General features: G+C 38.3%; 1 protein-coding gene across 4 annotated transcripts; it reads right to left on the reverse strand.

The window, feature by feature from the left end:
• Positions 1-9,224: 9,224 nt before the first annotated feature.
• PPP1CB (protein phosphatase 1 catalytic subunit beta) lies at positions 9,225-51,572 on the reverse strand. Of its 4 annotated transcripts, XR_013967400.1 has the most exons (10): positions 51,475-51,543; positions 50,982-51,121; positions 30,017-30,148; positions 27,670-27,900; positions 25,027-25,131; positions 22,580-22,651; positions 17,396-17,547; positions 14,348-14,482; positions 10,850-11,084; positions 9,226-9,991 (listed from the first exon to the last, which is right to left on the reverse strand). XR_013967400.1 is itself a non-coding variant. In XM_080813397.1 (9 exons), exons 2-9 carry the CDS (start codon positions 51,031-51,033, stop codon positions 10,980-10,982), a joined length of 984 nt encoding a protein of 327 aa, XP_080669523.1. In that variant the 5' UTR covers positions 51,034-51,121; positions 51,475-51,572; the 3' UTR covers positions 9,225-10,979. The 4 variants fall into 4 exon arrangements, 3 of the variants coding, with proteins under 3 accessions (XP_080669523.1, XP_080669521.1, XP_080669522.1); XM_080813397.1 differs by having other exon boundaries at positions 9,225-11,084; positions 51,475-51,572; XM_080813395.1 differs by lacking the exon at positions 51,475-51,543 and adding an exon at positions 51,344-51,471 and having other exon boundaries at positions 9,225-11,084.
• Positions 51,573-72,089: the final 20,517 nt, after the last annotated feature.

Below are 72,089 nucleotides of genomic sequence, written 5' to 3' on the forward strand. Positions count from 1 at the left end.
AAGAGACAGGGAAGAAGGAGGAACTAGGAGAAACTATGCTCATATGGCAAAATCCTTTAATGAGTTTTTACATAGACTCCACCAACATGAAAATAATCATACCAGAATTCATACTTGAATAGGATATTTTGGGTTTTTTTTTAATAGACCACAGTTAATCTATAAGCAACTGAAATCATTTCTTTTCTCTGGGGGTAATATAAAGAGTGGTAGGGGTGGTGGTTCACAGAACCATACAATAGTAGTAGTATTTGGGGACTCATGTGGCTATATGAAAAATCTAAGAGCAATATCCAATGGCAATTCAGGGCAGGCAGGGAAAACTTAACTTCCTTATAATTATAGTCTCACACTAAGCACTTAATATGTGCCAGACAATGTGCTAAAAGTTTTACATGCATTTTCTCACTTAATCCTCAGAACTTTTCTATAAAATGGGCATTATTTATCCTTATTTTCTCGATGAGAACTTTGAGGCGTAGGGAAGAAGAAAATTGCCCACGGACACATATTTAGTGAGTGGTAAAACTAGGACTTGAATATGGGATTGTTTGACACCAAAGTCCCATATACTTTAACCACTAAGAAACTTTTAAAAAATTAAATGAAGTCATGTGTAAAACACTTGACACATGGTAAGCAGTCTAATACTACTCACTGTCATCTTGCCAGGAAAACAAAGCCAGCTTATGAGCTTTTGCTTTATAAAAATTTAAGTCTAGCATTTGCATTGTAAATATGCACGTGACGCTGTGACTTAGTGGTTAAATAAGCCATTGTTTTAGGGGAGAAAGATGGGTTTATCACTGTTTTGCTAAAATAATTCTTAAAAAAGAATCCTTATTGAAATGACTATAGCATCTTTCCTTATCATAATCACAAAACTTAAATTGTTAAAAAACAATACAGTAAATTGAAGAAAAATATTCTGGCAAAATTGCTGGAAGCTTTCGTGAGGCTATTATAAAATCTCCATTATTCTTATGTTTTAAATTTTTTTTCTATTTTAATTTATCACCTAATGGTTATAGAACACTTTTAGACACAGCCAAGCTCTAGGTGCTACAGTCTAGTAAAATTACACAGCACAGCCGTTTCAATAAGTTGATATCTGATTAGAAATCCAGCCCATTAGTGAATAAACCAAGACACTTCAGTTAAGTGGTGGGAATAAATGGAAACTAGACTGAATAGGATGACAGGTGATGTGTTACAAAGGATGTGCATGAGGTGTGAACATACACTCCTCCCCTTTTCTAAATGTGGCAATCATTGGAAAGAAGAAAATGAACAGCAGCTAGAAGGGGCAATAATCAAAGGAGAATTTTTCTTTTAAAGACAGGATTCTTTTTCTTTTTCTTTTTTTTTAAAGATTTTATTTCTTTATCTGACAGAGAGAGGGAGAGAGAGAGAGCACAGCATGGGGAGCAGCAGGCAGAGGGAGAGGGAGACGCGGGCTCCCCAAGCAGAGAGCCCAATGCGGGGTTTTGATGCAAGGACCCTCGGATCATGACCTGAGCCGAAGGTAGCCGCTTAACCGACTGGGCCGCCCAGGTGACCCGAGAGACAGGATTCTCAAGTGTGCCTGAAGGCAGAAAGGAAGGAGGAGCCAGTTGAGAGTATATGTTAAAATACTGGAGACAGACCTTATTAAAAAGACCTGATTCTGGGGCGCCTGGGTGGCTCAGCGGGTTAAAGCCTCTGCCTTCGGCTCAGGTCATGATCCCAGGATCCTGGGATCGAGCCCCGCATCGGGATCTCTGCTCGGCGGGGAGCCTGCTTCCTCCTCTCTTTCTCTGCCTGCCTCTCTGCCTACTTGTGATTTCTGTCTGTCAAATAAATAAATAAAATCTTTAAAAAAAAAAAAAAAAGACCTGATTCTGTCTAGCTATGCGACCTTAGGCTATTCAACTCCTGGGAACACCCATGTCCTCACTTATGATATTATGATACTAGAAACACCTGTTTTCTTAGAACCTGGTACATACTATTATTCAATAAAAATTATTAGATATTGTTAATAATCCATATTTAGTAGGGTTAATGAGCAAAGGAATGATATGGATAATGCCTAGCACAGTGCTGAACCCTTAGCAAAAACTCGAAATACAGCAGTACTATTATTTTACTTTTTTTATATTATTTTACCTTTTTTATATACCTATAAAAAGAAAGAAGAGTCAGAATATGACAGACAGCCGCATTTCATCTCCAGTAATAACTATAATTTAAATGTTAAAATTGTATTGGTGACAGAGATCATAGGTATTGTAAAATGCGCTTTTGTTAGAGAATAAAATTTGTTAACAGGCAGAATCTCAATTTTGACAAAGCATGGGTTTTTCGGTCTTCAAGTGTTCAATTACTTCACAAGTTTCTTTTCTAAAAATCGAAGCTGGCTGGCCTGCAGCCGTGCGGGAGCGGGCAGGAAAGGGCACCGCGAAACCGGGAGAAGGGCTCGGGGAGAGCACGGAGATGCAGCCGCTCAGATCCCGCGACTACGGTGCGGTGGCGCCTGGGCAAGAAGACGTGATGAAGGCGGCCGAAGGAGAAGGGGCGGACGCAGAATGACACTGGCCCACCCGGAGGATAACGTTGGCCGGGCCGTCCCAGCCCCCCACCCCCGGGCCTCTCGGCTCCGCCGAGCGCTGGGGGAGCCTGACGGCGACAATCCGTCCAGACCCGCGGCGGGAGGCCACCGCCTGGCACGTGCGAGCGCGTCGTCCCTCCGTAGCTCCCGGTCCGCAGCCGGCCCGCGGCCTCCCGCGCGAGGGCACCGCGCTCGCGAAGCCCCCACAGAACGACGGAGGGGACCGGCGAGCTACGGAGGGGACCGCGCCGGCTCGCCCACGCCACCGCTCGTAGCCGCCTCCCCTCGTCGCCCAACTCCGACCTCGACGCCCCCCGCCCCTCTCCCGAGCCCAGGCCCCGCACGCTGGGAGGGCGTGTTCCCGTCGCGGCGAGGGAGCCTGAGGGGACTCACGAGCGGAAGCGCGTAGGAAAGGGGCCGCAACGCCGCCCCATCCTCACACACGGTGGGCGGCGGGGCCCGCTGCCAGAGGGATGGAGGGACCAGGCGCAGCCACAACTGGAGGGTGGCCGGCGAGGCCCGAAGCCAGGGCGCGAGCGGAAGATACCTGCGAAAGCCTGGGGCTGCGGAGAGGGCGCCGGGCCGCGGGACGGCCTCCTCCGGACGCTCTGAGGCCTCAGGCAGTTGCTCGCCACTCGCTCCACAGCGGCCACCACCCGCTCGGAGACCTCCCGCCAACCCGGAGCGAGGCTCGTGCAGGCCAATCAGCGCACAGAGCAGCCGCCGGGGGCGGAGCCCACCCGAGGTTGCGCGCGCCGCCCTCCCCCCGCCCAGCTCCAGCTGGAGTGCTCCCTCTCCCGCGCGGCTGCTGCATGCGGAGCCCCTGCTGCCAGCTGACCTACCTGGCGGTGCGGACCCTCTGGGCCCGGTCCTGCCAGAAAGCCGCCGCCCTCCCGGACCTCTTCTGGCCTCCTAATTTAGCCCCTTCCTCTTGAACGTTTATCAAAGCTAGGATTGTATTCGAGCCTTTTCCCTTCCCTTCGGTTAGATGGAGAGGCCTGGCGGGGCTGGGACTTCATTCAGGTCTTCCCAGTTCCCTTCTACCTCACAGCACCAAGCGGGGCGCCTTACACACACACACACACACGTAGATACTTGATAAAAAGAAACGTCAATAGTAGGAGGACAAAGAATCAGAAATTAACTTTGCAGCAGCAATTGTAATGCCCAAAGTTACTGCTACGTTAAATAACTGTATGAACAGAGGAAGAGATCACTTAAACCAAGAAATGTGTGAATACCGTGGCAGAGGTGGTGTTACACTATTTCATTGAATCTACTGTTCTAAGCTGTAAATTCTTCTACAGGAACCTTTTCATTTTGGTCTCATTGTAGCCCTTGGCCAGGTGCCTGGGTTGTAACTGATGCTTAGTAAACGCTTGTAAAGTTTAGTAAACGCTTGTTTTCATTCTAAATATATCTCCCCACTTTTACCAACTGATTCTTTACTCCAGGCTTACATACTTGCTTTTCTCAGAGCATCTCTTAAACTTTCTTCTTTGAGCTGGCATATATGGTGCTCTTTTTCACCTTCATTTAAATTTTCTATCTTATATCCACCCTTTAAGACCCAACTTAAGCCTTCGGCCCGTCATCTGAGTACTTAGTGCAAGACTGTGCCATTCTTGAATTCCTGTAGCACCTTCTAAATCTTTGATTTTTGCAATCTTATTAACCAGCTCTTTAATAAAAATATTTTATTATGTGTACATATGGATTCAATTTTACATAAATGGTGTTGCATACATACTTTAAAAAATGGAATGTTTGATATGTACAAAAGAATATATATAGTAACATATATGCAGGCAGCAGAGCATAAAACAAAAACCGGAGAAGCCACTACCCACCGAAAAAGGATGAACCTAACACCCAAGAAATAGAACATAATACTGATGAGATCCTGTATGTTCCTCCTCCTCCCCTTACTTTCCTTAAGAGGTGTCTTTGGTTTTTCCCATTTCCTTAAGATTTACTGGTATCTTTAAACACACATTTTGTTTGTAAATTTAATACTTTGTATTCTTCATAGTTTAAGATTTTTAACATGCTAATGCAGAAATTGTAAATATTTTTTATTTTTGTATAGAATTCTGTTCTATGAATATACTGTAATTATCACCATACTCCCATCAATGGTCATTTGGGTCATTTTTTGCTACTGTGAAAACTATGAGCCTTCTTGTACGCAGATTTGGTCATCAGTGGCTGTGCTTCGGTAAGACCCTATTAGTTATAGCTGGTACAGTTTCTGATTAGTTGGGTGGTCTGATCGGTTGGTGCCCATGTTTCAAATATTCAACCACTACTGCTTGTACATGACCCATGGTGCATGCAGCATGTTTTCCTATAAATGCTTTGAAGTGAAAATGATGGGTTTTAGGGTATACAATCTGCAAGATTACAAATGCTAAATTCAATTCCCAGGTAGTTGTACACATTTTATTATTTTTATTCATAAATAATCTATATGTTCAACGTAGGGCTCAAACTCATGACCCTGAGATCAGGAGTCACAGGGTCTACCAACTGAGCCAGCCAGGAGTCCCCAGCTGTACCAATTTTAAGAGTTCCCATTGGTCTACATCTTGCCAACTATGCATTTTCAGACTGACTAGATTCTCTTAAAGTATGTCATAGAGAACACCTTTGGATTTTCTTTTCAACACACTTTTTCTGGAAATATTCTACTCAACCTCCCAAACCAATTGGCTGCAAGGATAGCAAGATGTATTCACACAGTATCATCACTCTTCTTCAGTTGTTGGGAGTCATAAGCACCTTTCATCCAAGCTGGGTCAAATCCTCTTCCTGGAATTTACACTAGCACCCAGAATTCATTGTGGCTGACTACTCTCTTATATTGGAAGCAATACAACTCCTGAGAAGTATCAGGATGGTACAATAATCAATCTAATGAAAGGACTGCATTAAATTTTTCTCTAGAATACGTTTCTTCACTGTACCTCATTTTTTTGCTCCTTACTGAAAGTATCATATCTTTCCCCACACTTGCTTCTATGATACAATCCTTATTTGTTTAATTGAGGCAACAGCCTCTCCACTTTCAAGTTTAGATTCCTAATTTTAAGTGTTTATAAATACTAGGTGATTTTTGAAAGACAAAATGTTACACTATACCACTTTCCTAAAAATGTTTGAAGTAGCTCACAACAAAGGTGACCGTGACCCTAAGGTCAATTAAACAGAGAACCTAGACTACAGAAAGGGGGAGGGGCAAGAAAGGAGCCATAAAGATCTTGGCAAGTTTGATTCTGAACAAGAGGCAATTTCCCAGGGCACCTGGGTGGCTCAGTGGGTTAAAGCCTCTGCCTTCAGCTCAGGTCATGTTCCCAGGGTCCTGGAATCAAGCCCCGCATCGGGCTCTCTGCTCAGTGGGGAGCCTGCTTCCTCCTCTCTCTCTGCCTGCCTCTCTGCCTACTTGTGATCTCTGTCAAATAAATAAAATCTTAAAAAAAAAAAAAAAAGGCAATTTCCCCAATATGCCTGTCAGGTGCTACCTGGGAAGTATTTCTTCAAGTAACTGGACACAATTTCTCATGCTTTTAAAATTAGCTATTATTATTATTTTGAAAAACAGAGTGTGTGAGTTGTACGGAGAGGAAGGTGAGGGAGAGAATCTTAAGCAGGCTCCACGCTCAGTGCAGAGCCCCACATGGAGCTCAATCTCATGACCCTGAGATCATGACCTGAGCTGAAATCATATTGGACACCCAACCAACTTAACTACCCAGATGCCCCACAACTTCTCATATTTACCAATATTTTACCAAATGAAGATGATAGTTTTGACAATACACTGATGACAAATGAAATTTGGAACTGTTAAAAACAAGTTCCGGGGCGTTTTTTCTTTTTGGGCTTTTTTCTCCAAAAGATCAAGGTGTCAAAACACCAAGTTTTGAAACTCATCTGCATTCATTAAAAAAAAAAACTTGCAAGCCTACTATGGGCCAGGCACCACTCTAGACGCTAGGGATACACCAGCAGGAAAAAAAAAAGAGAGAGAGACAAAAAAGTCTTTGCCTATATAAGCTTACATTCAGGACACAATTAAGCTGATTGTCTAAGGAACAAATACAACAAAGTCTTAAAGGAATGTCCAATATACTAATTGATCTGTACAACGAATAATTGATTTTCTTTAAAAAATGGAATAGACCATAGTTTGCACTGATCTGTCAATGAGCACACCCAAAGAGTTTAGGGAACTCAGCTGATGAAAGATTAAGGTACTTCATTCAAAACAGGTGTTACAGTACAGTAACAGAAAGCTTTTAACCTAGATCTGTGATATTATCAAATTAACCTCAGTGGAGTTACCAGGCCCTAACTAGGCATGGGCTACAAAACCCAAGGCAATTATTCTGGGACATAGAGACTTTCTTTTCTTTTCTTTTTTTAGTATTTTATTTATTTATTTGACAGAGAGATAGGAGCGCACAAGTAGGCAGAGCGGCAGGGAGAGGGAGAAGCAGGCTCTCTGCTGAGAAGGGAGTCCGACACAGGACTCAATCCCAGGACCCTAGAATCATGACCTGAGCCAAAGGCAGCCACTTAACTGACTGAGCCACCCAGGTGCCCCAGAACTTGTTTTTAAGACTTTCTTTAGTTAGATACTACACAACAGCTACATGTTGAAAGTTGGGTCCTGGGCTTCACACATTTTTATGAGATAATAAAGTAGGTTATTAATTTTAATTTGGTAAATTGAGTAGCTTCTTGAGTTCTACCAATAAATGATTTCTCAAGTAATTCCATCCCTTACACCTGCATGAGAGAGCTAGAGAGACCTGAATGAGAAAGTAAATTACAGTGACAAAGTAGTTTATAAGTCAACTAATATAGAGGTGGTGGCTGAGGAAGTAAGTTTTGACTTTTACAATTTTCTAAGTAGGGAACTTGTTTAGAAATTCTGGAATTCAAATGTACAGGTAAAATCCAATTTTAACAGATCAAAATTATTACACTGAATCTAAATTTCACTTTTGTTGAATAAACATTTTAAAGAGAGCAAAGATAATAAAACTCTATGTTTATACTTACATGGAATCGGTTTATGTCTTGTGTAACTCCTGTTCATTTTGCAAGGTATGAAAATCCCTTTCCCACTTTAAAATCCTTTTAACCACTTCTTAGCTGTTTAAAGAAATTACAAAACACTGAAAACTATTAGCAAAAGGGACACGGTATTTCTCAGTGGATGCCACTGGTATAGTTAGGCTATTTAGTGTCTTCTCAGGCACAGCTTCAATTCAGGGATGGATTCATAAGGAAAGAAGGAGGGGGGTTAGGTCAATGTAGATGGACTGGAACAAATCTGACCACTTCCCTTCTCTAAACACATTTTTAGTATATACATGTGAAAGAAAATAATTGTTCTTTTGGTTCAAGAGTTATGGTTGCCAAGGAGACAAAGGAACAAACATACCTGAACTTATAAATGATGATACTATTTCAGTTCTTTGGCTCAATGAATACACTTTAATGTTCTTAAGGCATACATCTCAAGATGTTCCTGGTTTTCCCTCAGAGGAATTTTTTTTTGAAAGGCATATATATCCTTTCAACATTCCTAACACTTCCAATTAACTGACCACCTTTTAAAGCTTTAAATTCTTCTTGCTGGTATCCTGACTCAACATTTTGCACAAACCAGTCTTGATGATCATGATTAAATTTGTCCCTAGGCAAAATTAAAACGAAAAAATGTTGAAGTTTCAAACACAAGGGGCAGCACAATGTAGTTGATTTTTTCCAGTTAGGAACTAACAAAAATATAACCTGATAATCTGTGATCCATCATACTAGCATGTTTAATTTTAAATGTCATGACATTTGGATTAAAGATAAATTTGAACATAGAAATTAAAAATCAGAGAGGAAGAATGACATAAATTAGTGACACTAGAATCACAGGTTATTTTTCTCCTAAGAAATGGGAGTTTTACTTATTTGAAGTAGCAGTGTTAACAACGAGATAATATTTGTAACATTATATGATAGAAACTTTTAAAGTGGTTTTAAGATGGCCTGAGTAATATTTTTTTTTAGTAATCTCTACACCCAACATGGGGCTCAAACTCACGACCTTGAGGAACGAGAATCCTATGTTCCTCTGACTTAACCAGCCAGGAGCCCAACTGCTTGAATAATTTTTAAACATAGATTTCTATCCTTTATATTTAGTGACCAATATTAATATGCTTAATGACTATTTTTTCATATTCAATACTGACCTGGATGAATTATAAAAACACAGTAAGTCAAATTCAAATTAATATGTTCTAACATGGAGATTAATAAAAGATAGCCCTGTCTCCTGCCAAAGATTTATTTTTCTAGACCTGCTTCACTATGGCTATTAAGAGTACATCTAAAATTCTACTAGAAATTGCTCAACTTTCACTCCAATTAGGAAGATATTTAAATCACATTACATAAAAGCCTGTGTAACCTAACCCAATACATCACATGTAGTATATGAACACTTCCAGAAAAGAATCAACTCAATATACGTCAGACACTAAAATCTGTTTGAATAGAATGTGTGTCTAAATGTCTCATTGTAAATGGGAAAAAAAAAAAAGGAATAAAATGACCAGTCAGGCTTCATATCAATTAGACAACTTTTACTAAATGAGAAAACTACATTTAAAATGTGCTTTAAAACAAAATGGAATTAGAAAAAAAGACATATGCATTTGAAAGAACTTTGCACTGTGCTGAAAATCAAATCTCTTGCAGTAATACAATACGCCAATTCATAAAATGTAAGTTAACAGAATTCTCAATTGAACATTTTCAAAGACAATATTAAGGTCAAGAATTTCACATCAATGGTAGCACATATAGAAGAAGGGCATTATAAATATGATGTCCATCCCTATGAAGCTTACAAATTTGACAATACTCAATAAAAGCTTTTAGAATCACATCTAAAAGGGTCGCATCCAAAGAATTACAAATCTGTGTCCTGTAAGTTCTCCTTCTAAAACCTTTATGTTGACTTTTCTACTCCTTGTCATTTGTTAATACTAACCCTTTAAAAAAAGAGAACAAGAAAAGAAATGCTGCAATAAACCCTTGATCATGTACAGAAATTATTGCTACTATAGTTCACTACAAAGCATGTCTATACAATATTGTATGAACTTTGATCATGAAAAATCAGAATAAAAATCTTTAGTGACATAAGCCTTACAATCGTATACAACATTCACATGGCAATATTAGACAGTTAAGCACCCAATAACCATAGTTGACAAAATGTCCCACTGACCAGCATTCATTTAAATACATCCTTCGTAAAGAGGGAGGAAAAGAGATAGTGTCAGCTTTCCAAGGCTTGTCAAAAAAGGATTCTCATGTTCTGTGAATCTAAAAACAAATAGCAACAACAACAACAACAACAATAAAAAACCAAAAAAAACCAAAAACAAAACCAAAAACAAAACCAATGCAGGTGAGGGTGTTACCAGAAAGTTAAGCATGCCAAAAGGTGTTTCGTGCGAATTAAAACCTAAAGCCAAGGTACCACATAATCACATTACCAACTAGTTGGGTAATACTATATGAGCCTTATCTTAAAGTTAAATGAAATGCTACTGCACGATAGAGCATCAATAAGTTAAAAATTAGAGTGCACAAATCCAAATCAGTGGTAATTTCTGTATAAAGCAAAATAGTCACTATCAGCTGTAAAGTTTGCCCAGTCAAACTGTCTGATTCAATCACTGGATTGGATAGTTTGCCTGTTTTTTAAAAAATATCAATCTCTAAAATTCCTTTTTACTGTAATGAGGCTTAAGTTTTCTCAGTAAGATCAAACAGGTACATAAGAAAATAAGCAAGGGAAAATAATAGTTGGTGAATGTCTTTAAAGCTCTTCCCACAGTTCACTTGAAAAAAATGTTCAGGGAAAAAAAAGTTAAAATATTTGCCATTATTCTAGCAAAAACAGAACAAAACAAAAAACAAGCCCAAAATAATTAAACAACCAAGCAACACTAAAACCACATTACACAGATGGATCATCATGCTTTCATCTGGTTTAACTATCACATCTAGTTTAACTGGGATGCTTTTCAACTTTAAAAACTGTGATACGTGAAGATGTAACTTTTAATGGGTAATTTTGAATTTGGATTTAACTTTGCTGAATATTATAACAGAGTATACTTATTACAATACAGTGTAGCACATCTTTCTATTAGAAAAAAATTTAAGATCCTTTACCCGTCTCCTTAAGTTAAAGGTGTGACATCATAAAGGGTGTCAAATGGCTGGATGGTTTTACAGTGCACACTTATATATTATGAAGTATGTCCTTAACAAATCTGATGGTTTCTTTACAGAATTCCTTTCTTCACCTTTTCTTCGGTGGATTAGCTGTTCGAGGTGGAGTGACAGGACGTCCTGAATTCAGTCCACCATACTGGTACTTAGCTTTCTTTTCAGATGGTTTCAATATCTTAAAGTAAATAATTTATTAACAGTGTTATTCTTTCAAAAGCAGTAAGTTAAAGACAATTGTTAGGAAAGTGGACTTTTCAAGAAATAACAAATTGTAAATAAAATATTTACGTAATTACACAAATTGCAATAAAAGTACAGAAAATAACAGAAAAGTGTCACGAACATTTCTCACATTTAAAGTTTGCATAGAAAACTAAATATCTGAATATTGCTATTATTTGTCATTCTGTTAATTTAATAACAAAAGCTCAAGCACACAAACCCTATCAACTTCCCAATCCTTTACGTTAAAAAAAAAAATTTTTTTTTTTAATTTCTTTATTGTGAAAGAGAGAAAGAGAAGGTGTGCACATGGGGGGTGGGGGTTGGGTAGAGGGAGAGAGAATCTTAAGCAAGCTCCAGTCCCAGTGTTATCACCGTGGAGCCAATGCAGGGCTCAATCTCATGACCCTGAGATCATGACCTGAGCCAAAATCAAGAGTGGTACACTTAAACAACTGAGCCACCCAGGCACCTTAAATTTTAAAAAAGCGGGGTTGGGGGGAGGCAGGGAGAAGAAGAAAGAAAGGAAAAGAAAAGAAAAAGAAAATGAATTTAATTACTGTATCTCTGTGGTGAGTGAAGAACACTTAGTTTATGAGTCAAAAGATCGAGCTGACTACACATGGGAAAAAGTGCTCAAGATCACTCATCATCAGGAAAATACAAATCAAAACTATGCTATCACCTCACACTTGTCAGAACGGCTAAATTTAACATAGGAAACAAGATGTTGAGAAAGTGGATCCCCCTTACACTGCTGGTTCTGGGAATGCAAACTGGTGCAGTCACTCTGGAGGTTCCTCAAAAAGTTAAAAATAAAACTACCCTACAACTCAACAATTGCACTACTAAATATTTACCCAAAGGATACAAAAATACTGATTCAAAGGGATACATGTACCCTGATTTTTACAGCAGCATTATCAACAAGAGCCAAATTATGGAAAGAGCCCAGAAGTCCACCGACTGATGAATGAATAAAGATGTGGTATAGATATATAGTGGAGCATTAGTCAGCCAAAGAAAAAGAATGAAATCTTGCCCTTTGCAATGATATGGATGGAATCACAGTGTATTATACTAAGCAAAATTAAGTCAGTTTGAGAAAGACCAATACCTTATGACAGAACAGAGGAACAGAGGGGCAAGAAAAAAAAAGGGAGACAAGCAAACCATAAACCATAAAACAGATTCTTAACTATAGAGAACAAATTGAGGGTTGACTGGGGTAGGTAGGCAGGGGGATAGGTTAAATGGGTAATGGGTATAAGGAGGGCACTTGTTACGAGCACTGGGTGTTATATGTAAGTGATGAATCACTAAATTCTATTCCTGAAACTAGTATTATACTGCACATTAATGGACCCTACTACTATTTATTTAGAGGGTAATCAGTCACAAGCTCTTTAATCTTACTTTATGTGTAGATCTTAAAAAATGTATTTAAATATTTTACATACCATGAGGTCCAACTTTAAAATATACAAATCAATGATTTTTAAAATACTTAAGAGTTGTACAACCACTGCTACAATCACCCCAAAAGAAATCTTGCTCCCATAAGCAATCACTCCAGATTTCCATTCTCCACTCCCCTAACTCCCTTCAACTCCAAGGAAATACTAATCTTTCTCTACTGATTTGTCTTTTCCGGCTATTTCACATAAATGAAATCATACATTGTGACTGACTCCTCTCACTGAGATAATGTTTTTGAGGTTCATTCATGTTGTAGCATGTATCAGTACTTCATTCCTTTTAATTGTCAAACAGGGACGCCTGGGTGGCTCAGTTGGGACGCCTGGGTGGCTCAGTTGGTTAAGCGGCTGCCTTCGGCTCAGGTCATGATCCCAGCATCCTGGGATCGAGTCCCGCATCGGGCTCCTTGCTCCGCAGGGAGCCTGCTTCTCCCTCTGCCACTCTGTCTGCCTGTGCTCGCGCTCTCTCTCTCTCTCTGACAAATAAATAAAATCCTTTTAATTGTCAAACAATATGTCATTTAATGGATATTTCACATTTCGTTTTTATTCTTTAGTTGATGGACATTTGGGTGGTTTCCACATTTGGGCAATTATAAATAATGCTCCTATGAATATGCATATACCTGTATTTGAGTATCTCCCTTCAATTCTTTTGGGTATACCTATGAGTGGATTTGCTGGGTTATACAGAAAGTCTATGTTTAACTCTTTGAGGAACTAGCACACACTCTTCAAAAGCAGTTGCTCCATTTTACATTCCCTCCATCAATGTATGAAGGTTCCAATTTCTCCACATCCTCACCAATACTTGTTATTGTCTGACTTTTTTACTGTATTTATTCTGTGGGGTGTTAATAAAGCTTTAACCTACATTATACACAGAAAATTTCAATATTTACACAAAGAGTGTGTAGAAAAGATTTATGAAGCATTTCTTAGGACTATTCAGAGCATCATAGGATCTCAGTGAAAAAGAAATTAATTCAATTCCACTATGCTAAATGCTGAAGGATAAGGTCTAGTTCCTATGCTTAAATGAGGAGTCACATATTTACACATATCAGCTGTACTAGCTGACAGAAACAGTATAATACAATAAAGGGAAAGAAGGATAGGAAAGCCCCTCTACATTTAGATAAAGAGAAATATAGTACATGCATGAGAGGGACATAAAACCCTTTGCAAAAAACCAAAGTACTGAAGTTGTTTTAGTCTGTGAACAAAAATGATTTTAAGTAGCAAACCATAAAGCCAGAGTTGGTCTATTTCTTGCAAAAGGAAACAAAATCTAAGTTACTAACTGAATTCACATTCTTTTCATAGGTTAAGCCCCTATTCCAAGAAGTGATACAGGAATTTAACAATTCAAACATCTGCATCAAGAATGACTAACTTAAGTTCTTCAAAACTCTAATGTTTGATATATACCAAAATGTCTGGAACCTTTGTGAATGAAAACAGGAATCTCTAACAAATCTGTGATAATCACTTAAAAAAAAAAGATTTTATTTATTTGAGAGGAGAGAGAAAGAGAGACAGATCATGAGCGGAGGGAGAGGGACGGGGTAGACGAAGAGAGAGAAGCAGACTCCCCACCAAGCAGGACGCCTCATGCGGGGCTCGATCCTAGGACTCTGGGACCATGACCAAGCTGAAGGCAGCTGCCCAACTGACTGAGCCACCCAAATGCTCCAGATAATCACTTTTGAATAAAACCGATTTATATATATCATACCTGAAACGAACACATCAAAGTTTCATCCACACTCATCATTCCACCAGCATTATCAAACTCGCCACAGTAATTTGGGGCTGAAAATAGGGTTACCAATTGTCGTTTAGCAAAAAATTCATATCCATCTTCTACCACCTGTGAAAGGAAAGGTCAAAGAAAAAACTCACTTATTTATAACTAATTCTCAACTGTCTATATTATTTATTGAGATTAGTGCGACGAAGACCTAAAAGTAAACACTATTTTGTTTTGGGAGCTTGATTTTTAAACTTGTCTTAGAATACAAAAATTGGTATGCCTTTTCTACAATGGCAAGGATTTAGCTTAAATGAAATAATACATTTGTGATAACTAAAATGTTTAAAAACTATACCATTTCTAAGGCTCTCCATATGCTAATAAGTACAGTATCTACAAGGACTTTGGATACCAAGTACTTCTTAGATAATGGCATTATATCACAACTGTGGAATCCTTAATTCTTTAATGATTTAACATGATTTCTAGAATCTGTTACCAACTTATGAATGATCTAAACAACGTTATGTTTCTCAGCTCTACAAATCTGAGAAGTAGACACAATGACACATACATTTTATATTTATTTATGGTAGGCAAGAATAATTTTTGAAGTCTTTTAGGCATCCTTTGATTAAGCATAATTATCCTATAATACCTGCTGATAAGAAAGCACCTCTAAAATAATTTACATTTATTTTTATGTATTTAAAGATTTTATTTATGAGAAAGGGGGGGAAGGGGAGGAGGGAGGGAGGGAAAGAGGGAGGGAGGGAGAGAGAGAGAGATTAAGCACCCATGCACAAAGGGGAAGGAGCAAAGTGAGAGGGACAAGCAGACTCTGCACAGAGCTCGATGTGGGGCTTGATCTCAGGAACTTGAGATCATGCCCTGGCTGAAACCAAGAGTTAGACACTTAACCAACTGAGCCACCAAGGCTCCCCCCAAATAATTAACATTTTAAAATAATTCCTACCTTAGTCAGATAAATGCTCCTACTGTAATTATATCATGGTAGAAATTAGGCATTAACCTTTTCTGTTAAGATCTGGGTCACCTTATCTACTCTAGCTCAGCCATACACAGTGTGGCATTCAGTATATCCTTTTAGTTCTTGGTTTGCTTTTTCACTTACTCATCACACATTTACTAAACGAACAGGTTTATTGTAAAAAGGATGTATTTGTAGGTTGTGGTGTTTCCCAGCATTAAATCTCTTAATTTTAGAGATAATATATTTGACAATAAGCAGAATATGATTTTGGAAGAGTCTGGAGAACGACTGTCCAAACCAACGTAGTTCAATAACTTGACTTTAAAAAAAAAACCCATTGTCCATTTCTGTAAAGATCAGTGAATGGAAATCTATAGCTGAAAAATCTGATTATCAGTGGGTATCTTCTTAGGAAACTTAGCAGCTCTGCACTGTTCCCTAGTAGTAGGTTTATATTAGTTAGTTAAATCATAAATACAATATTTACCAAAGGGAAACTGCCAAAAGCAAAGGATTTGGGGATGGACTTCATTTCAACGGAACTAGGAAATTCTGCTAGGAAAAAGGCATGTGACACACAACATGCACAGAAAATGAAAAGCCAGTCATCTCTGTTTACCCACAGGATCACATAAAGTAGTAGTCAGGTAAAGCATCCCCCAAAAGGGAAGTATTATGGAATAGCATATACCTAATAAACCCTGCTTTAACAGGCAAAGAAAAAACAAGGAATCTTTAAAAGTATTATACTTAAAATTTCAAATACTTTCAGTCCTTTCAAAAGTAGCAAGAAAAAGTTTATAAAAATACCTGTCAGTGAATATATTTCATAAAAATTATATTTCAGAGGGCATGAAGACTTGATATATTAAATCACTAAAGTAAGCTTTGTTAATCCATTTATTCAAACACTAAATGCAAGTAGTATCTAAGTTTACAGGGCAATGGATTTTTAGAAGTCAAAAAGTTACAATTTCCTCCCTAAAGAATATATATACAACATAGCAATGGGGGTAGACATTAAAAAAAAAAAAAAAAACAAAAAACCCACAAGTAAACCTAAACTGTATATATAAGGTAGAATTCAATAAACTCTCATTTACATACCAATTCAAAAATTACTAGGATTCTGCTACATTTGTTTCATTCATCCCCCTTTTCTTTCTGCTGATGTGGTTCTTTTGTTGTTATTGTTTGTTTGTTTAAAATAATCTCAACACCAAATGTGGGGCTCAAACTCAGCAGGCTGAGATCAAGAGCCACATGCTCTACTGACTGAGCCAGTCAGGCATCCTTCTGCTGATATGTTTTAAAAGGAAATCCTAAACATGTCATCTTACCTCTATATACTTGAGTATGCATTTCTGAAGGAACGGACATTCTTCTTACAAAATAATGCTATTTTCACAAAGCTAAAACAATGACTCCTTAATATCTAAGACCCAGTCTATAACTGAATTTTCCCAACTGTCTCCAAAGTGTCCTTTAATACTACTGTCACTGGATTCTTATCTAAAATACATAAGACATCATATTAAAATGGGATCAATTGTTTCTAGAAAGCTTCAGACAAACACCAAAAAAATGTGTCAGCATTGCAGTACACTGCAAAAATGTATTTAGTTTGAAACATTCCCTCCCCAAGGGTGAAAAATGGTTAACAAATCATTAGACTGCTAATTATGAGATCAAGGTATAGGCCTCACCTCTCTTACTACTTTCCTTGTATAATTAGCTTTCTTGGATCTCAGTTTCCTCAAAAATAAAAAAAGCAGATTTGTGCGAAGTTAGTATTAAAATATTCAAGTTTTATATATTTATTTAATTAGTTTTTATTTTTACTTATTTGACAGAGAGAGAGACAGTGAGAAAGGGAACACAAGCAGGGGGAGTGGGAGAGGGAGAAGCAGGCTTCCCGCCAAGTGGAGAGCCCGATGCGCAACTCAATCCCAGGACCCCGGGATCATGACCCAAGCTGAAGGCAGATGCTTAATAATTGAGCCACCCAGGCCCCCCAAAAGTTTTATATTTCATACCTGATGAGCTCGACAAATCAAGTCTAAATCATGACGATTCAGAAATTTACTGACTACATCAGCTCCAAAAGTGAAGGAAACACCACGATCATTTTCTCCCCAGCCTTGCACATCCTTATCTGGGTCAGACCACAGCAAATCACAGAGCAAACCTTTAAAGAATAAAAACATGGCAATAAAAAAACAAAATAAAGTTTATGAAATAAAGTGTATCTGTATTACATTTCTTCTATCACATTTCTTCTTGTGTCATTTTACCCTTTAATAAATAGTAACAATCACTTGCTCCCTAATATCCCAGCCTATCACATTTAGCCATGCTCTGCTAGCCCAACCATATAAATGTAATTTTGCCTGGCTGGAAATAGCACTTTTCAACTCTTTCCACATATAGGAAACGTGTGTATGGCACACTCTAAGCATATAACGTACAGAAAAGGCTATTCATTTTTGTACACAGTTTCTCCATGTGGATAAGCAACTGACCCAACAGCATTTCCTGAACTGAGGCTATTTACACTACTTCTGGGTGCCAACCTACTCAATTAATCTATTTTATTTATTCTTTTTTTTAATCTGTTTTATTTATTCTTAAGCCAATAAGATAAGAAAGCTTTTAAACACATCTTTATATTTGGTAGGGGTTGTATCTCCACTTAGTATTTTTCTTCAGGATTGTCTTGGTTACTTTCAATCCTTTGTTCTTTCACATACATACTTCTGAATCAGTTTGTGTAATTCTGTGAACCCAACTAAGATTTCACTGGAACTGTATCTGACCTAATGATTGAAGAAAGAAAACATTTTTTGTAAAGGTCTGGAGGACTTAAATGAAATATAGATGAACAAAATCAGAACAGATCCCTGGCTTTAGTTCTGAGCATTTAAGAAAAGAGGTCAGAGCTAAAAATATTTATCTGAGTATCTTCGTCTTACTCATTATTGTATAAATCTTAGGAGGGACTCAGACTACCTTGGGGATGACAAGTGAGAAGACTAAGAAATGAACTCTAAGAAAGCAAACATTTAATATGCAGGCAGAGGAAGGAGAAAAGGGAATGAGCAAAAAATAGTGGGAAGGAATAATCAAAACAAAAGGAAGAGATTAGAACAGTAGAGATCTCCTGAAAGGGGTAAGAATTATCCAATAGTAGGAAATGGCTAAGATTCAAGAACAACGAATAAGTGGAACAGGACAAAGACCAACAAAACATGCCATTTACAATTTTATCAGCAGACCTTAATGAAAGCAGTCTGCTGACGGATGAGAAGAAAATGGTTAAAAGTCAAACTATAGTGAGATGAAGAGGGGGAGGATGTTGAGATGATGATATTAAAGTACTTTTGTAAGAGCTACAGTGCTAAGGGAAGGAGAAACCAGTGCTAAGGGATGATTTGTTTTTAAAATAAGCCAGTTTCAAGATTTTTTTTTTTTGGTAATTCATACTTCATAATACAAATTCTATCAGGAAAGAACTTCTTTTTGAGTCATGTAACAGTTTGTCTTAATAGGGGAATTGTTACAATACCTTGTAGAATTGGTGGCAATGTACTCTTAATTTCTATTACTATTTTCTAAGCTCCTGCTATGATGCCTGACAAGTCTACCAGCATACAAAACCCACTGGGATGGTCTAAATTTACAAGCTCTTCCTGATTTTTAAAGAATCACAAACTGATTCTTTAGAACAGACACACACACACACACACACACACACACACACACACACACCCCAACACACCACCAGTACTCTATAATGATATTTTTTCCAGTTTGTTTCTACAGGTGAAGCAATGAGCAAGAGGCCAGGATATTAATCTTTAATTTTAAGGTGACAATGAAACTAGAATGCAGTTGCTTTCCAAATTACTTGGGAAATATGACAGTCTGGATGTATATAAAATCAAACAATAACAACAACAATGTGGCATTTTCAACCTTAACGGAACCAAGACAAGAATCTCAGAGTCAAGGTTCAAAATCTTATAATTCAGTTCTGAAAGAACAAGCATCATATAATCATTTGGCTGTTTTTAAAAATGTATTAATTTATAAATTAAACTTCTGAAGATTAGAGAATACCAAGGGTTAAAATGTCCATTTTCAGCATTTCAAAAACTTGTTTCACCCTTGAAAGTGACTTATGTATGAACTATACTAACAAAATCTGAAGATGTAATGACCTTAAATATGTACTTATATTGCACCTTATTTAAAAAACAGATTTTAAATAAATGGCTATTATTTATTTTATTTTTTTAAAAGATTTTATTTATTTGATATAGAGAAATCACAAGTAGGCAGAGAGACGGGGGGTGGGGGTGGGGGAGCAGGCTCCCCGCTGAGCAAAGAGCCTGATGCGGGGCTTGATCCCAGGACCCTAAGATCATGACCTGAGCCAGAGGCAGAGGTCTAACCCTCTGAGCCACCCAGGTGCCCCTATTTATTTTATTTTTAAATTCCATGATCATTAACTTACAATGCTGTATTAGTTTCAAGAGTACAATATAGTGATAAAACGTGCCCTATTATTATTTAAATACTAGTTTCTATTAGGTTTAGTCAAATATAGTCTATAATTATAATCAAAATCTGATAAAATGCATGTTTTTCCCCTTTTGTTACTTACACAAATTGTTACTTACACAAATTAGTCATGAGGCAACTTACCACAATATGCAGTGCCAGTGGCTTATTGACAAGAGGATCTATACATCTGTTTATAATGGTTGATTGTTTAATCATAAGTAGCATTCTGAGTGATATTATCAGGCTTTTACTACACTGAGCAAAACAATGCAATCTACTTGAAATCAAATAGCCAAATGCATGTTCTTAACAGTTCAATTTAAAGGTTTAGCCATGTTTTGCTTAGGTATTCCACTCATGAATATCTTTTAATAACTACTTTTTTATAGATTCTGGATTATATGAGTAGAAAATGGAAAGAAAAAAAAGTAGGAAATGTACTGACTAACCATCTAGTTCAGCCTTACTTACCATTTTTTACCAGTACTTATGAGTAATCAAATCCCCTTTACAAAACTACCAATAAGCAATCCTCTTATCACGTGCTACAAGACTCTTGGTTTTTCATTTACATGATCTTACTATACAAAGAATTTCTAGACCCTCTGGCAGTCTAGACCCTAAGGCAAAAGAACTTCTAGACCCTATGACACCCTCATTTTGAAGATGTCCAAGTTTGTTAAGAATTGATGAATACAATACATAATGGTTGAGTCTGATTACACAAATAACAATGGAATAATTAATCCATTAAAATGTAATTTATTTTCTAAAAAAGTCTGGTAGAAACTGAAAGGACAGTTTTGCTTATGTTAATGCCTTTTTTTTTTTTTTTTTTTAAAGTAGGCTCCATGTCCAGAGTAGACCCTATTCGTGGCCTGAACTCAGAATGCTGAGATCAAGAGTTGGCTGCTTAACTGACAGGGCCACCCAGGTGCCCCTGTTAATGGTTGTAATAGTAAGACAGTGTGATATAATAAAAATGCATTTGGTCTTTGTTCCCATTCCTGGCACAGAGCTCCTAAAACCTCTGGAATTTCCTGAGTGACAGGGATATCTTTTGTTATTTATAAGGAGCCCCTTTCCACCACACTGAATTTATGCTAATGAAATGATTCAGGAGCCCCTAAAGCCATTCAGGATGGGGCCAGTCAAGAGAAAGACCAAACACATGATTAGAGGGTTGGAATTTTCAGCTGCCCCTTCCCTCTGGAGAGGAGGCTAGAAATTGAGTTCTATGAAAACTCTTGAACTACACTTGGGAAGCTTCCAGTTGTTGAGCATACTGATGCCTAAGGGTGTGGAAGCTCTTCACCAACCAATAACCCCTCCCCATACCTTGCCCTATGAATCTCTTCCACTTGGCAGGTCCTGAGTTGTATCCCTTTATGATAAGCTGATGAATATAAGAAAAGCATCTGCAGAGGTAGTTGTGGGAATCCCAGAATTTTGGCTGGGCAGTAGTGTGGGTCTCCAGAGAACCCCACTTGAGGCTGACAACCTAAGTGGGGGCAGTCTTGTGGAATGGAGCCCTTACCCCGTGGAATCCTGGGTAACTCCCAGAGTTAGTGTCAGAACTGAATAAACTGTCAGACACTCACTTAAGAGTTGAAGAATGAGGTATGTTGTGGAAAAATCACATACATTCAGTGTCAAAAAATGGCACGAAGTATTGATATTTTCAGCAAAAGGTGAATGAAAAGCAGAACAATCTTACTGCATTCAACTCATAAGTTATCACAGCATTTTATGATATGAATGCCACGTTTAGTACACATCTTAGTATGTACACTAGCACTTAACTATGAATAATTACCATTTAAAAGCTAAAAGGAAAGTTAGGCAACTGTGCGCAGAATTTATTTATAAAATTACATTAGGCCCATCTGTTAATCAATACAGCAATTTATTCTCAACTGGAACTTATTTGCTTTTCTTTTGACTTGCTTCACTTACCTAAGAGTTACTGAATGTCTGAAGAGTTAATTTTCATTATTCTTTCACAAATTTTTCTTAAAACTCACCAAGTATCTCTACAGCTTTCTGAGCTCTACAAATTTGAAATACAAAAGATGCAAAAAAATAACAGAAAACTGCTAGATAATTTTTAAAAAGGCAACATATCTTCAGCTAGGAAAGATTATTTGATTTAAAAATTTATTAAATTCTAAAAAATCCTTAAAAATATTTTTTAAAATTTATTCTTTTTAAGTAGGCTCCACACTGAACTTGGGATCTGAATTCATGACCCTGAGATCAAGAGCTGCATGCTCTAACAACGGAGCCAGACAGGTGTCCTACTTTTGACTAATTTTTAACAAGTCTTTGAAGGATATAACCAATGCTGATATGAATGAGGCCAATGACAGGAAGGTAAGGAGAATCAATAGCAAGATCTTTTGTGATATTAAGTTTAACAGAACCATACTACGGTTACATATGAAATTTAAAAGTACTGCACCTTGGGAAATAATTAGTGGGAAATAAAATATATTATTGCAAGTAACCTCTAATTAGCTTATTGATGATTTAAAAAGCTCTATTTATTACATAAACCAATCCTAATTACACTAAATATATAATAAAGTACAAACATTTGTTATGTAAACATTTTACATAAAACAACTAATTAAAGTTCTCTGTATACACTCAACCTGTATCAGGGACATCAGTGGGTCTCATAATTCTCCGAATCTGCTCCATAGACTGCAGGTCTGGTGATAGTCCTATAAACAAAAGATGAGTCATACTATTGACATCTAAGCAATTTTCACTCAAATTAAGAAGCATTTAAAGTAGATTCGCTATGTAAAATTAAATATACTTAAGGTGTTTTTTTTAATGTTATCCCACTTTATATAATTGAACATTATGATTAGGATCCACTTTTCCTTACCAGGGTAATGAAATTCCCTTTCATTTCAAAAGATTTCTCAAGGAAAGAAATCTTACCACTCTTCTTTCTTTCCAACCATTCCCTGCCCTTCCACAGAAACATATCCAATTTCAATACTTTTTACCACTTCTATCACTTCTTATCACCCAATATTAAACATGTTTTCTTCCAAGTTTAAATACCTTATTCTATCCCATAAGACCTTCCGACATCCCACTCCAACATGCTCATTATCTTCATAAAAGTATCAGAAGGATAAGCAAGAAAAAGCACATTGAAACACTCTGCAATCTTTATAGAGTAGTACATAAATATAAGCTAGTATTTCTTTTATAGATAAATCCAAGTGCCATTACATACTTCTACATTTCTATTTTTAGCTATACCAACGTGCAAGAGCTACAATTTCCTAAGTGATTAGTATCTACTATAAAATGTTTCAATTAATAGAGTGATTTATGTTCTAGCAGAGAATAAATCATTTTTTACCTCAGGCCCAGACAAGTATCATCTACCTTTTTCAACATTTCCCCACTTAATTCTTCCTGCATATTGACAAAAAACTAATTTTCTTACAGCGTTTTTTTTTTTAAAGATTTTATTTGTGTATTTGACAGACAAGAGATCACAAGTAGGCAGAGAGGCAGGCAGAGGGGCTGGGGAGAAGCAGGCTCCCCACCCAGCAGAGAGCCTGATGCGGGGCTTGATCTCAGGACCCTGGGATCATGACTCGAGCTGAAGGCAGAGGCTTTAACCCACTGAGCCACCCAGGCGCCCCATTACAGTATTTTCATAAATTATTTCCCTATACAAAAACCCAATATGGTAATTAAACCATTCAACAAACTCCTGTGCTCAGTATTAAAATCTCTATAACTTGATACGTTATCATTCACCAACGTGTACTTGACGTTTTAGTTAGGCCAGTCCTCACACATTCCTTGAACTAGACAACATAAAAAAGACTATCTCAAGTTCTCTTCGCCTCTCCAAAGTCTACTTACCCTCTAAAACCCACACTTCCATAAACATCTGCCCAAGAATTCTCTCCCTTTCCAGACTTCATAAAAATTACTCACTACAAACACTTGACATAATTAAATTCCTTTCATTATACAGTATCTGTTTTGAAATAAACTTTATCTTTCTCTTAAAGATTTATTTCATTTCAGAGAGAGCGAGAGAGCTTGTGTGCATGGGGGAGAGGAGAAAGAGGGAGAAAAGCAGATTCCCTTCTGACTGTGAAGCCCCACACAGTGCTTGATCCCATGACCCTGAGATCACAACCCAAGCCAAAACCAAGAGTCAGACACTCAACTGAGCCACCCAGGTGCCCCTGAAATATACTTTTCCTTACTCTTCTGGAAATACATATTTTGTCAACAGGTTTTTAATTTCTCAAGACGGCCAGATCAAACACAATCTGTATCTTTTTATGGCATCTAGCCAATTGCTAGACACATAAGGTTAGTTTTTCAAATGACCTTTCATATATACTTATTTAACAAGTCACACAGAGTAACTTATTATTCTGGGGCACCTGTGTCGCTTGGTCAGTTAAGCATCTGCCTTCAACTCAGGTCATGATTCCAGGGTCTTGGGATCCAGCCCTGCATTGGGCTCCCTGCAGGGGCCTGCTTCTCTCTCTCTGCCCCACCCCACTGCCCGTGCTCTCTCTTGCTCTCTCGGTCTATCTCAAATAAAATCTTAAAAAGAAATAACTTATTCTATCAAAAAATTGTATTAAAGATGAAAGTGGACACATTACATAAAGCTCAGAACTCTTGGCATATTGGGAATAGTAAACCCAATTACATTTGGATTCTAATGAAAGGTATTTAAAATAGGCAGGAAAATCATCACAATCCTCTCATTTTTACTGATAGTAGAGGTATCCCTCTGTCAAAACTGAGGCAAAGGGAAGACATTTTTTCAAAGAAAACTATAGTTATCCTCCTCGCATGTGAAATTCTTAGAGACAAGTACTGAACTAAATTTTCATTTTCATTACGTATAAATAGTCATAAATTTCTGGTTACTAAGAGAGATTTTAGCCATTATTTAGAACAGTTCTAATGATTTGAGTTTTCACACCTGTACTGCTTTGTTTTCCCACAATATGCATCTTAGTTACTATAGGTCTTTCCTAAACAATGTTAGGACAGTAAAAAAAAATCCATAAAGCAAGTTTATGGATTAGTTTACCTCCATGACAACAGAAGATCTTCTCATCCACAATGGCAGCTATAGGCAGACAATTAAAACAATCGGTGAAGGTCTTCCACAATTTAATATTAAACCTTCGTTTGCCTATGAAAAGAATAAGCAAATAGAATAAATAAATCTATTTTCATGTTATCTCATAGCTACAGGATTATGAATAATTTCAATTTTATTCTTTACATAGTACTTTGTTTTTTCTGTAACAAATAAATATTTCTTATACACTTTTAAAAACTAACTTTCAGCACCTTCCTGTAAGGTTAAAAAGAGCCTGCAAGATGGCCATGGTCGCCAAATTGTGGAAAGAACCAAGATGCCCTTCGAAGGACGAATGGATAAAGAAGATGTGGTCCATATACACTATGGAGTATTATGCCTCCATCAGAAAGGACGAATACCCAACTTTTGTAGCAACATGGACGGGACTGGAAGAGATTATGCTGAGTGAAATAAGTCAAGCAGAGAGTCAATTATCATGTGGTTTCACTTATTTGTGGAGCATAACAAATAACATGGAGGACATGGGGAGATGGAGAGGAGAAGGGAGTTGAGGGAAATTGGAAGGAGAGGTGAACCATGAGAGACTATGGACTCTGAAAAACAACCTGAGGGTTTTGAAGGGGCGGGGGGTGGGAGGTTGGGGGAGCCAGGTGGTAGGTATTAAGGAAGGCACGTATTGCATGGAGCACTGGGTGTGGTGCAAAAACAATGAATACTGTTACGCTGAAATTAAAAAAAAAAAAAAAAAAGCCTGCAAGATTGTGCTACGTATTTTATGGAACAAATATATCAAACACTTTTGTCTTTTAAGATCACTATAATAAAACAATTTTGAAAGAGTCTAATAGACTACTAGTTTTTCTTTTCCACTCAATATGCACATTCGTTAAATACCTACCCAAATAAGCAAAAGTGAGAGGGTGCCTTTAGAGACTGTCCATTTTGACTCTAATGCACTGAGTAACACAGCATAAATTTATTGCCAAGAAAGGACAATTTCCAAGTGCCTGATTGGTATCCACTTCTGAGTGAATTACAATTTGGCACTCTTACAGAAAGTATAAATAGAGACACACAAAGGCTATAATTTTCCTGTAGTCTAGCATAAAGAGCTACAAAAAAAGACAATCTCAAGTGTATGTTCACCTTTTTAGAGTTACTTGATTTTCCTGAACTGGACAGTAAGTTGCAGCAACTAACCCAGGGGACAGAGGAAACACATAAGCACTAATTTCCTAAGTTTTTATGCCATAATTTGCCACTCAATGAAAAAGTACAACTAAATGATTAGCATCTACTATGAAATGTTTCAATTAATGGAGTGATTTATGTTCTAGCAGAGAATAAATCATTTTTACCTCAGGCCCAGACAAGTACCATCTACCTTTTTCAACATTTCCCCCACTTAATTCTTCCTGCATATTGACAAAAAACTAATTTTCTTACAGTATTTTTTTTAAAGATTTTATTTATTTGACAGAGATCACAAGTAGGCAGAGAGGCAGCATTTAAACCCAAAAGCAGTGTTTAAAAGCTGTTCTCAATTTCATTTGATGTCATTTCTATCCTTGAGGATATTCAAGTCCATACTTTATCCTTAAGAATGCACCTCTACTCCTGATACAGCTTTAGAAAAGTGGTTATAGTCAGATGTACTATAATCCCCTTCCTCTCTACTGGTCTGATTTAAACAGTTGAAACCATACATTACACCTTAGAAATAAAGATGCAATGCAAAATGAAATGTGGCCATCAGTCTTATTAGAACACAGCTCCATGAGAACAGAGATCATCTATCTTGTGCACTGCACTACATTCTTAGTGTTTAAAGTAGCGCCTGGTATATAACACTTCCTCAAACATCAGTTAAATCAATGATTATATAAACCAAGGAGATAGGAGTTTGAATAGGACTCTACCGTATTTAAGGTTGGAAAAAAGCAAAAATAGGTTCTAATGGAGACTTCAGCACCAAAAAACAATAAATTCAATTTGAAAATCACTTAATTGGTTCTAAATTGTAATTAACCAAACATATATTCTTTCCCATGGTCTAACAAAAGCAAAAGGCCAAATTCAAATGTAGTAATTTAGTACTAACACTTGGAAAAAACTACTACAAAACACAAATCAGTGATTTCTTACTGATGAAAAAGAGTACAGTAAGATACACCAGAGTAGTTAGTATCCTTATCTCTAGGTTTATAGGCAGAGATTAAAATTTCAATACTAAACTTCAACTTTTAAATAATTTCATACAACTTTTCAATATTTCTTATGACACAGGGCCAATGAGAACTTCCATCATATCATTAAGAATGCTGAGAACTAAAATCTTAACGGACACTAGAAAAGTAAACTAATTACACGTGGGTCTTTCAGTTGTGTAAACTGCAGTCAACCTGAAATAACACGACCAAGGAGAGCCCAAGGAACCAGTTTAATTAGTAACATGTTTCCCAGTTTCAAGGCCCTCTTCCATGAAAGACTCTTTTTGGTCCAATGCTTGATAAATTGTAGTTTTTAAAAAACTGAATCAAAGGAATTTTTTGAACTGGAAAATTCTATTAGGGAATATTTAGGAATTTTCCCATTAATAAAAAATAAATTTTTATTTTTACTTACATTCATCATAGAACCCATAAATGCGATTGATGCTAGCACACTCATGGTTTCCTCTTAACAGAAAGAAGTTCTCTGGATATTTGATTTTATAAGCCAGTAGCAAACAAATGGTTTCCAAAGACTGCTTTCCTCTGTCCACATAATCTCCTAAGAAAAGATAGTTGGCTTCTGGTGGGAAACCTCCATATTCAAATAATCGCAGTAAATCTGTATACTGTCCATGAATATCTCCTGAAAACAGAAAAAGCCAATTTTAGAACACTTGGTTACTGGGGGAAGCAACTACAAATGATTCCCAATGTTTACACCCTTGTGTAATCAATCATCTCCCCTTGAATGTGGGCTGGAGCTGGTGACTTGCTTCTAACAAAGAGGAAACAGCAAAAGAGGGGAGGGCTGTCACTTCTGAGATTGGGTTACAAAAGATCATGACTTCCATTCTGCTTGTACTCTTCTGTCTTCTCTCATTCCTGATGCAGAAGCTGGCTGCCTTACGGAGAAGAACACATGGCAAAGAACTGAAGGAGGCCTCTGGCCAACGGCTCATCAGGAACCAAGTTCTCACAATCCACGGGCCCATAAGTAATGGAATCCTTTCACTGAGCCCTGAGATGAATGCAGTTCCAGATGACACCTAGATCACAGCCTCGTGAGAGACCCAGAACTAGAGGAGACAGCTAAGCTATGCCTGAATTCCTGACACACTCAAACTGTGAGGTGATAAATTCACACAATTTTAAGGCATAAAATTGTGGAGTAACCTGTTATACAACAGATAACTAATACAGTTACCCTTATTAGCTGGTAGTTTAATAAAGGTTACTTTGTTATACCAAAAAGTTACACAAATAGCCAGAATTTAGGAATATTTAGTATGACTAACTTCTTTACCCTCAAATTTTTTCTGTATCAAAGCATTTGAAAGAGTACCTTAGAATTTGAATCATTTTACGATGTTATAAATAACTACATTTGCTTCATTTAGAGTCACAGAAAAGACTGATCATTTCCAGAAAAAAAATTTTTTTTTAAGATTTTATTTTTACGTAATCTCTACACCCAACATGGGACTTGAACTCACAGCCTTAAGATCAAGAGTTGCGTACTCTATCAACTAAGCCAGTCAGGCTCCCGTCCACAAAATTTCATGCTACTTCTTACTTAAAGATGATACACTAAGCTAATTCATGTATTTAACAAACTTTTCCCTAGCTAATTTCTTTTATTAGTTAGGTATTATACCAAGGAACACCAAGCACATTACTTAAACACAGAAGAAAGCAAAAAAAAGTATTTAAAGATCACATCAAACACCTGCAGTTTACAAGGTATGAATGTGGATCACCAAGAAACATGCAGGACAATGAAAATTTTTACATATAGAAATAATTTTTGATGGAGCAAAAGACGACGATTAAGTCCATAAAAGCTACTTCATAAACACTAACAGCCACTACAAGTTATCAAATCAAAAGCCAGTATGATACATTACTTACCCCACTTTCCACTGTTATATGAACTATAGAAAAATACTTTCTATACAACAGTTCATTTTTTTTTTTAAAGATTTGTTTATTTATTTATTTGACACAGAGAGAGAGAGATCACAAGTAGGCAGAGAGGCAGGCCGGGGGGTGGGCAGGCTCCCCACTGAGCAGAGAGCCCGATGTGGGGCTCCATCCCTAAGACCATGACCTGAGCCTAAGGCAGAGGCTTAACCCTCTGAGCCACCCAGGCTCCCCATACACAACAGTTTTTCTGGCTGTAACAATGCAGTAAGGTTGTGAGTTTTTGTTTTTGGACAGAAGCCACTGTAAGACTTAAAAGAACAAATATAAACTGTAATGTTATATCATCTTCAAAATAAAATCATAACAAAGGTAGAACATCATAGATACTGCCATACTGACCCCTAAAACTCTGTTCTTGTGTTTTTTTAACTGGTATATCAGAATGCCTATTTTTCCACATCCCTGACAACACTGGATTATCAGTTTTTGACATTTTTTTTTTCAATCTGACTACAGTTTGGGATTTGTTTTTAAATTGCATTTCACTAATTACTAGTGAGGCTGAGGATCTTATGTTTATTGGCCATTTGAACTTCTTCTAAAATCTGTTTTTAAAAAAAAACTATTGTATTGTCTTTCCTGTTTCTAAGAAACAATCTTACACAGCAATCTTTGTAACATCATTTTAGGGGTTTTAATTTTTATATTTTATGTAATCAAACCTATCCATCTCTCTTAAACATAAATTGTGGAATGTTCTCTCTAGATTACCTTCAATGTAAATTCGGGAGAAAAACATTCAAATAGACTGTTTCCAGCTCTACCTATTTACATACCACAAATTTTCAGCGGCGCTTCCAACTCCAAAAGAATAGGCTGGCTGAGAAAGATTTCCCGAGACTTGATACATAAGCCCCGAACTTCTGCTTCAGTCATCTGCACAATCTTTCCTGGACGACATCCTCGTACTGTTAAACAATAAGTAAAATGGTCAGTTTTTAAGAATTTATCTACGAAATAATAATCCTTAAAACAAGTCATGCCCATAAAGATCAAGAAGGTCACACAGGCAGCAAACTACCAGATACCCTGCTGTGTCCTATGGTTAACAGTAAGACTACCCAGTGATCTTTGGCTTCCATCTCTATTATTGCTGGTTCCTGATTATGTTCCTCAAGGCTGCTGCCACAGAAACACAGTCCGCTTTGTTCTCCAGGGTCCAACCTCACAGCCTAAGTGATCCAAAGGGTTGCAGGGACAGCACCTTTGAGGACAGCGCACTCTCTCAGCAAAGTCTTACATTTAGGAAAAGGCCAAAATCCCATCATTAAAAACCAGTGATTATGAAGAAAGGGAAATTAAACAAAAAGTGGCCGTCGGATTATGCTGAGTGAAATAAGTCAAGCAGAGACAGTCAAGTATCATATGGTTTCACTTATTTGTGGAGCATAACAAATAATATAGAGGACAAGGGTAGATGGAGAGGAGAAGGGAGTTGAGGGAAATTGGAAGGGGAGGTGAACCATGAGAGACTATGGACTCTGAAAAACAAACTGAGGGTTTTGAAGGGGCGGCGGGTGGGAGGTTGGGGGAAACCAGGTGGTGGATATTAGGGAGGGCACAGATTGCATGGAGCACTGGGTGTGGTGAAAAAACAATGAATACTGTTACGCTGAAAATAAATAAAAATTTAATTAAAAAAAAGAGTGGCCGTCGGCAGGTGATTTCGTTTTTTCACACACTTCCTTGGAATATTAGAAGCAGGCCTAAGAACTAACCATCCCCCCCTCCATTTTCCAATCAAAACAAAACAAAATTTAAATGGTACCAGACAGTTATTAAATTTTAATGATTATGTTTACAGTAGGGCATTATATGAAAAAACTCTAAAAGCTATTTAGATGGAGAAAAGCCACTTTTCAAATGAATGAGCAATAAAATCCATGAACTAATAAGTAACTTCTGGAATGGAGTGGGGAGGAATGGTACATTATTTGCCCTACTGAACTGAACTTGTAAATCATTGCCTCTCATCATTATCTTCTCCACTGGCTCTCTCTAAATAGACTCCTAGCTCCCATTTAATCTTAACTGAAAAAGGCATTTAAAAAAAGGAAGCAGAGACTGTATCTCTCTATGTCCCTACCACTTCCCACTTCCAATTAAATCCACACATTTCTTATTAAAAAGTGCTGATTCTTTTGTAAGGTTGAGAGGTTTAAAAAAAAGAAAAAAAAAGGCCCCCACATGCAAAAGCCATCCGTGTAGCTATTCCATTAATATAGTAGTATCTAAGTAACAGAAGAGACAGAGACATTGCTGAAATGTGCTTTAGCAAATATGACAGTTAACAAGATCATCCCTAAAATTCAAACATGACCAGCAGAACTGCTTTTATTACGGGAACTTTAGCATAGATTCTGTATTAGTACTAGCTCTCAAACATCAATTATCTACTTCCCAGGGATATCTGGATTTTTCTAAGACCAAAATGGGCACCTTACTTTGTATTTTCCATTAAATATCTACAATACTAGCTTAGATTCAATTCTCTGTAAAATTCTTAACCTTGGCATTACGTTTTAAAAGCATGAGAAATGATGGTTACAAACTACAGCCCTATCATCAGTGCATCAAGTACCTATCTACTTTTTGGCATACTAAATAGTATTTTTCTCAAAGGATTAAAAATCTCTCGTTGATTTCAGATGACAAATGTTTACCTAAAAATAATTATTTAAAGGTAAGAGCAATGGACAAGACAAAGAAAATACTTTTGGCTCCTTTTAGAAAAGTTTCTACAATTTCTGTTATGATTCTGTAGTAATAAAAACACTTTAGGTTACCAACATTTAGTTGTAAACTTGATGACAATCATTATTAAAACCAGTGTGGGTCACTTTGATGTGACAACTTAAAGTTTTAAATTATAATGGTGAATACTTTATCTCATATTTGTTTTATTTTCTCTGTAAATTATGTATTTAATTTTGATCTCCTAAGTAATTTATACTAAGGTGTACTTTGACTAACATTTTTACAGAGCTAAAAATGGTTCAACTTATAAGTCATTTTAATCCATAGAAACTAAAAATTTACCCAAACAAAAACATGCCCCATGAAATTTCACTGATTTTGAAATGCATGTTTTTCCCTAATTAAAGATCTATCAAGTTAGGAGATGCTCTGCAATCAGTAATTTCTTACAATTTTAATTGGCAGTCACTTTAAGCCTTTCAGTAGCATATAAAACTAGTAGTGCCTTTCGTAATCAAATCACTTCTAAGAGTGAATGAACTGCAGCTAGGGAATCTAAGCATTTTTCTAAAGGTTAGGCATTTGACAAATGACCAAATCTTAGTTCTAAATTAGCTAAATACTTGGGAAAAGATGGCAGCCAGCTAATGGCAATCCCAGCTGTCAGTTCAAAAGTCCTACTCCCTTATGTACTCCCACCAGTTAAGTACACCCAAATTTCCAAAAGCATTTCAAATTTCTCCCAGTCATCTGAAAAAAAAGGAATAAATCAAGGCAGTCTGTTACAAAGGGGAACTAGATCACTACCACAATATCCATGAGACATTCAAGAATTTGGGTATGAGCTCAGATGCAAGTATCTAGCTGGATAATGAAGATACTATAAATCTGCACAATTCATTAGGTACAAAGCAATTTCACATCAATCGTCTCATTTAATCCCTTTGATATCCCAAGAATTAGAAAGGGAAGTCATTATCTATACTATACACGATAGAGTTAAAAACCTTGTACAAGATGAGGGAGCCCAAGTTTTATTAAGAGTACAGAGAGTAAAAAGCAGCAGAAAAAAATTTAGAACCAGTCTTCTAACTCAAAACTCTTTCTCCTCTACTACCACAAAAAAAATTTTAGTCAATAGTTTACAAGAGAAAAATTTCAGCAGGTAATAATTACAAACCAGTTAAAAACACAATTATAGCATACTGTTTAGAAAATACTTTGAAGTATCACACATATACAGTACAGTACACTAACATTATGGGCACTTACTCAATAAATTTTAACTATGTCTACACTTAAGTAGCCATCATCCAAGACACCTGTGTGGCTTAGTTAAGCATCTGCCTTCAGGTCAGGTCATAATCCCAAGATCCTGGAATTGAGTCCCACATCAGGCTCCTTGCTTGGCAGGGAGCCTGCTTCTCCCTCTGCCTGCTGCTCCAGGGGGAGCACTCTCTCTCTGACAAATAAGTAAACAAAATCTTTAAAAAACATATTAAAATAAAAAAAGTAACCATTATCCACAGGCAAGATACAGAATACTTCCAGCAGCCCTGAAGGCTCCCTTATACCCTTAACCATACAATAATAATGCCCAAGGTTAGTATTTTTACCTTGTGATTAATCTGACCCATTTTTGAATTTTGGATAAACAGAAATATACAGAGTATATACAGTGTATACTCTTTTGCTCATTGAAATCTATCCATTTACTGTGTTCAGCAGCCACCTAAAGTACTGCATTGTATCAAATACCACACTGTACTTATCAATTCTATTGGGTCACTTCTATTTTGGCACTATTGCAAATGCTCATGAATATTTGCATCTATTTCTCTGGCGTATATATAAAACATAGGAGAACTGCTGAGTCATAGGGAAGGCTCAGCTTAATTAAGAAGTTGATATAGCCAGCTTCCTAAAATAGTTATACCAATTTACAACCCACCAACAATGTTGCTCTACATCTTTACCAACACTGGGTGGTATTAGTCTTAAATTTTAGCTGTTTTATTGGGTGTATCGTGGTATTCAATGAGACTTCAATTTGTTTTATCCTGGTAACTAATGTTGAATATCTTTTTATGTGCTTAATAGGTCATTTAGAAGTCCTTTTTTGTGACGTTCATTTGGACTGTCTCTTAAAAAACTGATCTGTAGAAATTCTATGTCCCAAATGAATCTTTTGTTGGAGCCATGTATTAAAAGTATTTTTTCCCAGTCTATGGATTGCTTTTTCTCTCCCTCATGCTTTCTTTTGATGAAGTTCCTTATTTTAAAGATTTATTTATTTATTTGAGTGGGGGAGTGACCATGGAAGGGGGAGGTGGGGAGGGAGAGAGGGAGGGAAAGAGAACCTCCAGCAGATTCCCTGATGGGCTCGATCTCATGACCCTGTTATCTTGACCTGAGCCGAAATCAAGAGTCAGACGCTTAACCCACTGAGTGACCCAAGTACCCCAATAAGTTCCTTATTTTAATACATTTAAATCCATCTTAGTTAATTTTAATCAATCTTTTTTCGTCACTGTGTTTTACATCTTGTTCAAGAAATTTTTGCCTCCTTTAAAGATATTTCCTTATGTTTCCTTCTAGATTCTTTAATGTTTTCTCACCTATCTTATTTGATAATCCTTAATTTTGTGTCTGGTTTGAGGTAAACATCAAGTTTCATTTTTATCCACACAGATATCCAACTGATTTAGCATCTTTTATTGTAAAAACCACCTTTTCTCCACAGAACTGCAGGGGTAGTGTAGAAAAATCAGGTGACCATATACACGAATGGGTCTATTTCTGGAAATTCCATACAGTCCCATTAACCTGTTTATTTTTACATCAGTACTACACTGTCTTAATTACTGTAGCTTTTTATAAAGTCTTGGTATCTGGTAATAAAAGCATTCCAACTCTGCTAAGATTGCCTTTGCTAATCTAGGCCCTTTTGTATTTTCAAATATGTTTTTAAATTGGCTTTTCTATTTCCCCACACCCCAACTTGTGGGAGTTTTAATTAGGAATAAGTACAGTTCAGGGAGAATTATCTTAACAATTTTGAGTCTTCCAATCCATAAACACGATATCTCTTTTATTTAGGTTGTCATTTGTTTCTCTCAGCAATGTTTTGTAGTGTTTATGTGGCAGTCTTGCACATTTTCATTAAACTGAGTTGAGGGGACACTGCTGTGTAAACATGGTTTCTTATTTCATTTTCTAATTGTTTGATATTAGTATCAATTTCACTGATTTTTGAATACTGACTTTGTTTCCTATTCTAACAGTTTGAAGATCTCTTTGGATTTGCCAAGTATACAATCATATCATCTGTGAAGGCAGTTTTACTTCTTTTCCAATTTTTGTATCTTTTATTTTTCTTCACTGAATTGGCTAGGACCTCCATGACAATGTTGAAAAAACTGTGCTAATAGTCTTCTTTGTCTTGTTCCTGAACTTAGAGGAAAGAGCATCCAATATTTCACCATTATGATAGCTACAGTTTTATACATACTCTAGTTTGCTAAGAATTTTTATCAGGAAAGGTGCTAAAATTTTTTTTCCCAAAGATTTTATTTATTTATTTGACAGAGAGAGATCACAAGTAGGCAGAGAGCCCGATGTGGGGCTCAATCCCAGGACCCTGGGATCATGACCTGAGCTGAAGGCAGAGGCTTTAACCCACTGAGCCACCCAGGCACCCCTGGAAAGGTGCTAAAATTTATCAAATACTATATATTCTCATCTATTGAGATAATCATATAATCCCCCATCTTACTCAGTTAACATGATTTATATTGAGTATTTAGCTTCCCTTGGAATCCAAGAATAAACCCCACCAAATTATGACATTATCTTTCTTATTGTAAGATTCAATTTGCTAATAATTTGCTCATGATTTCTGTGGCTATATTTATGAGATAGTGGCTGGTAATTTCCTTTCCTTCATATCTGTCAGATTTGGGTATTAGGGGTGTGATTTTAAAACAAAAAAAACAAGTTGGGAAGTGTTCTTTTTCTGTTTTCTGTGACAGATTATATAAAATTGACCTAATTTCTTCTTTAAATGTTTAGGTCAGTAGTGAAATCAAATGGGCATGGAATTTTCTTTTTGAGAAGTATTTCAAGTATAAATTAATTTTAACATATGTAAGACTATGCAGATTTTCTATTCCTTGTGTCAGTTTTGCCAAATTGAGTTTTTCATCTAAACTATAAAATTTATTAGCCTTGTTTACAAAATCTTTTGTCCTTTAAAATACATAACTTTTTGCTAAACCACTTGAGGATAGACTGCATATATACATCATGCTCCCTTATCAATGTATTACTTCCTAAGAATATTCTCTTACATACAGCACAAAATAAGTTTATCAGACTCAGGGAATTTAACACTGATATAAATCTTCAATGTGAAGAATAGACTACAATTTTAATAACTGTCTTAATCACATCCTTTATAGCATTTTCTTTGGCTCTTGAACAGAATTCAAGCCAGGATTACATTATTGCTTTCAGGTGTTCCATGTCTTTACTCTCCATTACTAGTCATGTCTCCTGTATCTTTTTTGATATTGGTAATTTGTTTTCTATTTTGTACGTTATTAGTATTTCTAGGAGGTTTTTCATATTATTAATCTCTCAACAACTTTATTTTAAAAAATTATACATTTCCTTTTCATTTGATTCATTACATTTGATTTCTGCTCTTATCTTAATTATATATCTTTCCTTCTACTTTTTTGGGGGTTATATTTGCTTATTCTTCCATTGTCCTGAAATAGAAGTTTAATGTTCAGACTCCCCCCCATACACACACACACACACACACACACACACACACAAAGCTATAGATATCCCTCTAAGCATTGCTTTTGCTGCAATTGCACAAATTTGACACGTATTTCGTTATTATTCAGGTCAACATATTTTATAATTTTTTAACTGCTATTTCTTTGTTAGCCAGTAAGATATGTAAAAAGACACTGCTTATTTCTAAATATTTGAGAGTTTTCCAGTTATTTGCTACTGGTTTCTAGTTTATCATTAGTGAAATCAGAGAATCTGAGACCTTGTTTCTTTCAAATTTACTGAGATATGCTTCGTGGTGTATCATATGACATATTTTAGTAAATGTTCCATACATATATTTTTTTAAAGATTTTATTTGACAGAGAGAGATCACAAGTAGGCAGAGAGGCAGGCAGAGGGGGGCGGGGGGAGGCAGGCTCCCCGCCAAGCAGAGAGCCCGATGCGGGACTCCATCCCAGGACCCCGAGATCATGACCCTAGCCGAAGGCAGCGGCCTAACCCACTGAGCCACTCAGGTGCCCGATGTTCCATACATACTTGAAAAGTGTGTATATCCTGTAGTTGTTGGGTAAAGTGTTCTATGTGTGTCAATTAGGTCAAGTTTACTGTGTTGTTTAAATCGACTAGATCCTTGATGATTTTTTCCCTTTGTTTTATTAGTTACGAAGAAAGGGGATTACTTAATCCACATGCTTGTGGTTTTGTCTATTCTAACCTTTTGGTTCTATCAACTTTAACTTTTTTGTGTTTTAGATCTATAAAATTAAATACCTAAAAAATTTAAGATTGTTATATCTTCCTCCTGAATTCATTCTTTTAACATTAATCAATACCCTTCTTTACCTCTAGTGATACTTCTTGCCTTACTTACTATTGCTGACATATACAGCCATATATAGCCAACCAGGCTTCTTTTGGTTAATATGTATATGATGTATTTTTCCCACTCTTGTACTTACTCATCTGTACCCTTAAATTTAAAAGATGTCCCTTGTACATAGTAGAATTGGTCTTCTGGGCTTTGTCTTGACTATTTACTCCTTTCTTATTTACTATAATTACGGACGAAATTGAGTTAAGGTCTACCATCCTGTCACTTGCATTGTTATCACATGTTCTTCATTCCTTTATTTCTCTTTTCTTGCATTTCTTTGGAATAATCATTTATCTTTAATTATTCCATTTTCTCCTCTACTAGCTTTTTAGTTACATATTCTTTTTCTTTTGGCAGTTACTCTAGAGATGACAAATGTTCTTTTTTTTTTTTTTTAAAGATTTTATTTATTTGACAGAGAGACAGACAACTAGAGAGGGAACACAAGCAGGGGGAGTGGGAGAGGGAGAAGCAGGCCTCCTGCTGAGCAGGGAGCCCATGTGGGGCTCCATCTAATCCCAGGACCCTGGGATCATGACCTGAGCTGAAGGCAGATGCTTAATGACTGAGCCACCCAGCTGCCCCAACAAATGTATTTTTGACTGAGTTATCATTTTCTAGCCTTTTGTTCTATAGTTGTCCTACACTGCTTCCACATATTTGAAACCCTACAAGCCGTAGTTATTATTTTAAATAGTATTAATATATATTTACACATTTTATCCTTATTGTTGTTCATTTATTTCTGCAGTTCTCTTCTGGGATTTTCTTTCAACATGAACTTTAATACTTTCTAGTACCAGTCCAAATCAATACATTTTCTCAACTTTTGTGTCTTCATTTTGCCTTCACTTTTGAAGGACATGCTCACTGTATTTAGAATTCTAGGCAGCATTCTTTCCTTTTCCTTTGCAGACTGAGAGGCTTTTCTATTGTTATCTGGTGTCTATAGTTCCAAGTGACTTATCAACCATCATTGCTCTCCTAAAGGTACTGACTTATCTCCTCTGGCAGCTTTTAAGATTTTCTTTTTCTTGATTTTTAGCGGTTAAGTCTATGATGGGTCTCAGCAGGGTTTTATTTGTATTTTTGCTACCAGAATCCGCATAGCTTCTTTAATCTGTGTTTTGGTATCTTGATCAGTTCTGGAAAATCCTTGGTCAATATTACCTCCAGACTGTATCCCCTTTCCTCCTGGGACTCCCCCATTATGCATGCTAAGCCTTTCGACTATCTCCTGCTTTATTTCCCCTCCATTTTTCCCTCAGCACTACATTATTTCTATATAACTCTTTTTTTTTCTAGCTTACTACTGCTTCTGTTTCTAGTGTGCTAATAAGCCCAACTCTCAAATTCTCATTTTTAGCTCATGTATTTTTTTTAGTTGTAAAGTTTCCAGGACTCTGGTAAAATTTTCCATAACTTCTTATCTTGAGCATATTAAATCAGTTACAGTCTCTCAGTGATAATTCTAACATCCGAATTATCTATGGATTTATTCCCTTTTTTCCTCTTGATTTTTGGCCAGTTAAGCCTGTCAGCAATGTCCTGTACATTTTGCTGAATGAAATATCTGATTATGAATGAAAACTGTGTAAGTTCTAGATGACAACCTTCTTTTTAGCAGGAGTAGGTAGAGTGACAATGATTTACATTTTCTTGAGGGCTATGGTCCACTTCAGTTTTGCTCTCAATCTTAAGGAATGGCCATGATGGGGTATCAACAGAAACCTCAGAGTGTAATATAGCCTCTCTAACTTGGCAGTCTTCAATTTTTACCTCTGGCACTAGGATAATGCTGGAATCTCTACTCAGAATTTTAGCTTTCCAGTTTCTGTTTTCTTCTGGGTTTCTTAGAACCTTCTCTTGCACGTGTGTACCTTAAAAGTCAGTCAATGACTTCAGGAGGGCCAGACTACAGATTTTAGGGTTAGAGTTTATGTGGTTCTCTCCTCTTTCAGATTGATGTTTCAACTGTTTTAATGGCCTCAGACATCCATCTCTCCTCTATTCCAGTAAAACTGCCACTTTTTGTTTGGGATCTATTCCCCTATACCTCCAGGAAAAAAGCCAGAGTGATTGGTGAGCTTACTGGTGCTTACCGTTTCTCAAAGACTGAAACCCTCAAACATTTCCTGTGTTGGTTGCTCAAGTAAATATAGAAAAGGACATAAAATATGATTAATGGCCACACATTAGATTCAGATGATTACATATAAAGAAATTTAAAGAATACCTTGCAAAAAGGCCTAGACACTACAGGCCCTAACCCCATATTTTACCAGTCCTAACTCAATCAGTCACACTATTTTGGTGGGAACATTAAAATCTCCTCCTCCTGATAGGTAATCCTTCTGCAAAATCACATCTACATCAGGAAAAGGGGAAAACATGAAGATCCAAGGATCAAATCCAGCCCAATGCCTGGTTTTGTGAACTGTTATTTAAAAAAAAAAAAAAAGGAAAAAAGACATAAAAATTATATAACATCTCAGTGTCCATATGTAGTGTTTTACTGGAACAGAACAACTCTTGTTATTTTTTTTTTCTTCTTCCCACCGTTATGTATTATCTATGGGCACTTTGGTCATACAATGGCAGAGTACATTAGTTACAACAAAGACTCGGAGACTGGGCATTCCCCCACTTCACACTGCTTCTTATGGTACTACAAATTTCAGAGATACAGTAATAACTCAAAAGTGTCTTGAGTGTCATGCTTGTTGCTGTATTCCAACATTTTGCTTTTAGTACTGCAACATTCTGATGTTATTACAGTGCATACTTACCCTGTTAAATCAGAAAAATAGAATGCAAATGTTACACTTTTAAAGCACATTGGAGTGTGGATTATTTTGTTACTGAATTAGATGGCTAGACATTGTATTTGTAATATTACAACTGTGCTTAAAAATATGTATATATATACGTTCACGTTACCAGAATAAGCACTCATCACAACATCCCCATTTCACCAGAGCAACAATCAGAAAAACTTAAAAATTTTAAATAGAATCTCATCAAAGCAGAATCTCTTCACAAAAATAAAAATGAGACTGCAACCGAAGTTAAGTTTCTAACTGGCTCATGTGTTAGCAAGAGAGAAAAGCCATTTACTAATGGTGAGTTAATGAAATCAAGTTTGATTGGAAAAGCCAAAGAAATATGTCCCAAGACAATAAACTTATTTAAGACTATTAACCTTTCTTTAAAAACAATTCTTGAAATGTTGAGGACAATGAGAGAAACATCAATAACCAGTCAAAAAAAAACAAAACAAATTATTTTGAGTGGTCTTCCTTGGCTCTTGGGGAGTTGACAGATACTACTGATACTCAGCTGTTTCTTATTTGGGGAGCCAATACTGAATTAAGTGACTGAAGTTAGCATCTATGAATTGTCTCTGTGGAACTACAGGCAAAAATATTTTCAAGAGGAAAGCCTGGGTGGCTCAGTCTGTTAGTGTCTGCCTTTGGCTCAGGTCATGATTCCAGGGTCCTGGGATCAAGCCCCACATCCGGCTCCTTGCTCAGTGGAGAACCTCCTTCTCCCTCTGTCTGCTGCTCCTCTCTGTTTGTGCTCTCTCTTGCTCTCTCTCTCTCTCTCTCTCTGACAAATAAATAAATAAAATCTTAAAAAAAAAAAAGGCAAAAAAAATATTTTCAGGTAGCCAAGAAAAAAACAAAACAAAAAGTGATGGTGGCAAAAATACAAATGGAACTCAAAAAAACCTAGTTGGACAATTTTACAAAGCTTATGAAAATTTAAGGTGTCTATAGTCTATGAAGCAACTGATCAGCAGAATGGCATTTAATTTTTTGTTTTTGTTTTTGTTTTGTTTTTTAGGGGGAAGAGGCAGAGGGTGAAGCAGAGAGAATTTCAAGCAGGCTCCCAGCCCAGTGCAGGGCTTGGATCTCATGACCTTGAGATCACTACCTGAGCCAAAATCGACTTAACTGAATGAGCCACCCAAGTGTCCCAAGAGAAAGATATTTTAATCGATCAGGTATTGTTGAACCAGTGGTATCACTAGTGAATGTCATTAGTGTTCATGAACTTAACCACTGTCAGTTCCATGGATATTTGTCAGAAATAAAAACTGAGTATCCTGAATTGCCCCACCACACAGCAGTATGATGGCCTAATAGTGACAGCTTTATTTTGATTCTTTTGAGCTCAGGGCCAATATACTGAAATTTTTCTGAATGACAACAATCACTATCAATACTACAGGGAGTTTTATAAATTAAGATTTTGTTGCAAACCTGATGGTGTTTCCTAATAATTCAATCTAAAACGTAAGACAAAAAATACTTACACGCAAAACATATACTGTGGTTAATTCACTTTGATAATTAATGCTGCCTGAATCACAAGCAAATGTCAAAGCTACTTTATACACTCCCAGTGCTGTCAAAAGTAAAAACAGGATATTCATTTCCTCACAGATTTGCAATGAATATATTTTCTAAGCTCAAACCACAGTTCCAACAACATTCTTTAGATCTCAATGCTAGTGCAAAATATATCAACATCTATTTAACTGTGTAGTTGAGGAGCTTCTACCTAGCCCTCTACTGGAATTGATTAGTGTGCAATGTGATGACATTCTAAAAGGCAAGTATCAAGAGGGGAGTAACAGAATTCTATCAATGCTTTCCAAATGATGACTAAAATCATTAACTAAAATCATGTGCTTGTGGATTGACAGCAGTATTTGGCAGTACCTATCTGTGTTAAAAGATACCTTCCAAGATGAAATACGAAGATCTCATTACAGATCAGCATTAACAGATGAACACTTGCAACTGAACCTCAATTAAACAAGATACTATCTTCTCCCAAAAGAAATCCCCTCTTCCTATGACTACACAAATTGTACTCGTTATATTTCAAATTTCATATTCGCGTAAAAACTTTTTCAATTCAGGTCTGTCTTTTAAGTTACAAATGGTATGTGAAATACAGGTGTTTTTATGAGTAGTTTGTATAAACTAAATTTTATGTTTCAATAACCATGTGCTATTTTTTCCAGCAAGTTCTAATAACTGTCTTCTCTAAAATAGAAAGGATGCCAAGAAAAAAGAAGCAACGCCACTACTATCATGTTTGCCCCACGAAATCTTAGTAATCTTCACTAACCTTTAATATTTTAATTCACACTTATTCTACTCTATCCTGTCCCCCCAAATTTACTCAAGAATATATATAAATCAAAAGCAAAGTTAACTTAAATCCCGACCTCTTAAATTTCCCAAATTTTTTTTCTGTAGGATGAAATGGCAATTTCACCATTATTTAACACATAAGTCTCCCTTTAAACCACAAAAAGTAAAAAAATTTAAAAAAAAGTAAAAAAAGTAAAATTTTCACAAGTGGCTAAAATGTGGAATTTGGGTTTTAAGTGAATGAATTAGGCAGCTGTCATAATTTCAATTTAAATCTCCTGATAGGAATAACTAATGTGGCCTTCAGGAGCTCTGTGCAATACCTCAAACTGTAATACTGTGTATATACATGAACGTATTTTTCTGAAAAGGCCTATGGCTTTCATGAATTCTCAATTCTCTGTGAATAACCATAAGTTAAAAAGGGATTCCAGATACACTGGTAAACAAATAATGAGAAAAGAGTAAAGAAAAGTAACAGATATAGGTGAGAGCCAGATGTTTCAGGAACAGAGAGAGAGTACCCTAGCTCTATAGGATCAAAGTGTTATCCCCCTTTTCCACTACGCTGACAACTGCATGGTACAAAATAATGGTGGACAAAACTGCTAGCACCTTGGCACAAACCAAAGCAGTGGCGCCAAACTGTAGTGGTAGTCGTGATGGCGTTCACTGCCATGCACTTTCAGTGAAACAAAAAGTCCAGTTTCACTGGAGAATGCCCTCGAGTAATAAAAATTACCAATTTTATTAAATCTCCACTACTGAGTATGTCTTTTTAATATTCTGTATAATGAAATGGAAAGTATCCATGAGCATTTCTGCTGCATACCAAAGTGCAATGGAGGTCTTTAAGAAAAGCACTTGTGTGACTGTTTTAGCTCCAAGCAGATCTAGCCACATTTTCCACAGAAGATTTTTATTGTAAAGCACAACTGACAAACTATAGTTATTTACACTTAGATATTTAACAGATACTCTTGAAAATGAACAAAGTGAGCCTGTCATATCAAGGAGAACAAGTGACAGCATTTGTGTTAATGACAAAACCCAAGCTTTCAAGTGAAAATTAAAATTTTGGAAACCTTGTACCTAGCACCATGAATTTGACAGCTTCTCCATACTTAAAGACTCTTCAGATATCTTGTAGTATTAACAATTATGATTTTTTAAATACTGTGTTAGATGTGTCAACGTTTGAACATCTGAGTAACTTGGTTTAGCTGGTATTTCCAAATGACCAATGCATGTGACAAAGAATGTTTAAGATACATTTAAAGTGCAAGATCACTGGATTTTCATGTAAAGTAACAAAAAAACTCACCGATACTTCAGATGCCACATTACAACTAAGCTTTAAGAAATTACTACTTGTTGATTTTTAATATAACATGAAAGAATACCCACAATTATCTAAAAAGACTACTAAAATACTCCTTCATTTTCCAACCCCGTATCTGTATGATTAACTCCTATAAAGCCAGACATTAGAGAGATTTAGTTATCACTATTTTTGTTGTTTTAGAAAGCATTATTTATGCTAACGTGTAATGGGTTATTATTTATGAATGCATTAAAAATAGATATTTTAAAATTGTTTTATTTCTAATACAGTACTCATTAAGTCACATAAATAAAAGCTCTTGTCCTCTATTCTTTTTAGTAGTATAAAGTGGTCCCTGGACTCAAAAAGTTTGAAACCCACTGGTCTAGTCCCTAGCTAAAAGAAGGCATACAACAAATCTCCTTAAATTACCTTTCACCACCGTGTTCTGCCAAGTATCTCTGTCCCTCAACACCAACACTAGTATGCCAAACCAGATTACAAACTCTGGATGATGGAAATAGGAAAGAAGTGTTTTACACATACATACACATATATGACAAAAGTGGCTATATGCAATTAACATAATATAGAGGACAAAATATGTGTTAGATCCTCACACAGAATAGTCTTCTCAAAAATTACTATGGGGAGTGTTCAGGGCTCAGCAGCATAGAGAGTCCTCTATTACCTATTTCTCAGTTCAGGTTTATACTAAACAGTAACAGCAGCTAATTCTCTGAACTTTTATTATGTACAATGAATTGTTCAAAGTGATTTATCTGTTCAGTCTCTAAAGATATATTATGGAAGTAGATATTTAATACCATCCCCAATATGCAGAAGAAACTAAGCCAGGGTTGAAATTAAAATACATGCAGAACCTGTACCCTAAGCCAGTATAAACATGGCCTCCCACTGTATCAATCCTGATGTATCTTGAGAAAATACATAACTGAGTGAACATCTGATTATCATTCAGGGTTAGCTACTGCAGTTAAGGCCCAATATTCATAAAATACATTCCTTATGGTCACTGTATAATTTAATCTTTCTCTCTCTCAGAAGCCTCGTCATTTTCTCTGATTACTGTGGTTCAATTATTTGATTAATATTCAAATAACATAGTTGAAACCTACAAATACCTATGAAGTTTCCTTCTCAATTTACTAACTGAAATAAAAACTCAGTGTAACTGAACTATAACATTCAAGAAAGCTATATAATAGATGTCCTTAAACTTCATTTCTCTCAATCTTGAAAACAGTAGGTAAAACTAGGGGAAAAGTTAAAATGTTGTTAGACAAATACTCAAAGCAAGAAAATGCTTTGGTCAATCTCTGATTGACTAGATGGGGAATTTAGCGATATTCTGATGAACATTCTGGGAATGAAATTCCCTTACGGTGAAATAAACTGTATCAAAACCTCCAAATTACACAGTGTCAGCACATATCACGATCCAAGGGCAATGTTCCTTCAATTAGATAAAGACCTCTTACTTGTCCTTGCACAGATGCAGGTAAATTTGGGAAGGCAGAAAGAGCCCTGAGGCCAGGGATTTTTAGGAAGATATATACACCCTCAAAAATCACTCTGCTAGACATGTGAACAGAGTAAAGGCAGAATAAAGGACAACTGCCACTGTCCTTTTACTACTTTTTTCTACTGCATTACAAGTACCCACCTAGACCAGGGACTGAATTCCTCCATCACTAGGAAAAGACTGGCTACTGGTTATTTATACTTGCTTGACTTCAGAATGAGTTTCTGTATTTTTATTCTTCTACCTCTAAGTGAAGAATAAAGACTATTTCCACTAAAGCATTTTCAATTTTATCTAACAGATGGAAAGCCTCTGTTGTATGGTGTATTTCAGAAAACGAGGTGTAAAAAAAAATTGCATTCCACCTACTAATAACCAAGACTTCGAAGGCAATCCAATTCAATCCTGGGGAAAGGTTGAGGTTGTACAAGAAAAGAGATGGGACCCCGATGACTTTCTCCTTCCTATATTCACTGATCATCTATGTTTCCAGGGAAAGTAGGCCTTGAAAGGGTTACTTATAGCTGCTAGAAGGGCAGTGACTTCTGTGCCAGGGTATAAATTTGTATCCACTCAAAATTAAATTCTAGAAAATTCAACTGAGAATTCCCATCATCCACTGCCATACCACTGCTAAACCTACTGCATTTACAAACCATTTCTTCTCTTTGCATCCCTATATTCCAAGTCTTCCAGGATAACCTTTGTTTCAGAAATACTTAAATGATTTCAGTTATTATTTCTAAGTATCTCAACATAGATGCCAATATTATTCTACCTCTGTTAGAATTGAGGACACATGCCTCCAGAATGTCAACACCGTTAAATAGTAAACATGGAAAGTAAGATAGTAGAGGGGAAAAAAGCCTACTAGATACAATTTGCTATCTTCCCATTAATCCTAAATTTTAATATATAATCCTAGCTCTAGATTCAGATGTAAACAGATTTCTAAATCCCAAAGAATTTGAATCTTGGATTTAAATATTTACCAGAAAAGCTCCAGCTCTGCACTCAAATAACAAAATGAAAACAGACCTAATTTCCGAATCAGTTTTAAAAAAGTTCCTCCTTTATATATCCTCTACCTTCTTATCCAGGAAGAAGCAACAGGAGAGACAAAGTATTCCTCAGATGATCTTCCCCACTCCCCAAACTGCTCTCTTTTCTAACAGACCTGGCTTTGGATCTATACACAACACTTTCCCTGCGGAAGCTGAGGTTGCCAGGAGCAGCTAGACTAGCACTTCCTTCAAACCACCTAAACTTTAGACTTCTGGTTCATAATTAAACAATTTAACTGGGGGGTGGGGGGCTTTAAACAGTCTGGCAGTTCCTCAAAAAGCAAACATACAGGCTTACTGTATGACCCAACAATTCCATTCCTAGTTGTATACCCAAGAGAAGTGCCCACACAAAAACCTGTAGATATTATAGCAGTATTATTCACAATAGTCAAAAAGGGGAAACAATTCTAATATCTGCCAAGTGATGAAAAAATAAAATGTGGCATATTAATACAGTGGAATATCATTCATCCACAAAAGGAATACAATATTGACACATGACACAATACGGATGAATTTTTAAAACATGAGAAGAAGCCAATCACAAGAGACCACATATTACACGTTTTCATTTATATGAAATGTCTAGAACAGACAGAATCCTAGAAACACAGAAAGAATAGTGGTTACCTAGTGCTAGGAGAGGGCTGAAAGGAAAAAAGGAGTGTTGGCTAATCACAACAGCGTTGTGTTTGAGGGTGGTGGTGGTGAAAATGTTCTAAAATTGTGGTAATGGCTGCACAGCTGTGACTATACCAAAAAACATTTAATTATACACTTCGAATAGGTGAATTACACAGTATACGAATTATATCTCAATAAAATTTTTATTTAAAGAGAGCTTTTATGTGGTTTTATTAATCTATTTAAATCCATTCCTTTTTTTAACCTTCAAAAGGACATGTCAGAAAGCTTCCTATGTGCTTAGTCTGTCTCAGCCTAACAGGATTTTTAAAGTATGATCCACAAGAAAGGAAATGATCACAGTTTCACAAATTCAGGCATATATACACACAAAGTATATATACACATATGATATACATAATAACATATATGATACATACAATAGGCATGTGTTATCAATTGGTACAAACGAGTTTGTTTAAAAAATGTTTATTTATTTATTTGAGAGAGAGAATGAGAGAGCGAGCGAGCACAAGAAGGGAAGGGTCAGAAGGAGAAGCGATTCCCTGCGGGGCAGAAAGCCGAACAAGGGACTCCATCCCAGGACTCCTGGATCATGACCAGAGCCGAAGGCAGTCACTTAACCAACTGAGCCATCCAGGCGCCCCAAACGAGTTTCAAACACCTGGATGAAGTCTGGTTGGGAACAGAGCTAGTGGGAAGCAGTTTCTCATCCTATCCTCTTCCCAAAAGCATCAATCTACTCAGTTCATTTCACCTCCTCCCAAAATAAACGCAACATTTCTAATGTGAATAAAGTTTGCAAGGTGATTATGCTATACTCTCACTGCCATCCTAACTCCTTTTGGAACTAATGATCAAAGTAAAAAGCTTTCACCGGGTTTTCCAGGACACCCAAAGGAACTAGATTTAATTTAAAGAACCAGTCAAGAGCACTATTATAAGCCACAAGAATGTGGTAACAGGGTCACTACAGGGGATAGCGTGGCCAGCATCTTTGGCTTTTAGTACCAAGTAAAACCTAACCCAATATACTGGAGGAATATCCACTATTTACACAATAAATTAGTACAGTGCTTTGCATTAAATGACAAAAATTTTTAAATGTTCTAAAGGCACTTTGAAATTATTATATGCCCACTCAAAAAAGAAAAAACACAAAGCAACTCATAAAATATAGTTACTGAAAGTGTTACAGCTGATTGGCAATTTGATATAATGAAAAAAATCAAGAGCATGTTTTGGAATTACAACCAACATTTTAAAATGAGATGAAGTCCTGGTGATGTCCCCTAATGTGGAGGCATTCTAACCCAATTTTAACTTACATGTTTATTTAATACTTAAAAAAAAAAATCTAACTGTAGCTACTCTGCTAGACAGCTTTACAAAATACCATCATTTCAATCTGAGTTAAATTTAATGAGCAACTAACATCACTGAAAACCAAGGCAGACAAAAAAATTTTTATTTGAAGACTAAAAATAATTACTTTTTTAGAAAAGTCAAGTCTGTTCTGGATGTCTTTGAGTAGGTCTAGATTTTGGAAGGGGAAAAGAAAAGGAGTCTGCAGAATTTAAGAATTCCAAGGAGGTACTGTCAAACTAAATATACTTCCTGGGATTAAGAAGCAAGTAATGAAACTCTACCGATGGGAGTGTGCTGAATATATGAACGGAGAGGAAGCTGGAAAAGCCCAGAAATCACTTTAGACTGGGAGCTCCTTGTGTTTTCTCTTTGGATTCCTGGTGACTAGCATAAAGCAGGTCAATAAATGCTTGCAAATTTCAAACGGGAAAAGTCTCCACTAGATTTCTCATTCAAAAAAAAAAAAAAGAAAGAAAAAAAAAAGGGTGGGGGTGGGGGGAGGAACATCATCCAAAACCAGAACCAAACATTTAATTTGAATTCACAAAACTAATGGAATCACTCAGCATATCCTTTTCCCTTCACATCTTTCTTCCAATAAACAAGCCACTAGTGAAGTTTCTGAGTATCAATTTAAAAAGTGCATCTGACTCAAAAGATTAAAGATCAAACATTTAAAAACATAAATTTCCTGTTTTATGCATATAAAGTACATAAATATGTAAGTATGAAAAATACAAGGAAAGAAGTTGAGATGCAAACACCAGACTTTTAAAATACTTAAGTTTACAAACCAAGCCTGGACTTTCCCCAAAGTTACCTAGACATTAAAGTTTCTAAGTGGCTTTATTTCCCTCCTGGAACAATGCACAATTACAAAATACAATTTTTTTCAAAATAAATATCTCACAGACCCAGCAAGATGTTCACATCTGTTAAAGTCCACCAAGTCTTAAGCAGTGAACACTGACTACAGGCACCAGGGGGCCTCCCAGGAATAACTTGATAGTAAAGGAAAAGGTAAGAGTTCCTGGCAAAACTTTGCTTCTTACCCAGTCTTAAAACTGCTGCAAAGCTTTCACATCTGGAGCAAATAAACTGTAGTTTGTTACACAAGGGGCACACACTGAACTGATGAGATACTGAAAAAAGGAACTAGCTCTCCTCCCCTCCCCAAAATACAATCATCTTTGATGAATTTACAAATATAAGTATATACTGCACTTTCCTGTTGTAAACAGTTAACTTCAGGTAATCTGAAAGCAATTAATAACTGCATATACACTCCAGAGAAGACTAAATTTTCTTAAAGCGTTATTTTCTTTTCTACACACTCAAAAAGCAATTAGTGGTGATGCAAATTTTAGAGTAAAGGGATTCACCGACAGAACACTACGATTAACTCTGAATATTATCCTGGCCTCTCCATCTTTTCCCTATCCCTCAATCGCCCACCCCAACATAAAACTGTTCAATAAAAACAGAAGGACCCGGAAACTTCAAAAGCCGCAAAGACTTGTAAATGCCTTTTAAACACGAGAGCGTTCACAATAGACCTTTTCTAAGTTTGTAAAGAAATTAAATCCCGCTCAAACCCGAAAGCTAATCCCTTCAGCAAACGCGTCTACATATTTCTTCTTTCTCGAGTGCATCTTCAGGTCGATCAAACACTTCTGTTTTACTCCTTTTTTTCCCAAGCCAAGTAATAAATAGGTTCTCAACTCCCGCTAATGTTAACGTATCCTTAAATAGAGTTCGTCCCACAGCATCATGTAAAAATGCAGAAGAGATCCAACAACTGTCTCAACGAGGTTTTTATAAAATTCACTCCCGGAACAAGAATCGGAGGCAGCCAAGGGCAATGCACAAAGAGAACAGAGAAGAAATACACGTTCCACGGACACACAATGCACAGAAGCTCGCATCCTCGCACCCTCCTTGGGAAGGGTCACCCAGCACCCTTGGGCTCCTCGCATCCCCCGGCCGGGGCGACGCCGTGACGGTTCGCGGGGACACTGTCCGCCGGGCCCGGCCGGGCCCCCCGCGGGGACAGCCCCTCTCTCATTGCCTCCCACGGACCGTGTTCCTGGAGGCCGCTCCCCCCCGGCCAAGCAGCCTGTTCGCCCCCTCCTCTGCTGCCGCCGCGGGGCGGGAACGGGGTCCCCTCGGGTTTCGGCGGCGGAGGGAGAGTGAGGGCTGAAGGGGGCGCCCCCTCCCCGCGGCCGGCCGGGCCCCGCACTCACCCTCCAGCAGTCGGGTGATGAGACTGTCCACGTTCAGCTCCCCGTCCGCCATCTTGTCGGCACCAGACGCTCCTTCCCGGCAGCGGGAACAAGGGCTTCACGGCGGTGGAGGCTGCGGCGACGGCTCGGCGCTCCCTCACCTACAAGTCACGCGGCGTTTCGACCCCGGTTCCAACTCCCCCTTTTCCCCGGGCCCTCCCCCCACCCCCTCCCCACCAAGTAGTGGAGCGCGCGTACAGTCGGAGGCACACGCGAGAAATAAATAAATAAACAAGTGGGGCCCCCACGAACCGGGCCGCGTCAGACCCAGCCACCACCTCCTCCTCCTCCTCCACGGCACCGCCCAACTCCGCAAAGCTCACCAGCGCCGCCGACGGCCCCACCCGCAGCGCCACTCACTGCACACCGCCCTTCCCCGCCACCGCGCCACGCAGCCCTCCGCGCAGGCGCACGGCGCACGCCTCCGCGGGCCCTCCCCGCCGACAGCCCCGACCTTCGCGCAATCGCACTGGACTCGGTTCTCCCGCCGCTGCCGCCACCGCGGCCTTCGCGCAGGTGCGTCGCCCTCCCTCGCCACTCCCACTGCGCCGAATCGCCGCGGCGGCGCAGGCGCCCCAAGGCTGGCGGGGTTTGCTGGGATGGGGAAGCTCCCATCGAGCGGAGAGCGCGTAGGCAGTGCTGACCTTCCGGCTTAGCCTCCCTGTCCGGCGCGCTCCGCAGGCAGTGTTGTTGGGCCTTTCCCACCTCGTTTTTCTTTTCTTGGCTTCCTTCCCTAGTTTTGCAAGCAATTCTTCATGTTTCCGTTAACCGGGAAACGTGGACTACATTGCCCATCTTGGAAACGCAAGTTTACGTGTTTGGGAAGCCAGAAGGGGTTACTATGCTGGAAAAGTTTGACATTGCAAATAAGGGATTTTATATATCGTTCCACCAGGCTAGTTGCCCAAGTGCCTGGATGAAATATTTTAAAGTGGGCTCTGGAACGGTCAGCAATAATATCTTACATGGGTACTGCTCTCTACCTTCTGTATCCTGCCTCCACACATCTTTCATCTCTGTCCACTGTGTGCACACTATTTTTCCCCAGTGCTTTTTTGTTCTTACTTCCATTATATTGCTTAATCATCCTCCCTTGTAACTGTTTATGGATTTATTTCCTACACTGGATTATAAGCTTCTACCAGGTAGACTCATCGATTATCTGGCACATGGAAGAGAAGGACAAAGAAACATAGAGGTTCTGAAAGGTTGGTTGCCCAGCTGTTCTATGCACCACATAATTCTGCCTCTAGAAAGGCAGGAGGAAGAGTAGCCATGCGAACGGTCTAGGCAAGCAAGAGTTTTTGGCCTGTTCTAAAAGGTGGTCAGATCAAAGGTCTTTACTCACTCCTCAGGTATTTGTACAGAAACTCTGACAAGGCGCATTCCCAGGCTCAAGGCAGTGCTTTTCCCACTCACACATCACGAATACTAGGTAACATTGAGATTCCTGTATTTGCTCTGGCACTGTTCTAAGGCTTCTACATTATCATATTTAATCCTTAAACCACCCCTGTGAGGTAGATACCATTCTCTCTACTTTGCGGATGGGATTAATTGATGTACAGAATGATTAGATAGTAGTCCCAAATTACACAAGTAACTAATAGATCTGGGGTTCAAACCCAGGCACCTAGTGCCAGAGTTTGCACTCTTAACAATTGTGATATAGTCCCTCCTGGTATATGTAAGCTGAGCTGCTTAAATATGCATGTTCTATCTCACAAACTTGGAAAATAGAAATCAGGGATTTCTTTTTGTTTTGTTGTTATTGTTGTTGTTGTTTTGGAAGGCCAGGGAGGGCGCTTTGTCCAATCCAGTGCTTTTAATGGCCCAGGTGACTTACAGAGCAAGGATTTCCTAATGCCTTTTTTTCTTCCTCTAACTTTTTCTCCATTTTGGAATTTAGCTTGTATGTTGATGGTGATGGTGATCCTGTCTGGAGTAGTTTTCACAGACTTTTATTGCCAGTTCATCTTGGGGGCTTTTAGGGGTGAAGAAAGGGCTCATCACATCCTTATTCTATTAAAGAACATTTTTTATACCCTGTTTTATTCCAGAAGAAGGGATTTAGGGTAGCTTATGAAAATATACGCAGTAGGATAAATTAAAAATAAGTACAGAAAAAAAACAGGACAAAAGAAAACAAACTGGGAAAGATAAAATAAAGCCAGCAGTTTTGAATGCAAAATGCATGATGTAAGGTACTATTGGTTTGCTAGAGATAGGCCACAAATATAATTCTAAGCTTTTTAGCAACCAGGGAAAAGATCAGTTGCAAGTGGAGTAAGTATTCTAACTTAGTTGGAACTGGGACTTGAATACAGCAGCTGTGAATTTGGATGTCACTTTCCCAGATCTCGTCCATGAACCTCTTAAAGAGTAATGCTTGGGTACAAGTAAGTGACTGCTTATCTTCCAGTTTTCGTGGGGCCCATGAATCCCATGAAAAAGAACTTTGAACCCTGGCCACAATTAGGGTTTAAATACATACAGGCATATTGAATGGACCAGGACACCCAAAGGAAACTCTATTGCACAAGGAGAAAGTAAGCATCTGAAGAGAAACCACCACAAATGGGGCAAAGAGAGGCCAGTCCCAGCAGAGTTGTGGGTGTCAGAAGGGACTGAAGAGTGGTCCTGAGTACTGCTTGCAGACATCCCCTCCTCCAGGTTTTCTAGTGCTTTGGAACCCTGGTAAGAAAAGGGCGAGTATAAAAATGAAAGAGCTAGGGGCGCCTGGGTGGCTCAGTGGGTTAAAAATGAAAGAGCTATATCCCTAGAGGTCCAGCCAACTTCTCTGTGGGATCTCCTTCCAAAAGAATTATATAAGAATTCAGATTCAGAATTCCTCAGGTTTTGAAGTTTAGCTGGTGCATATACTGTATATTACTTAACACCCCAGGACTTCTGGGGCAGCTCGCTATAGTCTGAAACATTTTTTTTTTTTTTTAAAGAAAATCATATGAATATTCACATCTTGTAAGATAAATAAAACTACATTATGTCTCATATCAGTACAGGTCAGATTTGCCATTAAAGTAGCTCCTTCCCCCCCCCCCAAAATAAAAATCTATTTATTGAAGGAAATTTGGAAAACAAAGATAAAATATAAAAATCACCTATAATTTCATCAGCTATAGATGGCCACTTTCCTGTTTTATACCTGAATACAATCCTAGTTTATAAAATTGGGAAAATAAAATAAAATTGGGATCATGCCTCACTTCCATTTTATCTTTGTTAAATGAGTTTTGGTGCCACATTTATATGAAACTCAGTTTTCAAAGTTTATTTGGATTTTAAAACATGGGTAAGAGGGGCTTCTAAGGTGATTTGGTTGGTTAAGTGTCTGACTCTTGATTTCGGCTCAGGTCATGATCTCGGGATCATGGGATGGAGCCTCACGTAGGACTCTGCTCTCAGTGGAGAATCTGCTTGAGATCCTTTCTCTCTCTCCCTCTGCTCTTCCCCCTGTTGGCACTCTCTCTCAGTCTCTCTCTCTCTTTTAAGTAAATCTTTAAAAAACGTGGATAAGAGATAGAGGACAGAGGAAGAGGTAAGAGGTGGAGATCTGGAGACTGGAGGAGACAATGCTACAGGCAGTAGCAACAGAGGCAGTTGGAGCCACCATGAAGTTCAAGGGTAGGTGGCTACCAAGTTGAGAGAAACGCTACTTGGCAGATATTGACACTAAGGAGACTCTTGATGTGAATGTGAACAGTGTCCTATTGGCAGAGTGGAGGTCATCAGTTAGGGAAACCAGCAGCTTGGAAGAAGAGACATGAGAAGGCTGCCAGCAATGTAACAGACATTGGTTGGATCAGGTACTGTGGTGGGCAGAAGCCCTGCAGAACACCCACACCTGGAAACAGGAAGACTTTAGAGCAGGGGACTGATAGGTAGTGGTTCTGACTGCATGTAGGAAATTGCCTCTCAGTCTTTCTGAGCATGTGGCAAGACTCGGGAAAGGGATCATGGTAAGGTTCTCCTCCTTTCTAGAGCAGGATGGTTAATCTCACAGACCAAAGGGCAGATGATTAGCTGGGACTCCCAACCCAGGGTGGCTTTAGATAGTGGTGTGCTGGACCTGCTTACACTGGCTTGTGAGAGTCAGTTGTTGAACTTTTCAGGAAATCTGCAAGCCAGTTGTTAAACAGAGCCATTATTTTAAAATTAAATTGTATAGACTGACAAATAAATTATACTAAAAACACAAGTAATAATTATTCAAAAACTCATCATGTCCTATTTATTTTGCTACATTTTACTATTATATAGTCTAATGGTTGTTTAAATTTATTGTATCTGTATGGGGGAAATACTATGCAACAATATGCCACTTTGTATCTCTTGTCCAACTCCATGTTCAGTGACATCACATTGGCCATGGTAGGAATATTTACACGAAGGAAATTAGCAAATGCTGTGAATCTATAGCTATTTCTGCCACATAGCTTGTTGTTAAACATTTACCATACACCACTGGGCTAGGGAGACATTTGGGTTATACATGATAATATCCTTGGGTAATTCCAGGAATGTCTATGGAGGGAAATTAGACTTTCTGATATCAAGGGACTTGGGGAATCATAATTTGGGGTATTAATAACATCATGATCTTATATGTACTTACTAACAGAAAATGCCTGGGACCCATCAATGCCCATTAGACAAAGGCAGACCAGTGCTCAGAGGACCCTAACCATCACTATGCTGAGACCAGAGAGGTGTCCCTGTGGATTGTCCTCAAAGAAGGCACTTTGGAACATAGTGAACAGCAGCGTCATTATTCCTTTTAGTAAACACAGCACAGACTTTCTTAAGGATGTTTTATATGCCTTTCAAAATTGGCCAATAGCCAATAAGGTGTGAAAGTAAGTAGGTTTCGGCAGCAAAATGTGGAGGCTGTGATAGCGATGTACAGCTCTTTGCTGCCCTGGCTAATCCAAAACAGCTTTTCACATTCATTGGGCTGGGCTGTCCTTCCATAAATATGATTCCTCTTAATCAAGTCTTTAATAAGTCTAGAGTGGCAGCAAGTTCTAAATTTTACTAAATATAGCTTGAGGGCAACCGTTCTGTATATATCATATCAAATATTATAGGCTTTTGTAGTCAACTCAATCCAATGATATTGAGAAACCATACAAGGACACGTGCATTAGGAAAGGAGCCAACCCTTGCGATACAGGGCCGGCTAAGGTCATAGACAAGGTCAGGGGCAAGATTTTTTTCTTAAGATTAAGTTGTGGTTTTATTTTATACACATATGAGAGAATAACCAAGTACCAAAGTTATCAGCCAAGTCATAAGGCATGTCCTCAGTCATTTTAGCCCCCCAAATTGTAAAGCCAGGTTTAACCAAGTGCCCTTGGCCAATAACTGCCCCCCCACCCAATTCTGACTCCCGACACACACATACGAACTCTCAGTGGAGCATTGTCTCTTAAGCTGTTTCTGGTATAACCTTCATTCTAAAATGACTGAAAATAAATGCCTAGTAATTGAAGGAGTTAACTCATTATATAGAACTATTAACAATAAGGCAGTGAGAGTTGGATGGGCAGCTACCACAAAGGAAGACTATTTAATTTTTGAAGAGTTGACTTGTGGTCCTTGTTTTTCTCTTGTAATTAGATTACAGGGCCAGCTGTCTATTTAGGTCACTCCTACTTGGTTACAATAAAACCATGTCATCTGCACATATGAAATTGTTTCTCTTTAGGTGCTCTCCCATCCTGTTCATTCAAGATATGAGGAAATAACTAAATGTGTTTGTAGGTGAAGAAAAGTATACAAAATATGTGAAAGTTTGTTTCAAGTGAAACAATTTAAATGTTTTGTTTCTAATGATGGCCACTCTCCTCATACAGCAAATCTGAATTTTGTATGAGTCACCTTTTCAGTTGGAGAGGGTTTACTTCTGAATGGTTTCACAAGTCTGTTTCAGTTGGTTTTGGTAAATAAAACAAAGCATTATTAAGTTTTCTAATGTAGTTATAAATTGAATAGCTCTCCCATAAAACGTTGTTAAAATTAATGGCATGTATCTCTTAAAACTAAACACAAATGTGTCTGTGAGCTGTAAAAAATATTTATTGATCCGACACTGACAGGTCCTGTTACATTGGAAACACTGGTTAAATAAAATATTTATGAATTATTCAAATCTTGACTGAAACCAAATCTGGTCTCTTATAAATACTGTAAATTCTTAATTGAAATGTCCTAATGGTACTTGTTATTTAAGAAAATCTTAGAGTGAGTGGACCTTTAAAGCAAAGTGAATAATGAACCAATTAAGTATTTATGAAACATTTAGTATATTTGATTCTCTACTGAAGACATGATCTTCCCAACTATGAAGTAGTTTACTGACTATGTGGGGGAAATGACCACAAAATGATTTGGATAGTGGGAAAAGCATTGGCTTGGAGGTGGGAAACAAAATAGCTAAATAACCTGAGACAGATCTTTCTTTTTCTGAATCTTGGCTTTATTACCTACAAAATTAGTTCATTAATAAATGATTAGCAACATTTCTTCCAGTTCTAACGAGTCTTTAATTCTAAGACATAAAAATGTAACAAAAAATGTAACATAATATTGTACAGGCTGTCCCCAATTTAGGGACTGGATCAACTCCAAAAGGTCAATTGTTTGGAACACAGAATATATTTTCCCACAGAGACTGTGGTACAAATGGTGGTTAAATTCCCAGATCAGTCTGCAAAATCAATTTAATCCTTAATGTAACTGTAGGAAAGTATCCATGGTAATACAGACTCTAACCACCAATTACAACAAAGTTTATGGGGAAAAGCCATTGAGGATTCTAATTTGGCATAGCAGAAAACATTTATCAGTGTTTCCCACTACCGTGTGCAACAGGCACAAAGACGGTTCCTGTTGCAATTCACAGGCAGACCTGGGCCCTAAATTTGAGACTGTCAGCGTGGAGAGTGAAGGAGCCTGGGATACCTCTGATCCTATAAGAAGAGGTGAACTGCGGACAGTTCATGGTGTCTAAGGGTTTGGTTGCCAGGAAGGAGTTGGTTCCAAACCAAAGGAAAAGGAATGTAAGGGGAAAAGGGAGTGAACATATGTGCTGGGAACTTTTTAAAAAAGAATCTTACTATTGATCTCACTCACTTTGTGGTTGAGGAAGTTGAGATCTGGGAAGGTTGAATTGCATTGTCTTAATAATGAAACTAAAACTTGAATCTGAAACTTATGATTCTTAGCCCAGTTAGTAATCTACTTCTCCCTCCCTCCCTTCCTTTCTCCTTCTCCCTCCCTCTCTCCTTCTCTCTCTTCATTTTTACTTGAAAGCAATGGCATTGTGCAAGGACCCATTCTTTTCATCCCCTCTTCCCTGTGCAGGAATCACCTAGAACCCTGCACCTTCATGCCCATTCTCATTGTTGGCAGCCTGGCCAGCAACTAGCACAGCAGTTTTCTGTTTTGCCCCAATGTGTTTTAAACAGAGCCACCAGCTTGAAGAATGTGGTCTGGGTCCAGTGGCTGCCATCCTCTCTGATGGCAGGATGAGTTAGCTCACAGCAGGCTAGGAGTGAGAAGAAAGAGGGTGATTTCACAATCGGTGGCAGTCTTCAGGGATGAGAAGGAAGGAGGGGTTATTTTCAGCCAGAGCCAGGGGAAGGTTGGAGTGCCTGCCCCATATACCTGAGGAGTGTTCCTATAATCAACCCTGATAAGTCCATATTCTTATGCCAGGCCTACAGACCTAGGGCTCAGGAGTGTGGTCCAGACCCTGAGCCTGTTAGAATTCCAAAGAGGGAGAGGGCAATGAGGTCAGGTAAGGCCTTTATACAAGTGATGCAACCAAAGGACATGAATAGGCTGTGAAGTATTATGGGGTTAACTTCAGTGTCTTTCAAAGAAAATGGCTATGTGCTTATTGTCAGGATCATCTGGGAACTTTTTCAAAACACCACTACTATTTGATTCCCCTCCTCCCACCAAGGAAGTCCTATTTCATTCTCAGCTTTGGGACCGGAGGCTACGTATTTTGAAACAATGCCCTGGGGAATTCTGATAGGAACCCATGCATACCTCCTCCACTTTTCATTTGTATAGATCTCAAAAAATAAAATAAAACATATCAAGGAGACTGACTCAGAAGAACCAGGGGAGGGCTCTTTGGGCAAAGGGATCATTTCTGGTAAAGTTCAAAAAAGTAGAGGGAGACAGGATTACCTGGGGCAGAGGTAGTGGTAGGAAACAACATGGGGTAATTAAGATGGACCAGCATGAGGGAACTGGAAATGCTGGGCCAGAGAGTGTAAACTTGAAGCTGTTTGTAAAGGGAAATGATTATGTATTCACTTTTCAGTAAATATCTCTTGAGCACCTACTCTGTGCCAGGCACTGTTATGTGCTGGCTCTGCAGCTGAGAACAAAAGTCTTTTCCTCATCAAGTTTATATTCTGGTAGAGGTGGTGTAGGGTGATCAGTCCATTCCAGTTTGCCAGGGACTCCCGGGATTTTAGCACTGAAAGTCCCTCAGCCCAGGAATCCCCTGGGCAAACCAGGATGGTTGGTTCCCTAGGAGATAGACGGTGTGTGAGTGTGGCGGTAAGGGTCAGGATGAACAACAAAGCAGGGGAAGGGGTTGGGGATAAAGAAGAATGTACTTTATTTTTTTTTTAATTTTATTTATTTATTTGACAGATAGAGATCACAAGTAGGCAGAGGCAGGCAGAGAGAGAGAGAGGAGGAGGAAGCAGGCTCCCTGCCGAGCAGAGAGCCCAATGCGGGGCTCGATCCCAGGACCCTGGGATCATGACCCGAGCTGAAGGCAGAGGCTTTAACCCACTGAGCCACCCAGGCGCCCCAAGAATGTACTTTAGATAAGGTGGTCAGGGAGGATCTCTCTGTAGATGTGACAAATGAGCAACGATCTGAACAGAATGAGAGAGAGAACCATTTACACATTTCAGGGTGGGTTGTAGAGGCGTGATTATTTCTGGAAGAAAGAACCACCATGTAAGGGCTCTGCGGTGGAGACATGCTTGGCACAGATGAAGAACAGCAATTTTGGCAGAGGGGCTGAGAAGAAGAGTCAGAAGCAGAGAAGGGCTGGATAGAGTGAACCATGTTAAGGACCTAAGATTATATTCCAAATGTATTGGAAGCCATTGGATGGTTGAGAGCAGAGGCATGACCTAATCACTCAGAAATTAGGGTTATAAGAGGGGAAACAGGAGGAGCATTTAGGAAACAACTTCATTCAGAATTCTTGAAGAGTTCCTTCTCAAAATGTTTGATCAGAGCAATGTCACTGGAGTAAATGAGCCTGCTATCAGAAAACCAACCTGGGCAGGACGGGCTGACCGCCCCCCCCCCCCCCCCGCTACCCTACAGGAATGGCCCTGGGAATGAGGAGGAGGAAGCATCTAGAATTACCTTGGAGATGGGATTAGCAGAAGTTGGTGGTGCAGCATTTACAGGGGGATGAAGGAGAGTGGTGGATCAAAGATGATTCCTAGCTACTCTTTCCCATGCTAGTTTTCCAGGCTTGAATTTCTCCCTCAGTTGTCCAGATCCAAACTTCATGGGAGAAAAGAACGTGTTGTACTCTTTTTTCCAGAATGAGGAAGGTTCCATGACAGAGTAGCAAGAGCGGGAACTTGGGATCACACAGACCAGGGCTCACACCCCAGCTCCACCACAGGCAAGCCTCACCCCTCAGGCAGCTCATCTAAGTTCTGGGGACCTCGGTGTCCCCACCAGTAAAATAGGAATGATGATGCCTCTCTGGCAGAACTAGTTGGAGCACTGAATGAGCTCTCACTCAGAAGAGCTGAGTTCAGGACATGGTGAGCCCTCAATCTGGGTTCATCCTCTCTCCTTGTTTGCACCTTTGGAGTTGAGTATGTATGCCTACCCGCTTTCAGAAGTGATCAGTATTTTATAAGCCATTTTGTGCTCTTTGCCCTTCTCCCCAGCCCACTTATTCCATAAACATATTTCTGTGTATTGGTGGGGCCCAGTCCCATTTGGTCCCTCTTCTTCATTCTCTCTGATACTCCCTCTGTGCAAATCTGACTCTCTTGGGGCACCTGGGTGGCTCAGAGGGTTAAAGCCTCTGCCTTTGGCTCGGGTCATGATCTCAGGGTCCTGGGATCGAGCCTCGCATTGGGCTCTCTGCTTGGTGGGGAGCCTGCTTCCCCCTCTCTCTCTGCCTGCCTCTCTACTTGTGATCTCTGTCTGTCAAATAAATAAATAAAATCTTAAAAAAAAAAAATCTGCCTCTCTTTTCACTTGGGCAACCACAGAAACCTCCCTGGTCTCACCCTCCCACCCACACTCTCACATCCTTCAGGCCCTGCACATCACCTTCGGAGTGAAAGCCAAACACTGAGCAGCACCTTGTGCAATCCGCTTGCCTCTGCCCACTTTGCCATATTCTGTCCTCCCTGATTTGCCCCCGCCTTTGGCCTGCCCTCCACCCTCCACCCCTGCCAAGTGCACATGTTCATTCTCAGTGCTCCCATGGGGCTTTGTACCTACTACTACTTATCTCTCCATTATGTCTGTATAAAGGGGTGATGGTATTTTGTGCAGGGGTTCAGAGTTCATGCTCTGCAGCTACCCAATCTCCATTTCATTCCCAGCCCTGTTACTTATCAGGTAGGCCTAATGAGTAGGGATTAATTTAAAAGATGATGCTATTTCCCTATACTGGAATACTTGACCAAGTTATTTCATCATTGCGCTTCAGGGATAATGATAATACCCACCTCACAGGTTGTTGTGAATTGTAAGAGTTAATACATCTAAATCACTTAAATAGTACCTCCTACATAGTAAGCCCTTAAGACACATTGCCTATAATTATTACATCTGTCTCTGAATTTAAGTTCCATGAAGGATGAGACTAGATAGAATTCTCTTTTTAAAAAAATCTTCTATCTCCTCTTAATAGTCCTTCAAATGCATGTTGAACAAAGACCTAAGCAAATCTTCTTTGAAAGACTTTGTCCCTGCCTTTGCTTAGCTGTTTCTTGCCTACAACATTTGGGCTATGTCCAAACTTTTGTTAATAAAAAATGCAGTTATTAATATTTTTGTCAACCTTTTATTTTCATTTCCATTATTGCCCTGTAGTATATTTCCCAAAGGGGAATTATCAGTTAATGAAAGGAACAGTTTTATAGCTCTCTGATGTATTATCAGAGTGTTCTTCGGGAAGACTTGTTCAGTGACAACTTAAATAGGAAACCAGTGAAACAATGGTTTTATTTTTCTGTACAAAATATTATGCAGCCATTAAATAACATGTTTCTTCACAATTTAACCTCACTGGGTTTTTATCATTTCCACTTACTTTTGCTAGCTTAATAGGTGGGTAGTGATACATTAATGTCATTTTAATTTGCATTTTTGATGAGCCTCTTCATTTTTCCAGATGGTGATTTACTACAATTATAGTCAAATGTGCAAACTTTTGATTCATTCCCCTAAATTACTTATGGAATATAATTAGATACTGGTCATACATATTTGAATCTATATATTTGTTTTTTTTTTTTTTTTTTATTTTAATAAACATATAATGTATTTTTATCCCCAGGGGTACAGGTCTGTGAATCTTCTGGTTTACACATTTCACAGCACTCATCATAGCCCATACCCTCCCCAATGTCCATTTCCCCACCACCCTCTCCCGTCCCCCTTCCCCCCCGCAACCCTCAGTCTGTTTCTTGAGATTGAGTCTTTTATGGTTTGTCTCCCTCCCAATCCCATCTTTTCATTTTTTCTTTTCCTACCTCCCCCCAAACCCCCCCACCTTGCATCTCCCCTTCCTCATATCAAAGAGATCATATGATAGTTATATTTCTCCGATTGACTTATTTCGCTAAGCATGATACCCTCTAGTTCCATCCACGTCGTCGCAAATGGCAAGATTTCATGTCTTTTGATGGCTGCATAGTATTCCATTGTGTATATATACCACATCTTCTTTATCCATTCATCTGTTGATGGACATCTAGGCGCTTTCCACAGTTTGGCTATTGTGGACATTGCTGCTATAAACATTCGGGTGCACGTGCCCCTTCGGAGCACCACGTTTGTATCTTTAGGATATATACCCAGTAGTGCAATTGCTGGGTCGTAGGGTAGCTCTATTTTCAGTTTTTTGAGGAACCTCCACACTGTTTTCCAGAGTGGTTGCACCAGCTTGCATTCCCACCAACAGTGTAGGAGGGTTCCCCTCTCTCCGCATCCTCGCCAGCATCTGTCATTTCTTGACTGGTTAATTTTAGCCATTCTGACTGGTGTGAGGTGGTATCTCATTGTGGTTTTGATTTGTATTTCCCTGATGCCGAGTGATGTGGAGCATTTTTTCATGTGTCTGTTGGCCATCTGGATGTCTTCCTTGCAGAAATGTCTGTTCATGTCCTCTGCCCATTTCTTGACTGGATTATTTGTTCTTTGGGTATTGAGTTTGATAAGCTCTTTATAGATTTTGGATACGAGCCCTTTATCTGATATGTCGTTTGCAAATATCTTCTCCCATTCTGTCAGTTGTCTTTTGGTTTTGTTTACTGTTTCCTTTGCTGTGCAAAAGCTTTTAATCTTGATGAAATCCCAATAGTTCATTTTTGCCCTTGCTTCTGTTGCCTTTGGCGATGTTCCTAGGAAGAAGTTGCTGCGGTTGAGGTCAAAGAGGTTGCTGCCTGCATTGTCCTCAAGGATTTTGATAGATTCCTTTCGCACATTGAGGTCCTTCATCCACTTTGAGTCTATTTTCGTGTGTGGTGTAAGGAAATAGTCCAATTTCATTTTTCTGCATGTGGCTGTCCAATTTTCCCAGCACCATTTGTTGAAGAGGCTGTCTTTTTTCCATTGGATATTCTTTCCTGCTTTGTCGAAGATTAGTTGACCATAGAGTTGAGGGTCTATTTCTGGGCTCTCTATTCTGTTCCATTGATCTATATGTCTGTTTTTGTGCCAGTACCATACTGTCTTGATGATGACAGCTTTGTAATAGAGCTTGAAGTCTGGAATTGTGATGCCACCGACTTTGGCTTTCTTTTTCAATATTCCTTTGGCTATTCGAGGTCTTTTCTGGTTCCATATAAATTTTAGGATTATTTGTTCTATTTCTTTAAAAAAAATGGATGGGATTTTGATAGGGATTGCATTAAATGTGTAGATTGCTTTAGGTAGAATAGACATTTTCACAATATTTGTTCTTCCAATCCATGAGCATGGAATATTTTTCCATTTCTTTGTGTCTTCCTCAATTTCTTTCATGAGTACTTTATAGTTTTCTGAGTATAGATTCTTTGCCTCTTTGGTTAGATTTATTCCTAGGTATCTTATGGTTTTGGGTACGATTGTAAATGGGACTGACTCCTCAATTTCTCTTTCTTCTGTCTTGTTGTTAGTGTAAAGAAATGCGACTGATTTCTGTGCATTGACTTTATATCCTGACACTTTACTGAATTCCTGTATAAGTTCTAGCAGTTTTGGAGTGGAACCTTTTGGGTTTTCCACATATAGTATCATATCATCTGCAAAGAGTGATAGTTTGACTTCTTCTTTGCCGATTTGGATGCCTTTAATTTCTTTTTGTTGTCTGATTGCTGAGGCTAGGACTTCTAGTACTATATTGAACAGCAGTGGTGATAACGGACATCCCTGCCGTGTTCCTGACCTTAGCGGAAAAGCTTTCAGTTTTTCTCCATTGAGAATGATATTTGCGGTGGGTTTTTCATAGATGGCTTTGATAATATTGAGGTATGTGCCTTCTATCCCTACACTTTGAAGAGTTTTAATCAGGAAGGGATGCTGCACTTTGTCAAACGCTTTTTCAGCATCTATTGAGAGTATCATATGGTTCTTACTCTTTCTTTTATTAATGTATTGTATCACATTGATGGATTTGCGGATGTTGAACCAACCTTGCAGCCCTGGAATAAATCCCACTTGGTCGTGGTGAATAATCCTTTTAATGTACTGTTGGATCCTATTGGCCAGTATTTTGGTGAGAATTTTCGCATCTGTGTTCATCAAGGATATTGGTCTGTAATTCTCTTTTTTGGTGGGATCCTTGTCTGGTTTTGGGATCAAGGTGATGCTGGCCTCATAGAATGAGTTTGGAAGTTTTCCTTCCATTTCTATTTTTTGGAACAGTTTCAGGAGAATAGGAATTAATTCTTCTTTAAATGTTTGGTAGAATTCCCCTGGGAAGCCGTCTGGTCCTGGACTTTTGTTTGTTTGGAGATTTTTGATGACTGTTTCAATCTCCTTACTGGTTATGGGTCTGTTCAGGTTATCTATTTCTTCCTGGTTCAGTTGTGGTAGTTTATACATCTCTAGAAATGTATCCATTTCTTCCAGGTTGTCAAATTTGTTGCCGTAGAGTTGCTCGTAGTATGTTCTTATAATTGTTTGTATTTCTTTGGTGTTGGTTGTGATCTCTCCTCTTTCATTCATGATTTTATTTATTTGCGTCCTTTCTCTTTTCTTTTTGATAAGTCTGGCCAGGGGCTTATCAATCTTATTAATTCTTTCAAAGAACCAGCTCCTAGTTTTGTTGATTTGTTCTATTGTTTTTTTAGTTTCTATTTCATTGATTTCTGCTCTGATCTTTATGATTTCTCTTCTCCTGCTGGGTTTAGGCTTTCTTTGTTGTTCTCTCTCCAGCTCCTTTAGGTGTAGGGTTAGGTTGTGTATTTGAGACCTTTCTTGTTTCTTGAGAAAGGCTTGCACTGCTATATATTTTCCTCTCAGGACTGCCTTTGTTGTATCCCACAGATTTTGAACTGTTGTGTTTTCATTATCATTTGTTTCCATGAATTTTTTCAATTCTTCTTTAATTTCCTGGTTGACCCATTCATTTTTTAGAAGGATGCTGTTTAGTCTCCATGTATTTGCGTTCTTTCCAAATTTCCTCTTGTGATTGAGTTCGAGCTTCAGAGCATTGTGGTCTGAAAATATGCAGGGAATGATCTCGATCTTTTGGTACCGATTGAGACCTGATTTATGACCCAGGATGTGGTCTATTCTGGAGAATGTTCCATGTGCACTAGAGAAGAATGTATATTCTGTTGCTTTGGGATGGAATGTTCTGAATATATCTGTGATGTCCATCTGGTCCAGTGTGTCATTTAAGGCCTTTATTTCCTTGTTGATCTTTTGCTTAGATGATCTGTCCATTTCAGTGAGGGGAGTGTTAAAGTCCCCTGCTATTATTGTATTACTGTCGATGTATTTCTTTGATTTTGTTATTAATTGGTTTATATAGTTGGCTGCTCCCATGTTAGGGGCATAGATATTTAAGATTGTTAGATCTTCTTGTTGGACAGACCCTTTGAGTATGATATAGTGTCCTTCCTCATCTCTTATTATAGTCTTTGGCTTAAAATCTAATTGATCTGATATAAGGATTGCCACCCCAGCTTTCTTCTGATGTCCATTAGCATGGTAGATTGTTTTCCACCCCCTCACTTTAAATCTGGAGGTGTCTTCGGATCTAAAATGAGTTTCTTGTAGGCAGCATATTGATGGGTTTTGTTTTTTTATCCATTCTGATACCCTGTGTCTTTTGATTGGGGCATTTAGCCCATTAACATTCAGGGTAACTATTGAGAGATATGAATTTAGTGCCATTGTATTGCCTGTAAGGTGATTGTTACTGTATATTGTTTCTGCTTCTTTCTGATCTACTACTTTTAGGGTCTCTCTTTGCTTAGAGGACCCCTTTCAATATTTCCTGTAGAGCTGGTTTGGTGTTTGCAAATTCTTTCAGCTTTTGTTTGTCCTGGAAGCTCTTTATCTCTCCTTCTATTTTCAATGATAGCCTAGCCGGATATAGTATTCTTGGCTGCATGTTTTTCGCGTTTAGTGCTCTGAATATGTCATGCCAGTTCTTTCTGGCCTGCCAGGTCTCTGTGGATAGGTCCGCTGCCAATCTAATGTTTTTACCCTTGTATGTTACAGACTTCTTTTCCCGGGCTGCTTTCAGGATTTTCTCTTTGTCGCTAAGACTTGTAAATTTTACTATCAGGTGACGAGGTGTGGACCTATTTTTATTGATTTTGAGGGGCGTTCTTAGCATCTCCTGGATTTTGATGTTTGTTCCCTTTGCCATATTAGGGAAATTCTCTCCAATAATTGTCTCCAATATACCTTCTGCTCCCCTCTCTCTTTCTTCTTCTTCTGGAATCCCAATTATTCTAATGTTGTGTCGTCTTATGGTGTCACTTATCTCTCGAATCCTCTCCTCGTGTTCCAGTAGTTGTTTGTCTCTCTTTTGCTCAGCTTCTTTATTCTCTGTCATTTGGTCTTCTATGTCACTAATTCTTTCTTCTGCCTCATTTATCCTGGCAGTGAGAGCTTCCATTTTTGATTGCACCTCATGAATAGCTTTTTTGATTTCAACTTGGTTAGATTTTAGTTCTTTTATTTCTCCAGAAAGGGCTTTTATCTCTCCGGAAAGGGTTTCTTTAATATCTTCTATGCCTTTTTCGAGCCCGGCTAGAACCTTGAGAATTGTCATTCTGAACTCTAGATCTGTCATGCTACCTATGTCTGTATTGATTAGGTCTCCAGCCTTCGGTACGGCCTCTTGTTCTTTTTTTTGAGGTGAGTTTTTCCGCCTTGTCATTTTGTCCAGGTAGGATTTGCTTTCTCCTGCTGTGGAATTCCGCTGTTCTTGGTGACTGAAGTTGGTTTTGGATCGGTTTCTTGTTGATCTTCTCGGGGAGGGGCCTGTTGTAGTGATTCTCAAGTGTCTTTGCCGCAGGCGGAATTGCACCGCCCTTGCCAGGGGCGGGGCTAAGTAATCCGCTCGGGTTTGCTTTCGGGACCTTTTGTTCCCTGAGCGCTTTCCGTAGAGTCCGGAGGACGGGAATGAAGATGGCGGCCTCCCAATCTCTCGGCCGGGAGGAGCCGAGAGCTTGGGGTTCCGCTCCTCAGTGCGCTCTCAGAGCAAAGCGCCCAACAGTCCCGCCTCCCTGGCTTGCGGTCGCGCCTCGAGGAAAGCAGTCAATTGTTGGAGCTGGAGAAAAGCGCCGGGTCGCTTTTGTCTCTGTGGCCTCCGGCCGCGCTCCGAGCCCACCCAGCCTGCGACCGGCACAAGGTAACCCTGGGCTTAGAGCTCACTCCTCGGCTTTGTCGCTATAGCCGGCTTCCCCGCTCCAATACCTGCGAGCTCTGTGGCACTCAGACACCCCCAGTCCTTCTGTGACCCTGCGGGTCCTGGGGTTATGCTGACCCCGCCTGGGTTTCCCCCCAGTTTAGCCTCTGGAGCGATGTCTCCCAGTGGAGCCGACTTTTAAAAGTCCCGATTTTGTGCTCCGTCGCTCCGCCGCTTGCCGGGTGCCGGCCCCTCCCCCCGGGGTCTATCTTCCCGTCGCTTTGGATTCACTTCTCCGCAGGTCCTACCTTTCAGAAAGTGATCGATTTTCTGTTTCTGGGATTGTTGCTCTTCTTCTCTTTGATTTCCCGTTGGATTTGTAGGTGTTCACAATGGTTAGATAAGCTATCTAGCTGATCTCCTGCTACCCGATGTCGTCTCAGCCTGCTACTTCTCCGCCATCTTGACTCCTCTTGAATCTATATATTTGTATCAATTACCATCAGTATATTTTGGATGGGAAGATCCTGTTGTTTATGTTTAGCATAGGTATTTTTCTTCGTTCTGTGTTTTCCTTTAAATATATATTTTATGTTCTGATGTATTTTGTTTGTTTAACTTCATCTACTTTATCTCTATCAATGGTATCCATTAAGTAAAACAGTAGAATATTAGGCTTGGAGGAACTTTACTGTCATGGTTCTTATTCTTTTTATGGATGAGGGTTCTGGGGGCCCAAGAATCTGACTTACTTAATGCCACAAAATTGTCATTTTTTAGGTGGCTGAAACCAAATTTTCTCTAGTAGCTAGGGTCAATAGAATGTTTTCTAGTTTTAAATAAAATCCCTGATACTCCTGTGTAGACTGGGGTTTGCTTGAGCCAAAAGAAATGTAAATGTAATGTCTAAACTACTCAGAGCATGAGAAGAAACTTTTGTTTAACACCTTCTGTCAACTATGTACCGTACTGTCTGTGCATGTGTGTGTGCCTGTGTGCACTCCTGTGTTGATGGATATCTGCAAGTGGTAAGGAAAAAAGCAAAAGAGAGAGAGAGACGGAGAGAACCTTTAACTCTTCTCCTCAAGAGTCCCTCTAAACAGCAGTCCATTTGCTCTGATGTCTACAGTGATGATTATCACAGGGTTTTTCAAACAGTGAAAAATTAGAAATAACTTAGTGCTTAATGGTTAAGAGTTAGTCTAGCTATGGTGGTTTCATAGAGTGGAATACTACGAAGCATTATAAATCATATTGTAAAAGAATATTTAGTGACAGTCTTAGATATACATAATCTATTGTTAAATTTTTAGAAAGTGAACAATAATGAAGGAAGGTTTAAATATGTGAAGTTATATATCATGTTCATGAATTGGAAAATTCTGTATTAAGATATTGATCTTCTCCAAATTAACCTATAAATTCAATGGACTCCTAATAAAGATCTCAACTATCTTTTTCTTGGTGGGAGGGGGCATCATGGTGGTCAGAGTTGACCAGCTGTCTCCAAAATATATATGGAAATGCAAAGAATTCAAAATAGACAAGAAAATCTTGAAGAGAAAGAATGAATTTGGTGGGTTTTACCATCAGATTAGAAGATGTAACATGAAATTACAGAAATTAAGATACTGTTGTGTTGGTGCAAAAATGGACAAACTAGTAGAAGAGAATAAAGAGCCCAGGAACAGACTCGCACATATGAAGGAGAATGGTCTTTTCTGTAAATGATTATAGAGCAATTAGATATTTTAATGGAAAAAATGACCTTTACTTCATGCCATACAAAATGGGTTAACTGGAGATGGATCAGAGACCTAAATGGTAAGAAAATAAAGCTTCTGAAGAAAGCACAGGAGACTATTTTCATGACCTTAGGGCAGTCAAAGACTTCTTAAACATGATACAAGAAAAATTAACCATAAAAGGAAAGATCAATTAAGTTGGATTTCATTAAAAGTAAAAAGTTTTGTGGAAGGGCAAAACACAGGCAGAGAGAAGATTATATATATCTATATCATATGTGTGTGTATAATATATAAATAAATACATATCTAACAAAGAACTTGAGTTCCATAAGCCAATAAGAAAAAGACAAGCCAATTTAAAAATGGGCAAAAGACTTGAACAGGCATTTCATGGAAAAGGATGTCGTACAACATCTGAAAAAGTGTTCAGCCTCATTAGTCACCAGAGAAATGCAAATGAAAACCACAATAAGATATCACTTCATACTCTTCAGAATGGCTAACTTTGAAAAGACTAAGAATATCAAGTGTTGGGGAGCGTACATAGTGGAACTCTCACACATTGCTGATGGGGGCTGTAAAATGGTACAATGAGTTTGGAAAACTGGCTCATCTACAAAAGTCAGGTCTAACTACCCTATCACTTAGCAATTCCACTCCTACGTGTATACCTTAACAGAAGTGAGTGCACACGATCACTAAAAAGCACGGACAACATGCTCACGGCAGTCTTATTTTTAATAATCAAAATTTGGAAACAAGCTAAATATCCTTCAACAAGGGAACTGATTGGTAAATTATAGAGTATTAACTTTGTGGAATTTCAGACAGCAAAAATAAACAAAAGACAGTCCACTGCTGTGTATTAGCAATATGGATGAACCTTACAGACATCAAAATAGTGAAGGGGTGCCTGGGTGGCTCAGTGGGTTTAACCTCTGCCTTCGGCCCAGGTCATGATCTCAGGGTCCTGGGATGGAGCCCTGCATTGGGCTCTCTGCTCAGTGGGGAGACTGCTTCCCTTCCTCTCTCTCTCCCTGTCTCTCTGCCAACTCGTGATCTCTCTCTGTCAAATAAATTAAAAAAAAAAAAGAGTGAAGAAAGGAAGACATGAAAAGTGTTTATGATTCCACTTATGTGAAATTCAAAAACAGATAAAACAAGTCAATTTAGAATTTACCTATTTACCTATACCTACAGGGATACTGACCAGAAAGTGGCAAGTAAGAATTTTCTGGAGTTCTGGAAAGTCCTTTATGATGTCTAGGTGGTGATTAAATATGAATATACTTAAATAAAAGTGTGTCTGTGTGTATATATAAGATTAGTACACCTCATTCTCTCTTTATATATGTATTATGCTTCAATAAAGAGTATTACAGGACAGTTTAGCTTTCTTCTTTTTGCTCTGGGTTCTAAATGTTCTCACCTTTTTCTCAGCTATATTTTCCAAAAAAAAAAAATGAAATGAAGACACGATAAATTGTAACAAGAGAAAAACAGAAGTTATTTTTAAAAGCTAGAACTGTATCTCAGCTACCCATCCAGATTTAGTGACTTGAGCTCTGGACCCAGTTAAAAATAGCTCAGGGCCTTACCAGCCTGTGACCCGGGAGCTGGGCAATGTTTAGCAGTCCCAGCAAGCCAGTGAAATGGGATGGGGCTAGGCGGAGCCTCTTGCGGCTGGTAGGCGTGGCTCTCAGCAGGCTGTTCAGATCACACCTGCCATCAGTAACTGGCTGTTTCTCCCACTGCACACCAAGAGCATAGGCTTCCAGTTTGCTGCGAAGTGGAAATGAGAGGAAGGAACAAGAACCCACACTGATTAGAAGGGGAGAGGTCCAGCGTTGTAAGCACACTGGACAAGAAGGAAGTCAGAATAGCTAACCCAGGGTATACCTTTCTTTGCTCTTTGCCAGGTTAGACTTTTAATTTTTGTTTTTGCAAACATGTGTTCATTTTTCTACGACTCAGTTTTAAATGTCATGCTTGAGTTTGAAGAAATTAGTTGCAGAACTATTTAGATTGCAATGATGAGAGAGGCTCCCTGGGCGGTTTTACTGCTGAATCAGCTTAACCTGAAGAATTGACTTCATTTAACCTCTTCCTTTAATGTGCCCATCTCAAATACAGGAAAGACTAGTAATTATCCGTGTCATGGGGATAGTTTGAGGCTTAATGAATGCTTATAACCTGCTCTAA

Source organism: Martes martes (genome assembly GCF_963455335.1).
Source record: "Martes martes genome assembly, chromosome: 9".
NCBI classification, from domain to species: domain Eukaryota; kingdom Metazoa; phylum Chordata; class Mammalia; order Carnivora; family Mustelidae; genus Martes; species Martes martes.

Bases quoted from the DNA above. Each gene is read 5' to 3' on its own strand.
- PPP1CB (XM_080813397.1), bottom strand. From the start codon at position 51,033: ATGGCGGACGGGGAGCTGAACGTGGACAGTCTCATCACCCGACTGCTG. The intron at 25,132-27,669 runs GTAAGTAAAAAT...TTCTTTTCATAG, and splicing joins TTATGGGTTCTATGATGAAT to GCAAACGAAGGTTTAATATT. The intron at 17,548-22,579 runs GTTGAGTGTATA...TATTCTTTAAAG, and splicing joins CACTGATGTCCCTGATACAG to GTTTGCTCTGTGATTTGCTG.